General features: G+C 43.3%; 1 protein-coding gene across 3 annotated transcripts; it reads right to left on the bottom strand.

The window, feature by feature from the left end:
* Positions 1-869: 869 nt before the first annotated feature.
* Positions 870-18,459, bottom strand: DCSTAMP (dendrocyte expressed seven transmembrane protein). 3 transcript variants are annotated; one of them, XM_023223366.1, is made up of 5 exons: positions 18,080-18,459; positions 17,684-17,740; positions 7,963-9,003; positions 2,372-2,680; positions 870-1,425 (listed from the first exon to the last, which is right to left on the bottom strand). In XM_023223366.1, exons 3-5 carry the CDS (start codon positions 8,989-8,991, stop codon positions 1,351-1,353), a joined length of 1,413 nt encoding a protein of 470 aa, XP_023079134.1. In that variant the 5' UTR covers positions 8,992-9,003; positions 17,684-17,740; positions 18,080-18,459; the 3' UTR covers positions 870-1,350. The 3 variants fall into 3 exon arrangements, with proteins under 3 accessions (XP_023079134.1, XP_023079129.1, XP_023079143.1); XM_023223361.1 differs by lacking the exon at positions 18,080-18,459 and having other exon boundaries at positions 17,684-18,011; XM_023223375.1 differs by lacking the exons at positions 2,372-2,680; positions 18,080-18,459 and having other exon boundaries at positions 8,165-9,003; positions 17,684-18,011.
* Positions 18,460-60,948: the final 42,489 nt, after the last annotated feature.

The raw sequence follows: 60,948 nt of genomic DNA, 5'->3' as shown, positions 1-60,948 counted from the left end.
CCATTACAATTAGAGGTGAAAAAAGGGTGCTCTATGAAATTGCCTTGGGCAGTACCTTTCTGTCTCTATAAGATTAACAGCACATTTCACAATGGATGTCTCAAGAAACTTAACATTCATTTAAATCAAAGTGAGTAAGCTGGTCATCCAAGTGAGATGGACCCTAATGAATGAGTCTAAATCCTGTTTTCAAGATCAAAATTGCCTTTGGTGACAGCACTGCTTTCCAGTCTGTCCTTCCAACAGGGAAGAGCACTTCAGACTGAGGGCAAACGTGCCTACCAGAAAAAGACAGTGTGTCCTGTGACTCGTTAAAAGTGATATGGGGACTGGGCGTGGTGGCTTACCCCTGTAATCCCAGCACTTTGGGAGGTCAAGATAGGTGGATCACCTGAGATCAGGAGTTTAAGACCAACCTGGCCAACATGGTGAAACCCTGTCTCTACTAAATACAAATATACATATATACATATATATATAGAAGCTGGGCTTGGTGGCAGGCGCCTGTAATCTCAACTACTTGGGAGGCTAAGGCAGGAGAATTGCTTGGACCTGAGAGGCAAAGATTGCAGTGAGCCGAGATAGCACCATTGCACTCCAGCCTGGGCGACAGAGTGAGACTCCATCTCCAAAAAAATAAAAAATAAAATAATAAAAATAAAAGTGATTTGGAGTGTAGTTAAAGACAAAAAGGGGCCCAAATGTACACTTTAACAAGAATTGTATGAAATTTTAATGCACATGGTCCGTAGGCCACCCTGTCATAAATATCAGCCAGGGGATTTGCTAAAAGAGGAGAAAACAAAATGGAGGCAGGTAGAGGGCAGAAGTGCAGGTGGTGGTAAGAAGAAACTAGGAGCTGCTAGGAATGGGTTTCAGAAAGAGTTCTTTAATAAGGGGGCAGGGAGGAAAGAGACCATTGTGGGAGCAATAGACATGCAAGACATTAAGGACAGAAGAGTTTGAAGATAGTTTGCTGGCTTTGTACATGTATGTTCCCCTTGGCATTTGCTTGTAAGGCTGTCGTAGAGATTTCAACTGTTTTTGTTTTCTTTTCTTTGAACATTATTCTATGCTGAAACTCATCACCAGGGGACCCAGCTAGAGTCCTATTACATTGTGACACAGGCGAGATCATGTGGTTTGTTTGGAAGACAGACCACATAACCATTTACCTGGCAGCTCTTTGGCTTTGAGGCATAACCACGTGCTGCAAGGTGGCTCTGTAAACTCAGACTCCTGAGAGGACTGCGTCACATAGTTCTCTATTATCCAGCATGAATAGTGACTGCCATCATAGACCTGAGGAGCACTGCTGGTGCGATGTGGCTGAGGAGTACCCAGGGTATCTCATGGCTTGTCTGCACTTGCCATGTCCATTTGCTTCTTCCTAATCATTTTCAGGACTGGAAGCCAGAAATGAATCTGAAGAGACAGAAAAGTGGATAAATGGGCATTGGAGCTGGAGTCATTTAAAATGCCTCTGACATAAATTTTTCATTGTGGGGTTAAAGACATTGGGGAAAACAGCAAAAGACTGAAATAAACAAGCTTATTTTTGTGGGTTATGTTGGTCTTCCATTGTCTATGGGCTATTTCCCAACTCTGTAAGTTGCAGATGGCTGATAGAAACAATGTGAGTGATTCTTGTCCATGACCTGCATGTGAACTCCGCCCAGTAGAGTACAACTGACCCCTCCCATCCACCCTTAAAGAAAAAGACAGTTTTGCATCTATTAAGCAAATTCGTTGGGTATTCCTGATGGCCTTTATATATCTGTGTGTTCTTTGAATTATTCTTTGGCTGTAATTTTTCTTACCATTCCCTCATTAATACATATGTGTTAAATTACATAAAATTTTTGATATATGTCCATTTTATACATGCATGAGTCTATGCTTTTATTTATATATTTGTATATATATTATTATATTTTTATCTATCCTCTCTCTATACACACATACACATACACTGGAAAATGAACAAATTCTTTGGCATTTACAAAGCTATAGTAGACATTTCCCTGTCTGTTTTTTCTTTACCTAGGAAAGCATATCTTATTGTGCTTTGTCCTTTAATAGTCAACACTAAGGACCTCTCCAGTCGCCACTCTACAATGACTGAACATACTTACTTGAAACGAATATATTAAGAATAACTTGTAGTATCCTTTGGATCAGCATTCAATTCACAGAGGTAAGAGCCCTAGCCACGTATGTTTGTTCATTTTCCCCCAGTGTCCTATCTACTGCTGGGATACAAGCCCTGATGTGAAGCTGAAGCGTTAAGTGCTTTGAAGTCCCCTTTCCCATTTCCCTCTCAAACTCAATACTTCCTCAATTGGAGGTTACACCACCATCTTGGCCTTACCTTTGTAAGATAGAGACTCAGCCGTTTTTTGACTTCTCCCAGCAGCTGCTTTGATCTTTTTTTAAGCAGCTTTGCATGCAGGTATTGGATGCGCTTCCTCTCCACGCTGGGGTAGAAGGATGCTGACACCAGGATTTTAAGTTGCATAAGGATAGAGGACAACAGTCCCAGCATCACTAATATCACAAGAATAACACTGAGAGGAACCCAGGTCTCAGATAGAAGGAATTTTGGTTTCGGGATACAGTTGGGTTCAAACACAGATATATTAAAGGAAGAATCATGGAAAATATCTTGAGTTCCTTGTTTCTAAAATGAAAGAATAAAATAATCATGATGCATGCCACTTTTGTACTCAGTCCTTGTCTTTCTCATTACTTCCCCGCAGCACACGGCACTATCTTCAAACACGCAGGGAGCTTTGGCCAAAGGAACTATCACATATTCCTTTGTGTGTTATGATTGGAGCAAAGGAGAAGAGATGTGTCTTATGTGTAACTATTGCAGTGTTTTCTGAAGTGGGTTTGCAGAAATACAGTAAAGATTCCCTTGAGAGAAGTGTATTAAATACATTTTTTCACTCTATACCTTCTTTTGAAAATCACAATGCCCATTAGACTGTTGAAGGCTCTGAGAAGTAGGCAGAGGAATCTTTTAACTTTAGCCAGTTTTCCTAACAAATTTGATCACATAACTCATTTTCATGGAATATTTGTTTCTACATGTTAGGACATATGGGACAAAAGAAAGAGCGGGGAGTCAGCTAAACTCAGGGAGAAGATTGCTTTAGAACATAGTCCCTTAGGACCCCATCATATCCTCCCAATACCCCTTAAGCAGACCACAAGGTCACAAAGATGTTGAGGCATTAAATTATGTTCTACATCTGCCTTCTGGAGCTTAGGGGGGATTATTCTTATTTAGTGTACTATATTCCCTTCTAGGTTGATACATTGGCCCTTGAGCCCACGTTATTGAAGGAGACTCTAAAATCATGTTTGGGCAGGTCCTAAAAATAGGAAAATTTCTCATCCCTATTGGATGCTCATGAGAGGTACATTCCTTCCTTTTTGAAGGCAAGAGCATAAGCCAGTTGCCCTCAGCAGACTGACACAGAGGGCAGGAGATGACATTGAGCCACCCAGCCAAGCCACCCACAAGAGATTGTGTGCTGATCCAGCTCTTTCTTTCTCTGACCTGGGAAAATCATTTAATCTCTCATGGATTTGTTTTCTAATTTGGCAAAACAGGAGTTAATGGACCAGATCCTGCCCATGAATAAACTACTCCCAGTGTAAATTAAACACCTTGGGGAAGGAACATTAGCTTTACAGACTGGGGTGCTTAGTAAGTTATTATCACTCTAGTCCCCAGAGCCCTGGGGCCAGGAAAAGGTAAATGACTTCTCAAAAAGATCCCAACCACACCCAGAGGACACTGGGCACCTTGGATCTATCCCAGTGCCTGTGGAGACTCTGGAAACCCCAAACCTGGGACCTCTACACAAATGTCAAGTCAAATCTATAATTTCCCCAGCACGGTGCCGAAGCAATGAAAAACATTTGTGTTGCCTCTCCCTTTCTCTTATTAAAAAAATAGTCTGCCTACAATTAAATAGAGAGAGTTCAGTCCCCAGAGCAAAGACAGGCACTCTTTTTAATACTAGTGAAGAAACAAACACATCGATTGAGTCCGTGATGAGAAATCCTGCAATAAGAAAGCAGCGGGTGTTCGGTCTGGGACAAAGTTATTTTGTCTAGAAATTTAACTGGGGATTTTGCAGTTGGGAATCAGTGCTTCAGAAAGTTTGAGTCGACACTTTTGTATGGGGTTGGTTGAGGGTAATGTGGAAGACAAATTAATTCTTTCAAAATGCCAAGCAATATACTAAATGGTACCCCAATGTTTTAATATATATGTTCCTCTGTTAAATAAACAATTTATTGGCACAGCACTAAGCAATGAATGGAGGGCAGGCTCTGGTGTCAGCCAGTCCTGAAAAGTTAATGCTGCCAAATGCAGTGAACATAGTAGGTGCTCAGTAAGTAGAAACTCTGGCTATTTTTATTTACACTGCCTACCCACAGAGCTAGCTCTACTTGGGTCATTTCCCATCTTCTTTATTTAAAACATATACTTAAAATCATACGAAAGTGAGAAAGAAATATTGGCAACACCTTGAGCCAGTGTTTCTCTTCCTGCGTGACTTTTCCTTGGCAAATGTGAGGCAATGGTGAAGACCAGGAGCCCCCAAGGGCACCCTGGCATAAGGGTAGGGCATTGCCAGTCATGCAGAAGCTGGCTCTTGGCAGCGCAGTCTCTCAGATACAGCATGAGAGAGTTTGAGAAGCGCTCTCACAGCAGTCTCGTACTCACATCTGTTCCAGTGCCCACCACCCTGCTGTTTCACGTGTGTACACGGTGACCTCGCTCCCAGGACATAAGCCCCTCAAGGAGGCCCTCACAACCTAGACATCTTCGCACCCCCAGGAATCAGCAGTGCCCAAAGAAGAAGGTGTCAGGACATTGTCATTGGAAAGCTGGGTTTTTTTGGAAGGCAGAACTTGGTTTTTTCCCCCTCTATCTAACATGGTGAGAATTCACAACACAGGCATGGGTACTGGCTAAGAGAGAAGTAAATGAGAGAGAAGAAAAACATAGGAGACAGAGGGAGAATTGAGGGGGGAAGCCAAGAAAGGAGAACACAGGAGGGGAATGGGAGGGAAGGAGCGAGGCCCTTTTCCTGGCCACCCCTAAAGATCAAGCAAGTCTGAAATTCTTGTTTGGCTTTCAGCTAAAACACTACTTCCATTATCCACCGCTCCAAATAGCTAGAGCAACAGCGTGCCTTGTAATTAACGGGATTCTTCAGGGGATGCAGAGAGCTCAGAAAAATCAACTCTGAGAAGCAGCCCAGGCTTAGGAGGGCAGGAGCCATGGAACTAGATCTGCTGAGCCAGACGAAAGGGGAGGAAAAGTGTGGATGCAGCGGGGATTTGAGGCCCTGAGAGGGAAAGAGAGAAACGGCAAGTGGGGCTTCACGGGAGGGTTTGCAGGCAACATTGTGGCCGTTTTTCCTCTGTGATTTCCCCAGCAGCTGGCACAGCCTAGTGCAGCTTGAGGAACAGTAGGGCAAATCAGACCCATGGAAACAGGTACTGGATACCCCATAAATATGTACAATGATTACGTGTCAATTAAAAATAACCATAAAAATTACAAATAATTTTTTTTTAAAAAAAGAAACAGCTGTTGGCGTTTTTGAGTCAGGAGATCAGCAGGACTTGTTTACTGAGCCTCTGTCATGACCCTGTGGATAGAAACAGAATATAACAAAGAAACCAGCCAAAATCATCTAGGACCAAGATGGTGATGAAAAAAACCTCTAGTTGTCCTCGCTGCTCATTATATGCTAATTATAATATATTTGCATAAGGCACTCCTACCAGCACCATGACAGCTTACAAATGATGCCATGGCAATAACCCAGAAGTTGTCTTATATGGCTTGGGAACTCCCCACCGCTTTTCCAGAAAGCTCATGAATAACTCACTCCATAATTAGCATATGATTAAGACTAGGTATAAATACAACAGACCAACAATCCAGGAGTGCTACTCTGGGCCACTCTGCCTATGGGGTAGTCCTTTTCTGCCTGTGGAGCAGCCACTTTGCTGTACTCTGTTCTAAAAAACTTGCTTTCTTTCACTGTCAGCTCACTCTTGAATTCTTTCCCAAGCAAAGCCAAGAATCCTTCTAGGCTAAGCCCCAATTTTGGGGTTCACCTGCATTATTTTTGCCAGCCTGGGCTAGTGTACTTAAGCCCAGCATGCATCACACACGTGCACATACACACCTGCACATGTGCATACACACGCCATGTCATTCAGCCTGGCAATTTCTGGGTTTAAAAAACAATAAGGTAAGTGTCTGACAATATCCAGATCCTCTGAAATGTCAACATAAGCACAAATATCCACAGAGAAAATGGAAAAGAAATGATAAACGATGGGATGCCCCATCCCCACCATCTTCTCTGTTTGTCCATGGTTGCCAAGAGGAGAGAGAGGGAGAATAGAGAAGAGAAAGCCAGATCCCTCAAGATGCAGGAGGGACCAGCTCAGAGACAGATGCTGTCCTGGCTAATGAAGATTTTTCACAGATCCATGTGATGGCAATTAGGAGTTAACTTTCTGGCTTTGTTCTTGGAGTGAAGGGTTTAGAACAGGGGTTCTCAATCTTGGCTGCACGTTAGAATTACTCTGGGAGTTTTTAAAAATCTCTCACCCCAGTTCAATTAAAACAGATTCTCTGGGGATTCTGGAGAGAGGTATTGAGTTGGTTAGTTCAGCTCCACAGTGATGCAACTCTGTATCCAAGGTTGAGGACCTCTGGTTTAGAGGGTCCTTGCTTTCTAATACCTAGGCTAGAGTTTCTCAAAATGTGGTCTGTGGACCACCTACCTTGAAATCACAGGCATGCTCATTTAAAATGCTCTCCCAGTTAAAACAAAATCTGTGTAAATCGAGGCCTGAAACTCTATATCCAACTCAAGAAATTCTTAACACACATTTAAGGCTGAGAACTAGTAATCCAATCTCTCTCAAAACACCAAAGTGTAGCTGTGTAGCATTTTTAAAAGTGGGTGCTACCAGCTACTAGCACCAGCCATTTTACTGGGTGACTTAGGAGCCCTTTTCAACAATCATCCTTTTAAACATTGCGCCGATGCCTTGGGAACCCTCCTGTGTTTGATAATGACTCAGGATGCACAGCAAAGTTCTCGCTCAGAGGAGGTGCTCAAAGTCTACTTGCCCAAGCTTGAGGATGAGAAGAAGGCAGGTCCTAAATCCCTGTCTCTTAGGTTCACGCCAGATAGTCCTGCTTGGGAATCCACTTCATGTTCAACCTCAGAGACACTTATTTCCACATTTGAGTGTTTGTTGACTGTAGGAGGCTGGAGGATGCCCTACAGATACAAGGTCTTAGTGCCTGGAACCTGTTAATGTTACTTTATTTGGAAAAAGGATCTTTGCAAATGTTATTAAGTCAAAGATCTTGAGATAGAGAAATTACCCTGGATTATACTGGAAAGTCCTAATACAATCATATACATTCTTTAAGACAGAGGCAGAGAGAGATTTTCCACATGCAAAGAAGAAAGTGATGCGATGACAGAGCAGAGATGGGAGTGATGTGGTCATAGGCAAAGGGATGCCATTGGCCACTAGAATCTGGAAGACGCAAAGAGTGGCAACAGCACCTGGGTTTTAGCCCAGCGACACTCACTTTGGACTTCTCCCCCCCAGAACTATCCGAGAATAAACTTCTGTTATTTTGAGCCATTCAATTATCGGCCATTTGTCACAGCAGCCACAGGGAACTAATGCAGAATCACACCCTAACATCGGGACTTCAATCCAATTTAACCTGCATTTGTTGGGTTCCTTCTATGTGCCAAGCACTATGCCAGGCACCAAGGATGCAAAGGTGAATAAGCCACTTCCCTGCCTTGGGAGGTTCATGATCTTTTGCAAGACAGACCAGCAAATAGCCAGGATACACCATGAGAAGTACCTGTGGGTCCCTACCTCTCCGTGCAGCTTCAGGCGAACCTCAAACCCTGGCAAGCTTTGAAACTGTTTGCTCACTGAGAAAATGAGCCGATACAGCAGATAATCTACAGCTGCAAACAGCACCCAGATGCCAAGATGGGTAAGTACGGGGAGGAAAAACAGCCCCAGGTTTTTCCTTTCTTTAGGAGTCGGCCAGAAAGTTGGGATGATGACATACTTCCTCCTTTCCTCCTTATTCAGCGGGAGCACACAGGGCCTCTGTTGAAGTCTCTCCCTTTCATCAAACTGAACAAATTGTCTGGTGATATAGATGTTTTCATACTTCCAACCATAAGGGCCCAAATATCGCTTCATGAAGAGGCCAGTGCCAAGTAGGACGAGCGAAAGCCCTGCAAAGGCAAGTAGCTTCTGACCCAGGGAGGACAACACCTCTGTCGTGGTTGCCATCTGGTACAAGATGCTCAGGACTTCCCCTTTGCTGTCATTTAGCTGTGCCTCCAGGATGTGGCTGGGACTGAAAAGAGAGACTGCCAGGGTCTGATTCCAAGAAACAAGGTCATCAAATACATTTAGTGGAGTGGCAAGGCCATAAATCCACTGAATTGCCTCAATATATTTTTTCAAAAGTGGAAAATGTATGGAAAAGCTCTTTGCCCTTAGATTGCAAGTCATACCATCTAGGAGACCTTTAAAGTTGTGAAAAATATTTTCTACGTGTCCCAAGATGACGATCCCTGTGCCAGCTGCGATCAAAGCGTTCCTGCCTTCACGCAGGCCACAAGAGAGAAAGACGAGAAGAATAAAACATCGTGCATGCTTGGAGCAACACAGCAGAACACATGTGATAATCCAGAAGCCAGCAGCCGCCATGATTGATGATAGAAACCAGCAGAAGGCCACAGAAAGGAGGCCCACTGAAATAAGAGCAACCAAACAGCAAACTCCCAAATGCTGGATAAAGTCCATCGGTCCGAGGCTTCTTGGAGACAAGTAAATCTCCCAAAGACTTAGGAAGATATCAGTGCCTATGGTCCAGATACCCATGCTCCCTGCGTCCTGAAAATGAAAAAGAAACCAAGGTCAGAAATTGCTTTTGAATGTCCTCTGACCTTCGTAAAGGCCATGGGGGTAGACTGACTGCAGAAAAAGTGGCCATAATTATTTACTCTTCCTGTGTCCTCTCCCTTGAAATATGACTTTACAGCTTCTTCCATCTTCCACCACCAAGAGATGAGGTCTATTCCTCCATCCCTTGCATCTGGGCTGGCCTTGTGACTTCTTTGCCCAATCGAATGCAGCAGAAATGCCAGTGATGATCCTGGGCCTTGGACTCACTCCACGTGCTCTCATGAAACTCTGCTCCTGCTGTGTTAAGTCCAGCTGCATTTCCCAGCTATCGCTGCTGTAACAGATAACCACTGAGTGTTTTAAAGAAGCATATATTTATTCTCTCACGGTTCTGGAGGTCAGAGTCTAAAATGGGCCTGCAATGCTGTGGTCCTTCTGGAGGCACTGGGGGAGAACTTGATTCCTTGCCTCTTCAGCTTTAGAGGCAACCTACATTTCCTGGCTCATGGACCCTTTTTCTGCCATCTCAAAGCCAGCAACATTGCATCTTCCCTCTGCTTTTATCCTTACATCTTCTCTCTAGACTCCGATCCTCCCTCCTCCCTCTTACAAGAGCCCTTGTGAATATGCTGGGTCCACCCAGATCATCCAGGATAATCTCCTCATCTCAAGAGATTTAATCACATTTGCAGGGTCTCTTTTACCATGCAAGATAATATATTCATGGGTTCTGAGCAGTAGGACACGGACAACTCTGAGGGGGCCATTATTGAGCCTGTTATACCAGGCTGGAATGCTGGATGATGAAAGGCACCTGACCAGGCAATTCCATCAGCTCAGCCAATAGCCATCCAACTGCCAGATGTGAGAGAGGCCATCAGAGACCAGCTGGTTCTCAGCCGACCCACTGGCTGACCACAGACACGTGAGCCGTCATAAATGCTGATTTATTTCAAGCCGCTGAATTCTCTACTGGTCTGCTAGAGAGTCGTTGTTTATTGATAAGAGTAACAGTCCTATATCATAAGCCTTAATAGTTGAGCCCTAGCCTGATAGGCTGAAATGTCAATAAACTGCATTATGAAAGCTTACTCTTTAATAGTCATCTGTTTCCTTGTGCTCAGTTTTGCAGACTAGAGAGCACACCAAGGGCATCCAAACTTAAATGCAGCTTTGGACTGAGGCCATTGTGTCTCCACTCTGTAACCATGGCTTCTTCCCTCTTATGCCCCTGCCCTCTGAGAAGGGTTTCCTCCTGAGACTCTTACAAAGAAAAGAAGAATATTTATTTTGTGTCACTGAGATAATCATCTTTTCTTTTTTCCTAGATCTGGAATAATTAGAATGAAGGCACTGTGGAGCTGCTAACACACCATCAGCCACACAGATTTAGGTCTGTGATGCTCTCAGAGAGACTTGGATTCATTTGGAGTGATATATATAAAATAAAATCGACATTCTCTCCTGATTGACATGAAAATATCTAATAAGCGTTATATCATATGTATGGGATTTTAATGTGGCCATTGATTAATTTTTAAACAATCTCAAATAAATCCCTTCTCATTAAATAGGATGGGTCTGAATTTACGGAGTAGCTGAATATAGTGAGAGCCAGTGAATTACATTTGTCGTGTAAGATGAACCCAGGCATTGGCTAGAGGTTGTGCACTGAGCAAACAGAGGTGAGGAAATTATTCTTTCTGTGTTCAGGCCGAATGAGGTTAACGAAGGGCAGAAATAAAATGGGGGGAATAGGCAGGTTGCGAGTAAATGTGTAAATTTCTCCACCAAGAATAGAGAGTGCTTGCAGTTCCTGCCGTATAATCTGAATGGAAATGCTCAGAGCAGAAAAGAGATATGAGGTGAACTTGAGTGTTGAAGAGGGGTCACTGCCATGTGGAACTGGCCTTAGTAGAGTCTAGATCCCACATATGAGGATGTTCTGACAGCTTCAGCAGGAAAGGGAATTCGAATGGTAATTAAAATGGGGGCCAGAAAAAGGCCATAGTTCCTTTTTCCTGCAAGCTTGCTTCCTTTTGGAATCAGAGTTTGGACTGAAGGGTGAAGATAGAGACGGGCCTTACCATAGGCCCCTGTGCTGCTGAACCTTCCCTGGCATTGTGGACTGAGTCAGACAGGCTCCACGGCACAGGCAAGAGGACTCTGCAGGTGGGTGGGCAGAGGGCAGGACACCCAGCACCAGAGGAAGTCAGGAGCTGCGGCCTCTCCTCCCAGGCATGACTCTTTGCTCTCCCATTGCTTTGGGTTTGACCCCAAACCATTACTTGATTGATACCCTAGAAGATGTTAATTATCTATTACATTGTAGGCACTTTATTTATAAAGCATCTTTCTACCCCTGCCCCAAGCCTGCAGATGGTATTTGCATCTGATACAGTGGAAACTGAGGCTTGGAGTGCTTACTGGAATTTGTCAGCAATCACACAGTGGAGACGGCACAGCAGGATTCAGGCCAGACTTCCAGGCTCTGTTGTCTGTACCATGCCCCAATTCCATGGTTCTGTGTCATGTGACAGGACCCTCAGCTCACTGTTTGTCCCTGCTGGAGGCATCACACCTTCTGCCAGTGGCTGTTAAGAGCTGACCTGGATATCACAAGCCCATTTCCATTATCTGCTCACTTTTTGTTCCCTACATCAAAATAGTTGACTCTGTAAGGATATGTCTCAAACTAGCAGATTCTTCTTTAAAGGAAATCAGAAATCCCAGCTGCTTAACTTTTTTCTAATTTCCTTTATGAGGCACCATTTTGCTTCCTTCCTAAAAAATTAATAATGTGTATTCTGGATTCATTTTTCCTTTCTCTTGCCTTCATCCTTGTACAGTGTGTTCCTAATACAGACATTTTTCTGAAAGTATGAAAAAGATTTATGGACACATTAACATTTTAACATTCTGCAATAAAATCTAATATCAATTAAATAAGATATACGACTGCAATTTTGTCCTGTAAGAAGAACATGTTTTCTTAACAGGCAACAGCTCTAATAGTATCCTGCTTAGTTTTGTGTTGAAAACAGCATGTCACCAGACACCAAAACTTTCTGCGGTGAGAGGACTGAAGGTATCTTCTCTTATTTTACAGTTCAAGCCCCAGAGCAGAATTTAGGCCCACGAGCCCAGAGGCTGATGTTCCAGTCTGCACTTTTGGCATCGTTGACTGAGCCATTGATTTCTTCTCTGTTCCTCATTTTCCCTAACTGAATATATGACCTACCTGCTCCTTTTGGTTTAATGAGGGGAACCTTAGCAAGAACCTTAAGACTCTCTGGATAAAAGGTCCCCAGCAAATGCAACTCATTTCTTGTTGTTTCTTTGCTGCCACAGAAAATGAAGACTGTCCATTCTCTGCTCTTTAGGCAAAGATTGAATGCCCAAGCTGACGGGAGGCTTAGAGATAGGCACTGGAGGCTGAGCGTGGCGGCTCATGCCTATAACCCCAGCACTTTGGGACACTGAGGTGGGAGGATTGCTTGATTGAGCCCAGGAGTTTGAGACCATCCTGGGCAAGAGAGAGAGACCCCATCTCTCTTTTTAAAACACAACAACAAAAAAAGAGATAGGAGCCAGATTGTACCAACCTCCAAGGTGTACCACCCTCCAGGCATGGTGACGCCACCCATGCCTCCTTTAGACATCTGCTGATTTCTTTTTGGCTCCTGTGGAGGTGCGGCCATTCTGCTGATCTTCCTTCAGATCTTTCAATTCTCTCCTCTTAGGCAAATTGGTGAACTGGAATTTTGATAAGCTAAGCAGGTGGTTTCTTTCTCAAAGACTTTGTCAAGCAGATACCCAGATTCATAAATTTTCTTTTTTGAGCTGAAGGGAATCATAGCTCAGAGCTTCTTAGACTTGAGTATGTGATCACTGGAGGGAATCTTGTGAAAATGCAGATCCTGATTGAGAAGGTTTAGGGTGGCCCCTGAGAGCTGGCATTCCTAACAAGTTCTCAGGTGCTGCTGAAGCTGCTCTCATGAAGACCAGGCTTCAGGTAACAAGCTCTGGAATTCAGCGCTGTCTGATAGAACTGTCTGTGATGCTGGGCATGCTCTATATATGTGCTGTCCAGCATAGGAGGCACTGGCCACATGTGACTATTGAGCACTTGACAGGGCTCATGCCACTGAGGAATTGAATTTGATATTTTATTTGATTTTAATTAATAAATTTAATTAATTTAGTGTTATTTTATTTAATTATGATATTTTTTAATTTTAATAAATCATTTACATTTAAATTAAGATTAATTAAAATTTAAATTACTTAAAGTTAAATAAATAACTGGAGCCTTTGTATTGGATAGCACAAGTCCAGATGATTTTGACTGACACCTCCCTGGCTGATACTCACAGTCGAGGAAAATAAAATCCAAAGAGGCTAAGGGACTCTAAGCTAGGAGTGAGACCCCCAGTTTTCCACCACTTGGTGACACATTTCCCATCACATTCATATCTCATCTCTGACTTTTCATGAGTCCTGTTTTAAAATTCCACTACAGTTCCTGAGTAATGGAATTAAAACTTCCCATGTACCTGTTGTCATCTGCCAGTGCTGCCATAGCAGAACCCCACAGGCCGGGTGGCTTCAACAGCAGAAATTGATTTCTCACAGTGGTGGAGGCTGGAAGTTCCAGATCAAGGTCTGGCAGGGTTGGGTTCTGGTGAGGACCCCTCCCCGGCTTACAGACAACTGCCTCCTCTCTGTGTCCTCACATGGCAGGGAGAGAAGGCGGGTGAGCTCTCTGGTATCTCTTCACACTGTGTTACCTTTCATTAAGTACAAAGACCTTTCCAACATGGCACCAGAAATCATTTTACCCACTGCTCTGTTTGGCTGCCAGTATGTTGTCTCTTCCACAATGGTGAGGCAGTTACATTTTCCTCTTCTTATAGGGACACTAATCCTATCAGATGAGGGCTCCACACTTAGGACCTCATTTAACCTTAGTTACTTCCTTAGAGACCCGATTTCCAGATACAACCACACTGGGGGTTCAAACAAATTGGCAGAAGACACAAACGTTCTGTCCATAACAGTACCCAGTTGGCCCTCAGTCACCACAGAATACATAATTAGAGAAGCGGACAACCTATAGCTTGTGTCAATGTCTGAGACTTAGTGAAATACTCCTAATAATAAATGGTAGTTATTACGGTGTTACTTTATGCCTGGCCACAGCATCTGATGTACATGCTTTCTAACCCTGTACTATGTAGCTATATCTTTTTAGATAGGAAACTGGGGCTCAGAGAGGTTAAATAACTTGGTCAAGCTCACACAGCTAATAAGTGCAAGAGCCAGGATTTTAACCCATGTTTAAGTGACCCTGAGGGGTCAGAATGGACAATCGCTCAGCCCCTCTTTGACACGATCATCATAGAGCAGCTTCTGAATTTGGTTGAAATATATTCCCAGGATCCCAATCACGCACGCATCCTGAAATGCAGATTCACCATGCCAGGATGAGCTGTCCTGCATTGTCAACCACATCCAGGGTCCTCCCCTCCTCTGCCAGCACAGCTTTATTGAGCCTTCTAAAGCTGACTACAGCTCTCCTTTCCCCAGGTGAACACTTGCTCTGCAGCATCGTGCAGCTCATGAACCCCTATGTTTTACTCAGAGACTGTAACAGCCAGCGTTAGGCTCACCTTGCTCGCCCCTTAACGTCAGGCACCCTGGACGCGGGCCCATCCTGGTCTGAGGTCCAGATCAAGGGCTGTCTCTCCTAACTTAGCTGTCTCTCCCAGGGACGGGGAAGAAAAGTGCATTCGGTGTTGGTCTCACCTTCCCTGTTGAGCTTGGGTCAGGAATGGGGGCTCATCCTGTCCCGTGCAGGCAGCACTCAGATTTTCAAATGCCTATAGGGGTCAGACAAGCACTGGAAACAGTGAAGGAAGTAAGGAGATTCAGATACTCCTTGGGAGTGTGGGTTGTGGGACAGTGGGCCATGGGTCTCTAGGGTGCTGGAGAGCCCACGCCCCCATTTAACTTGCAGGAACAGCAGCCTCCAACCCAGCAGATTTTCTTTAAAGCTCTCTCTATAGAGGCAGTCACCAGATTTTCTGACTTTTTTTTTTCAAGTCAGAAATCTAGATTTCTTTGGGTGACATCTTCTTGTTCTTAAAAAACTGTTGGCTCAAATTATTTTTAAACACTCTGACGGCTGATTTTGGCCACGGATTGTGAGAGTGCAGCCTTGATCAACAGATGACACTCACATGGCTCTCTTCTCTCCTCTCTGGCCCACTTCTCACCTTAGCCCTCCTCTTCTCCATTCCTCTGAATTACCTTTTCCCCTTTTATCCCTGGAGACATTTAAAAACCATGCTTAAACTAAGTTCCAGTCTCACACATAAAGGTTTTCCTCTATACCTTGGAAATGTTTGTTTTTACCCAAAGATTTCTAACTCTTTTATTCCCCTCTCTTGTGCTTACAAAGTCCCTACCTCTGCCTCTCCATCTTTTTTTTCTGGCAGCTGCTAAAAGTTTACCTGGTCCCTTTAACCTGTACTTTCTCTTTACCTTGCCTCCATTGTCAATAATGTCTATTCCTGACTCAACATGCTTGTGTCCCCAGGATACAATACCTGCTTCTGGCTTTTACCAACAGCACTATCCCAAGAGTAATGGCCACTTTCTTGCTTTTATCTCAGAACTGCAGTTTCTACCACACCTCAGGCAGGGAAGCCTTAGCTGGAGTCCACAGCAGAGTGCCACCAAGGGCCCTATCCCTCTTCCATGGGGTTAAAACGCTTTTTGTGTGGCTAGGTGGAAGGGAACAGGAAAATAGCAGAACAGGGTTAGGGATGAAGAACCCTGATTTGAACCGAGAGCCCTGCACAACCATGCCGTCTGGGCATCTGGCTTGAGCCCACATTTACCTGCTTTCATGCAGGGCCAAGCTGTTGCCATGGGAAACAGAAACAGCCAGACTTCCACATCAACCCTGCCCACGCTAGCTAGCAGACACCTCTGCAAGGTGCATACACCTCGATTGTTTTCCCTGCAGGGGATCTGTGTCAGTGGGAACATCGAGAGCCCCAGCATGGAGGGCACAGGGCTCACAGCCCCCACCCACAGAGCTCTGTTTGGCCACCTTTCTGATGAGTCAAGGAGACCGGCATTCCCAAGCACTGTCCTTTGAGCACAGATCAACTTTCAAGGTGCGGATGAATGCGTCCTTGCTTCAGATACAAGGTCCAGTCAGCAGCCACAAAAAAATGGAGCCATGAAATAATGAGAACCTCCACATGAATGGCCCACCCTAGGAGCTTTCTAGACTGGGGATTATTGAAGCTGCACATCACCAATGTGGCTCCAGAGCTGGCAAGCAGACACCCACAGGCTTACTGCTAGTGAAAGTGTGGGAGGAAGAAGTGTGACCTTCTCTGGAGGAAAGGCCAAGAGACAATGACCATGGGAGCATCTTATTTTCCCCTCTCTCCCCATTTCCAAAGCTCCCACCTCATCTGATGTCCCGCAATTCCCATTAAGTGATACCAGTTCATTCTGACACTGCCTGTGCAGAAGCCAATGGCTTATGCTCAACAAGCCCAGATACGTTTGCAGACACCCCAGGGGACAATAAACCCAAACGGACAAGCACTCTGTTCTTTCTGTACTCCTCAACCAGCCCTGCCAGTCCCCTGCGGGAAACCAGTCTGAGCCCATCAGCCTCCCTCATTGGCTTGATGTGAATCTCATTTTAAAAGGAATTCGAACAAAGGGCAGAGCAGAATAGGAAAAGAGCGCCGAACAGGGAGGCCTGTGGCCCAGCCTGCCTCTACCCAAGCCAGGTTGTGTGGCCTCAGATAGGTCACGTCACCTCCTGGACCTCAACTCCCATGGGCTAGCTGAGTTCTCAGGTCCCCGCTAGCCCCGTGCTCTCTGAAATGAAAAGTGCAGTGAGCAGCGGAGCTGGTTCTTGGAGCTGGCGTTCTAAAGTCACTTCTGAGACAGAACATCAAAGCCCAGCACCTGGGAGTGGAACAAAAGAAGAATGGACGGTTTCTTTTCCTTTTCATTTTTTTTCCCTTTCTTTTTTTCATAAGCTCTTGCAAACTTACAATGTGGTTCAGAACGTACTGTTCTCTCAGACTGCCAAAATAGCTTGAGCAGGAGCTGCGGCCTTCATTTCAGGTAGAGAGAACTCCTCATGACTTTGTTTTCATCGTTCTTGCTTGGGAGAGCCAGCAGATGCCTTCCTCTCTGAAAACAGCCTTCACACAAGAAAGAAAAGATTAATGAACGCTGCTAGGTAAACAGAATAGCAATTACTGAACAATTCAGCCCATTGCTGCGTGTGCCAGGCACCCAGAGCTGCGTCGTCAGGGAGGCAGGACTGAGCCAGCCTAGGGCTCCCCATAACGGCCAGGAGGCTTAGCTGAGGGGATTCATAAAGCAAGGGGTGGCTCGAGTATACCCAGGCTATAGCCTGTAAGAAGATATTCATGCTGCAGTTTTCCCTGAGCGGAGGATATTCAGATACCAACATGAAAAGACTTTCTGATACATGCATACATAGGGAGACCTTTGGGGTAGAGGGGGCCTTAAAGTATGCTCTGGTTGTAATTGTTTATTCCAATTTACTAGCACTTTTTTAAAAGCAGTTTTAGAAATAAGATAATTCTGAAAGTTTACTTACAGGTTTCTCTCAGGTTCTTCTTTGAATGCAGAAATGCACTTCCCAAGGGCTGTAGGTCTTGATATATAGCAGGAAAAAGGGAACCAGAAGTGGTGAGAGGGTCACATCACCATGAATCAACCTCTTTATTTCCCCCATAAAGTGACTAAGTCATTTAATATCAATGAAGAGTAACACTGATACAAAGGAATAGCATATTTCTTTCTAGCATTTTCCTCAGATAGATGCTCTAGAAATTAATTATAGAAAATAATGAAATCAGATATTTTCAAACACAAGAGAGTGAGTTGTGAAAGCTTGGACGGCCTCTCTCCCTCTTTCCTCTTTTCCTCTCACTCCCATACCCCCCATGTCCACTCGAGCCATTGGGAAATGACAAGCATCCGCCATACCCACCTCCCATCCACACTCCAAGAGGCAGATGGCACGTAGGAGCCGCCTCTGCACTCATGACCCCAGACAGGTCACGTAATTGGTTTCATGCCTCCCACTCATACATGTGACTTTCCATCTTAGAAATTTAGTTTCCAAGTCAAAAGGACCAGCTTGTGTAGTTTCAGAGAGTTAGGAAAGTCTCAAAACCTTTCTACAAAATTATTCTTTACTTTTTGATGGAGATCCCTATTATACCTGCAAGAACTTTTATCTTAAAAAAAAAGAGAAGGATCAGAATAGACCTGTGGGCTCAGGCTGGGCACACAGACTGCATGACCCTCATGAGTCCTTTGTGTAAGGGGCTGACTTAGTCCTGGAGATGAAGAGAGCTGTTGAAGTGAGATGTTTTCATTTGAACAAGAAGGATGGGACTGCAATGTGGGTGTCTGATCAAGTCATCCAGAAGCAGCCATGGTGGCCCCAAGGAAGGGAAGGGTCAGGGAGTGGGCAGGATCTTGAGGAAACAGCCCCAGACTTTGGTGAGTGGGAAGTCACTCGTGTTTCTGGAAGAGCCATTTAGGCAGGGGCCTGGGGGTGGGCATCACTCTTCAGTGGGCTAGAGTGTGAACTGGAGTGGGAGGAGGGGAGGAGCAAGCCAACAGTCTTGACTGGACAGGATTCCTTTGTAGTGGTGAAGGGGATGGAAATGGAGAGGGAGAAGACAGCAGTAGAGATGTAGTGGTTTGAGTTTGGGGAAGACTAGATGAAATTTAGCATATCAGTCTCACAAAGAAGAACAAAGATAAGAGAGAGAAAATGTTGGTACTCTCTGAGGAGGTAGGGAGGAAAGCTGAGGGCAGTTGCAACCCTCTTGGGGAAGGAGGAGATGGAGCCTTCTGAGAAAGAGGAGTGCAGACAGAGGTTGCTGGATCATGGAGAGCAAACCTGGGGGCAGTTGCTAGAAGAAAGAACTTGGATGAGGAAATGGAGGGGCTCTCAGCTCCCACAACCAAAAGTGAAGTCAGTGACCTGGTTTTGAGAGTCCCCAGTAATTCCCAAGCTTGGGAGTGAAAGGAAAAGGCTGATGTGACAATACCTGTACCAATTTATAAGCTACTAGAATTAGTCATTCCATTTCTAAGAATTGATCTTATATTTGCATGGTATGTGTGTGCAGTGTGTATGTGTATGTGTACGTGTGTATACAAATCTACCATATACTTCTCTATGCCAGCTAGATAGCTAGATACACAGATCAGCATTGATTGTAATAGAGAATATGTAGAACAACCCACATGTCCATCAATTGGGAATTGGTTACATAAGTGTTCATAGTCTCCAGTAAAATGACTTATTCCCACAATGTATCCTTCTTCCAACTGAAATGGTCTTCCCTTCCTCTCCTTCCTTTGGGAAGCCTTCACAGGATATCTCATATCTTCCTGATGACTCCTTTAGTAGATGCTAAGGTATTCCCCACCATATCAATTTTCATTCTCTTTTACCACCCTGCAGTGGTAGATCCCAATTAATACCCTCTCTGTATGCATGCCCTTTGCCTTGTAACTTTGTAGTTCCCACCCGATTCGAATCTGGGTTTAACCATGTGGTCTGGTTTGGTCAGGAGGTAGGTAGCAAACTTGATACATGAAAGAAAGAAAGAGAGAGAGAGAGAGAGAGAAAGAAAGAAAGAAAGAAAGAAAGAAAGAAAGAAAGAAAGAAAGAAAGAAAGAAAGAAAGAAAGAAAGAAAAGAAGGAAGGAAAGAAGGAAGGAAGGAAGGAAGGAAGGAAGGAAGGAAGGAAGGAAGGAAGGAAGGAAGGAAAAGAGAGAGAAAGGGAGAAAGAGGAAAAGAAAGAAAGGGAGAGGTCAATTGGGTTTAAAACTCAGAGACCCCTACAGATGGGTGCAACTTAAGGTGGAGGGGCTGTGATATAGGCAGATGAGATTCAGCTGGTGCTGCAAGATTTCTTTCCTGTGCTCCTAGAGAACTTAGAGAATGGAAAAGCTATGCTCAGCTGGGAATTTTAACCTGATCAGCTCAAATGTTGTTTAATTACTTTGAAAGTCTGCAGTTAGTGAGCTAGACTCTTTGAGTATCCACCTGCACTTCTCAGAAGAATAGCCTCAGAACAGCAATGGTTGGCTAAGAGGGCCTGAGAAGCAGAAACCATGCTGATTTTAACGCCAGGGCCATTGACCAAATGAAGTCAGGGCCTGAACTTCCAGGACATCTCTGGGATTCTGCCTCAGGGGCCCAGCAAGGAGTAGTCACTGCTGAAATTACTGTATGACCCTAACGTCAGGAGCATCTTCTATTCTTTCTCCTCCCATCAAGGAATCTCTGTCCTGCAGAGGTGGTTTTAGATTTGGTGAGTCACAGAAGCATAGATAACACTAGGCTCACTTTAGACCCATGACTCACCCAGCCCAGGAAACCAGCATAGAGGATGTTTTGTGAAGCTGCATGGTCTGACATAGACACGACTTGTCAATTTGTCCATTTAGTAGCTTTTAACCCTTTAAAAATTGCTATGGCCAGGTGTGGTGATTCACACCTGTAATCCTAGCACTTTATGAGGCCAAGGTAAGAGGATCCCTTGAGCCCAGGAGTTTGAGACCAGCCTGGGCAACACAGTGAGACCACATCTCTATTTTTAAAATAATTGTTATAGTCTTTCCTGAATAACCTACTAGAGGTAATAAGTTTCACATGTTAAATGAAGAATGTGAGAATTGTATTCTACGAGTTCAGCTGTGCTGTCTCTGCCCTAAAGTACTCTCCTTTTCATCGCAGAGTGATGTTCCCAGCTGTGTTCTTCTGAGATCATCAGTTATATCCTTCGCAATGATAGATCTTTACCATTTCTGCTATTTCTATAATGAAACCTTTTAGTGTTTTGCACTCACTTCTGTACTGAAGCTGCTTCCCCAGCTTGGCCTTTTTGTCCTCCCCAGGATGGGAAAAGCTCCATCTGCTTTTTTCTGCCATCCAAGACCACTTTTCAAGCATGGCTGTGCACCAAGCCCTGTACAAGGTCCCTGGGCTCCCCTGATGCAAGAGGAGAGTTTGCAGAAGCTCATGTCTGGCTGTTAAGACAGATGCACACATACAAAAGTCTACACAGCGGGATGATAAAGTTACATAGAAAGGCCTGAGGAAGCTGAAAGGAGGATTCCTGAATGCTCCCAGGGATAGAAGATGGGTCAAGGGAGAGCCAAGAGAAGCGAGAGGGAAGGAGCATGAGTGAAGGCACAGAATTCTGCAAGAGCCTGTGTGGCCCCAGTGGGTGCTTGCCCTGCAGCCCTCTCCCTTGCTTGCAGTCAGATCATGGATATGAGACTCAACACTGACCAATGGGACCCAAGAGGAAGTCTATGAGGAGCTCATAGGAGAGCGTTCCTTTCTCTTAAAACGATGCATAGGAAGGAATATGTTCATTTTTACTGGACACTGTTGTGCCCGCATGTGTGACTTCAACAACTGCAACACTTTTTATAACATGAAGGGAGACAAAGCCAGAAGATGGGAAGCATCTGTGCCCTTGATATCACCTTTAGCCATTGAACCAACTCTCGATCCTCTCTACCCACCAGTCCCTTGATTTGGGAGACAATAAATATCCTAATTGTTCAAGCCATTTTTAAAAATGGACTATTTTTTAGAGAAGACTTCGGTTCACAGAAAAGTTGAGCAGAAAGTAGAGAGATTTCCCACATACCCTCATCATCACACAGGTACAGCCTCCCTGACTATCAACATCCCTCGCTGGGGTGCTACATTTGTTGTAATCAAGGAACCTACATTGGCACTAATCACCCTGCGTCCATTGTTTACATTAGGCTTCGCTCTTGGTATTATACATTTAATGGCTTTGGACAAATGCATAAAGACAGGTACCCATTATTACGGAATCGTAAAGAGTATTCTCACTGTCCTAAAAATCCTCTATACTCTGTCTATTCATCCCTCCGTCTTCACTAACCCCTGGCAACCACAGATCTTTTTACCGTATCCACAGTTTTGCCTTTTCCAGAATGCCATATAATTGGAATCACACAGTATATAGTCTTTTCAGATTGGCTTTTTTCTCTTAGTAATATGCATTTAAATTTTCCCCATGCCTTTTCATGGTCAAGCCACTTTTAAATACCATTTTATTAAAGTATGATTGGCATACCACAAACTGTACATGTTTAGTGTATAATTTGATGAGTTTAAGTTCTTACGTATGTGTACACCCATGAAAACATTATCACAATCAAGCTAGTGAACATATATATCTATCATCCCCTGAAGTTCCTGGTGATCTCTTCCTCTTGTCCCTCCCCACTCCATCCCATCTCCAGCCACCATTCATCCGCTTTCTGTCACAATAGATTAGTTTGCATTTTTAAGAATTGTATAAATGGAATCACACAGTGTATTTTTTTTTTTAATTTTGCTTGTTTAATGCACTGGTATTATTTTGAGGTTTATCCATTTTGTTGGATATGTCAGTAATTTATTCCTTTTTATTGCTGAGTAGTATTCTTCTGTCTGAATATTCTACAATTGTTTTATTCATAAATCTGTTGATGGCATTTGGGTTGTTTTCACTTTGGAGCTATTAAAAGTAAAGTTGCCATGAACATTTGAATATAAGGCTTTGTATGGGCATATGCTTGCATTCTTTTGGGGGAAACGCCTAGGAGCAGAACAGCTGAATCAAATGGTAGCTGTATGCTCAACTTTTAAGAAATGGCCAAAGTTTTCTAAAGCAGTTGTACCATTTTATGGTCCCTCCAGCAGTGTGAGAATTGCAGTTGCTTCATGTCCTTACCAACACTTGGTATGGTTAGTCTTTTTCATTTTAGTCACTCTAACAGATGTGTAGTGCTGTATTGTTGTAGCTTTAATTTGCATTTGTCAGTGACTAATGATGTAGAGCATCTTTTCATGTAATTATTTGCCATCCTTGTATCTTCTTTGGTAAAATGTCCATACTGGTTTCTAATTCTTTTTGATACAACTGCCACAGTAACAGGGTTTCTGTTAAGATTTGTCTTCTTTACGAAAAGTAATGCACATTCATTGTAGAAAAGCATCCTTAACTCTACCATTCAAAGATAATTCTCTATCAGTTTAATGCAATTCAAATATTTTTCTAGTTTGTAATTTGATTTACAGGTTTTTTTAACACAGAGGTTTTTAAAAATGCTATAACTCTGTCTTTGAAATTATACTAATAAAATTCTCCTCTTTCTACAGGTTTTGTTTGTTTGTTATGTTTTGGGGGTATTCCATACAAACATTTAATCTATCTAATACATACTTGATAGATTATAAACTAGGGATAACTATAAACAAGGGTTACACATAAACTTATAAACTAACTATAAATAGTATGTCTTCTTTTTTCTCTTTTTAACCTGACTTTTTTTCATCCACTGTAATTATCAATAGTTTGTTCCCTTTTATTGCTGAGTAGTATGCCATTCGTTTTGTAAAGAAGACAAATCTTCTAGAAGGCCACCCACATTCCTTGGCTAGTGTCTTCTTCTGAGTTTCAAAGCCTGCAATTGCATCACTCTAACCTCTACTTCCATCACCGTTTCTGTTTCTCTGAACGTGAGGCCCTGCCCTCCTCTTGTATGAACCTGGTGATTACATTGGGCCCACCTAGAACCCAGACCACGGATAATCTCCCAGTCTCAAGATCCTTAATTCAGTCATATCTGTTTGCTATGCAAAGTAACATGTTTACAGGTTCTGGGGATTAGGACATGGATCTCTTTGGGGGACCATGATTCTGTCTACCACAGGATCTAATATTGCTTTTTATCCAAATGGTTCAACAGTTGGTGCAATATTATTTATTAAATAATCAATCCATATTTTCTTCACTGATTTGAAATTTCAGGTTTATCATATAAGAAATTCATATAAGATGTATTTTTTTCAGAACTTTCTATCCTGTTCCTCAGCTCAGTAGAGTCAACTTTTTTTTTTTTTTTTTTTTGAGACAGTGTCTCTCTGCTGCCCAGGCTAGAGTGCAGCAGTGTGAACTCAGCTCACTGAAATCTCTGCCTCCCATTCAACCCATTCCCATGCCTCAGCCGCCTAAGTAGCTGGGATTACAGGCACACACCACCACACCCAGCTAACTTTTGTCTTTTTTAGTAGAGATGGGGTTTTGCAAAGTTGCCCAAGCTGGTCTCAAACTCCTGGGCTCAAGCGATCCACCTGCCTCAGCCTCCCAAGGTGCTGGGATTATAGATGTGAGCCCCTGTACCTGGCCTCAGTAGAATCAACTTGCTTATATGCACACTTGCTCCCCATTGCTGTAGTTTTCAGTTCAAACTCCTTCCCATGCCTCTTGTGACCTACCTGACCCTCTCCTGCCTCTCTTTTCAGCTCCACTGCCTACCATGCCTGGTGGGCCTGCTGTGCTCCCACCAGGCCTAGGAATTCAGTGATACAGTGTCCTGTCTAACTTGCATGTGACAAGCTAGTCACTAGGGTTATAGAAGAAACAAGCCACCATCCCTGACTTTGAGGAATTCCCAGTGTGGTAACCCACTCAAATATTTTATGTAAAATGAGAGTTTTAGTACAGAGATGTAATATGTAATAGAGGCAGTTTTAGCTCACCCACCAGAGTTGCATACTTGTTGATCTTTCCTGATGTTTCCATTATGTTAGCATTCATTAAGAACCACCATGTTATGGCCAGGCACAGTGGCTCATGCCTGTAATCCCAGCACTTTGGGAGGCTGAGACAGGCAGAACATGGGGTCAGGAGATCGAGACCATCCTAGCTAACACGGTGAGACCCTATCTCTACTAAAAATACAAAAAAATTAGCCGGGTGTTGTGGGGGGCACCTGTGGTCCCAGCTACTCAGGAGGCTGAGGCAGACAGGAGAATGGTGTGAACCTGGGAGGCAGAGCTTGCAGTGAGCCGAGATCGCGCCACTGCACTCCAGTCTGGGTGACAGAGTGAGACTCCGTCTGAAAAAAAACAAAAAAGAACCACCATGTTATTAATTTCATCAAAATGTTGTTCAAACATTTATCACATATGTTCAAAAATTATAGTGTCTTTATCAGCATTTGAATGTCAGTAATGACATATATCACAGTGGTCCTTGGTAAAAGTTCCGTAAACATCCTGAGCTCACCTTGAGAGGCTGTCTGGTAATTGTTTCTCAGGCCACATCAACTGCCTGTTGGCATCATATCCAGCAACCAGGGTAGGAAATGCTATAATCGTTTTTCTAGTCATGACAGACCCCTCTCTCACTATTCAGTGGTGTGTTCTCAAGCAACTCACTTAACTGCTCTGTGTTTCTTTGTCCATTGCAGTGTTGCAGGGTATAATCAGGTGAGTCATTTCCAGCGTTACAATTTTATTATACCATAATCCCTATTACTAAAACTTATTAAATGTGTGGGTCAGAGTGACATCAAGAGTTATAGCCTCTCCCAACGTCCTCTCCTTAAATTCATAAGATGTGATCATTAACCTCATTTGACTCCTGAAAACATGGGCTTTGCACATGGTGGGATAACATCTGGAATGCTTCTTGATCACGGAGCAGCGGTGGACCCAATTCCACAGCACACAGTGGAGGAGGCATCGCTGCAAAAAGTTAGGACTCCAGTTTGTAGAAGGGCCCAGACCGAGGCTGGGCAGAGACTCTGCCAACCAATAGGTCACAGTACTGGGAATCAAGGTTCAAAATGGAAAGTTCAGTTGGATAGAAGATGGAAACTTTACAATATATATGTAAGACAAGAAGGGAGTCGGGGAATTATTTACCTTAAAATTGAAACATAATTTAATATGATATCTTCATAGTATGGAGCCATAAATAGAAATTAGGCAGCTCTTTATATACTGAAATGGAATGATCTCCAAGAAATATTAAGTGTGAAAAAATACTAAGTGGGGAAGAAAAATAAGGAGTAGAATGATGTGTATTGTACACAGCATTTGTATAAAAAAGGTAAAAAGAATATATAGGCATATTGTTTTTATCTTTCTCTGTTTCCATCTCTGAAAGGATAGCCAAGAAACTAATTAACTGTGGCTACCTCTGAATAGGGACCTGGGCAGCCGAGGACATAGGTTGAGGAGGGGACTTCTCATTGAATTCCTTTTGGTATATTTTGAATTTTGAATCACATGAACTATTGCCTATTTGAAAAATAAACAGCATAAAAACTCCAGCAGCAATAATAAAAAATAAAATTAACTACTGTGTTAGTCTGTTTTCACACTGCTTGAGACTGGGTAATTTATAAACAAGAGAGGTTTAATTGGCTCACAGTTCTGCAAGACTAGGGAGGCCTCAGGAAACTTAGAATCCTGGCAGAAAATAAAGGGAAAGCAAGACATGTCTTACATGCGGCAGGAGAGGGACACAGCAGGGGAAACTGCCACTTTTAAGCCATCAAGTTCTCGTGAGAACTCCCCCACCATCAGGAGAACCGCATAGGGAAAACAGCCCACGATCCATCACCTCCCACCAGGTCCCTCCCTCCACACCTGGAGATTACAATTTGAGATGAGATTTGGTTGGGGACACAGAGCTCAACCATATCAACTACAAAATTATGTTAAAGTTACATAATTATATTACCATAAATTGTAAGTATATGTTAATCACTTACTAATTAATAAATATGTATATATTTATATAACTATAGACATCGATAGCTTACTATAATATAAATACTGGAAAAATAAATAATAAAGCAAATAGATATGCATTCGAAGCCAGTCACTAGCTGGGTGGTCTTGGACAAGTCATTTATTCTCTGTGGAGCCTCTGTTTTTTGTTCTGAACTAAATAATATCAATTATTGTTGCACAGATTAAAGGGGAGGACGCTGAACTGGCCGGCACAGCCCACAGTGGCTGTTGCACGTGTCAGCCCTGGACCCACCGCCTTGGGATGAGATGATCCAAGGACCTCAGGGACGCTGGGGCAGAGAGGAGGAGGGGCGACAAAGCCTCCTGGGGTGAGGAAAGTGTCCTTAGAACACGCGAGTTTCTCCCTGGGGAAGCAGCTGTTCCAGCGGCGGTTTTGAGACTCTGGCCCGGAAGCCTGGAGAGTTCGTCCTGCTGCGGGGCTGTCTTCATGGCTTCTGTTCCTTAGGCCAGTAGCAGGATAAATGCTGCATTCGCGCAGACCCAGACGCCCGCCCTGGCCCAGTCTCCACCGCTGTGGCTGGGCCCGCAGTCCGGAAGCCAGAAGGGGCTCCCTAGCGCCCCCCGCGGCCAAATTTCTCCTCTTCCTTCCTGCAGTCTGGCGGCCCGGGTGGGCGCGGCGGCGGGAGGTTGGCTACGTTTCCAGTCACCCTTGCAGTTCCTCATTCTAGAGATGAGAAGCGCTCATGAATCAGCTCACGGGTCATGGAATAGGGAAGTGGCTTCTTCTTCTTCCCCTAGGCTTTTTTTTTTTTTTTTTTTTTTCTACTGGGTAAAACTGAGGCACCAAAAAGCCTGAGTCACAGGTACAGGGGCTTAGAGCAGGACCAGGCGCTGGGATTCCAGGAGCTCCGGCCCCATCCAGCCCCTGACGCGCTGCCTAGGTCCTTCCTCCTGGGGCCTTATTTTTAAAAATCAAATTCAAAAGGGAGAACAAACAATGGAAAGAAAGATTTCAACAGAAGATTGAAATAAAACTTGTTTCTTCATCTGGTCTCTGTAGGGTCCCCTAATCCCCCCTGCCCCCCAACCCCTTGCCCAGTTCATTTGAAACCACAAAATTAGTGGAAAAATTAAAATAATATTACTGTCCTAATGTAATTGTTCCTTCTCTGTAGGCATCACGGCTCTCTCAGCCTGGCCTCCCTGAGTACCTTGAAGAGAGCCAGATTTAGAAGAAATATGACTTCAGCTCTCAAGATGGAAAAACATCTAGCCAAGAGGCAGGGATTCTGGAAAATTGCTAATAAATTGTTACTGCCTGCTATTAAAAGGATCGATAAGATAAGGCCAGAAATGACTGATGAGAGGGCTTTGTGCTTTGGGGACTAATGAGGGAAGAGGCGCCTGACAGCTCAGAACAGACTGGTTGGGACAGTGCATGCCGGTTCACCTCTTTCAGCAAAAACTCCAGTAGCTTCTATTCATTGCTTTGACGATCAGTAGTTATGGACGGTGGTTATGAATAATTAAATCAATTGGCATGCTGGGGAGCTCAGGTATCGGGGAAATTACCTTATGTATGTCTGTAGCATTGATGATGCACCAATGTGCCTCTTCTGTAATTTTATTGGTGGTGCTCTCTTGGGGCAGAATTGGGATAGGAGGTGCCGGATCCTTGTGGGGCCAATTCGAGACAGGAAGGAGAGCAGGCAGACAGCTGGCTCTGCCTCCACCACAGCCTGGCCCAGCTGCCCTGCACGCCTGCCCAGCTCCTGCATTTTGTTCACTGTCCCTCTGTACGCAGCCCTGGGGAGGCAGCATGGTGCTCACAGCCAGAGGCATAGTTGGTGAAGTAGGCTCTTCTGTGGGACCAACCTCTCTTCCAGCCAGCAAGTGCGAGAACCTTCCCAGAACCAAGAGCCAGGCAGCCTGCATCCAACAGCTTGATCTTTCTTTCAGGCACACACATCTCTGTCCCTCTTCCTCCCTTTTTTTGACTGGTCAAGCTGTACTAGTTGATTCCAGGGTGCTCTAGGAGCCTTGTTAGCTGAAAGTTCTTCTTGTCCCCTCTCATTCTTCCGCAGGATTCCCCCCACTTAAATATTCCTGAATGCCTTTAAAACCTCCCTCTTTCTGCCCAACCTTTGCCCCGACATGTGGAAGGACCTGTGTTTGCATTCTCAGGGATATCCCAGGGGATCTGCTGCCTCTGTAAAGAGCAAGGCCACAAGATGATGTGACATGAGTGGGCTGCAAGGTGGGGCCAGAACTGGGGAGGCTGGGTAGGTAGAAAACCTCAGAACCTGTATTCAGCCTGAGGATGAGCCACCTTTGGGCAATAAATGACAACACAGGCAAATCATTTGTGGCTCCTTTACTATCCTCCCTACTTTCTATCCCAAATGCCCTTCAATGCCTCCCTCTTCTGCTTCAGGGAGTTCTGGATTTGTTGCTGTTTTTTTTTTCAGGCAGTGCCTGGGCTCAAGGCAACTTCCTACCCTTTCTCCCAGCTCAAACTAACCCAGCCTCCTTTCAGCAAGGCCTCACAGCCAGCCAGCAGCCATGCTCACCAAACAGCTGGGGTGTCATGGGCTTAGTGTAATAATTCAGCAAATTGAAACCACCTTTGCAAAATTATAACAGTAAGAGAAATCTGACATGGCTGACTCCATCTTACTTCTAGCTTCACAGGCAGGCTGTCTTTGCACATTCCTGGGTATGGGCCAAACTAACTTTGGGAGAAATTTGATTTATAGTTTAAATGATAATAGCCCTTCCCCCAAACTAAACTACACTTGTAAAACTAATGAAAGCCCACTGAGTTAGGAGATGAGAAGGGCCTGAACTCTAAATAATTACCCAGTCATTATTCCGGAGGTCATAGGATTTGCAACCTCCGCAGTTACTCTTGCAGAATACATCACTATCATAGAACCTAAGATAGGCTTTTTGAGATGCCTTTTCAGGTTTTTGCATTTCTGAAAACTGGATGACCCTGACTGGTCACTCAACCAGTCCCATGGCCCCACCCAGAAGCAGACTCAGTGCCTGAGGACCATCGTCCACACCGCTATGATTGCATCTGCAACCAATCAGCAGTACCCATTGCCTAGCTCCCTGCCCACTAAACTATCTCTGGAAAACCCCTAACCTCTGAGACTCAGAGGAAATTGATTTGAGTAATAACTCTGTCTCCCACGTGGTGTGGCCAGCCGCCCATCAATTAAACTCTTTACTGCAATGCCAGGGTCTCCATGAATTGATTTTGTTTGTGCAGCAGGCAAGAAGAACCTATCAGGCAGTTACATAGTGGCTAATGAGTATCAAGTGTGTGCAATGGATGTCTTCTCAGAAGGTTTCTATACATTCTCACTCCTTCACATACAGTGATTAATTAGACATTGCATAATCTGGTTTCTCTTCAGATCGTATACATCTTTTGCCTTTTTAAAGGAGGCATTGCTTACCCTACCACGCAGGTGGGCATCTTGAGGAGTAGAGGCACCTCTTGCACAAGACTACACATCGCCTATGTTCTGGAGCCCAGAGCTGGCCCCAAAACCTGGGCTGTGCCAACACCTCACCCCTATTCTTCCATAGGGGACTTGGGAAGTTGAATCTCTAACAGGGGCAGTTAAGGAGCCATGGCAGGGGAATGGCAGGGAAGTGTTATAGGCCCCACATCACTCCAACTGGCTACATCCTTGACATTTACTGAGCTTGGTGGGACAGACTGCAGGAAAGCCAGGCCCTGAGGAGATTGTGGCTGGGGAGTGACTGACACCAAAGACCAGCAGCTTCTCAAATCAACCTAGGGCTGCCTTGTCTACTTGAAACAACACTGGTGGGCCCTTGATCCTGGGAAAGTCAGCCTAAAACAGATGATATAAACAGAGCCTAAATAGATCATCACAGGCAATCAAGAGGCCTGGCCTTTCTGATGGGTGACTCCAGGGTATTGAAGGCCCGAGGAGGGGTTGGGTGACAGGTTGCAGACATAGAGGTCTCCCCACCTCCAGGGCCCAAGCCCGGCCTTCAGGAGACCCACACTCCTGGAGTTCACCCTACCCCACCCAGCTTGCAGGAGGTCAGTGCAGCCTGAACCCCTGCAGAGCCCACAGACTTCTAATCTGCGTTCTGCGCTATGGAGCAGCCGCTAACATAGGCAGCTGGCAGAGTGCGCCACAAAGCAAGTTAGGCAAATGCGGAGAGTGGCTGCCAGAGACAGCTGCATGTCCTCCTACCTGGGGACCTAATTTAGTGGGGGCACAGAGAGACTTTATCCACACCTGCCCAGAAGCGAGACCACGTAGATAGATAGTGAGCAGGGCACAGGCTCTGGTTAGATACAAGGAATTCCCTGCCAGCAGGCAGGGGACAGGTTTGTGAAGTGTGGGGTCCCACAGGGGTTGAACAGGTGGCTGAGCGTTTTAGGAAGAGGCCTGTCATCTACACTTGGCCTGAAGGTGGCAGCTCTTCCCATGTCTGCAGACAGTTGGGAATTTCCTTCTCTGAAGCTCTTTAAAGTAGGCCAGCTTCTCTCTCCACTGCCTGGAACGTCTCCAGCCTTTGGAGATTATGAAACAGCCTCATTTCTGATTTCAGAGATTCGTTGGTGGAATCATCCACACCAGCCGCCGCTCCAAAGCCCGGGATGGCACAGAGCAGCCCCTGGCAAAAGGACCACTCCCCAAAGGGCTCATCATGTTGGGTGGGGGCACCCTCAGAGCCAGTCTGTGTGGATGAAAATGCCCGTTATGCCTCTTGCCAGTACTGAAGGTTTTGCCCAGTGACTGAGCCCTTCCGAGGATGGGAATCAGAATCCAGGTGATTTCCTCCCTGTCTTCCTGCTCTCTTGCCTTCCTCACAAACAAGTCACCTTCCAGGAGTCTTCAGGCACGATGGTTTAGAAAGATAAACATGGAGCCTGTGCAGGGATGGAAGCACTCATTGGTCCAGTGGGATCCATTAAGTGGGTATCCAGCAGTTGGCGTGCAGGGGAGCCCACAGTGAGGCCACCTCCTGCGCACTCTGTGCCTCTGAACTGCAGGGCGCACCCTGCTGGACACGCTGGGGACTGCAACTCCATCCTCCCAGGAACGTCTACTAATAGTAATAATAATTACATCCAACCCTTACTGATGCTACGTGTGCCTGACGCTTTTTTTTTTTTTTTTTTTTTTTGAGACAGGGTCTCATTCTGTGACCCCAGGCTGGAGTGCAATGGCACAATCATAGCTCACTGTAGTCTCAAACTCCTAGGCACAAGCAATACTCCTGCTTTAGCCTCCTGAGTAGCAGTGACTACAGGTGCATGCCACCACGCCTGGTTAATTCTGATTATTTTTTGTATTTTTTGTACAGACAGGGTCTCACTTTGTTGCCCAAGTTGGTCTCAAACTCCTGGGCTCAAGCAATCCTCCCACCTTGGCCTCCTGAATTGCTGAGATTACAGGCATGAGCCACCACACCCAGCCTGGCACTCTTCCAGGAAATTTATATCTATTACTTTGTTTAATGCTAACAAAGGCCCTGTACTGTTGATACCCAATTTTATATGTGAGAAAACCGAGGCATAGAGAAGTTAGAGAAATTGTTCAAATTCATACAGCTGGTAAGTGGCAGTTCTGAGATTCAAACCCAAGTCAATCTGGTTTGGCTTAAGAGAGTATTTTAAAAGGCTAAACTGAAGTGCCTCTTAAAGACACAGTCAGCACCACTGTTGACAGAAGCCAGGTGCAGAATTATGGAGAACCAGGTTCCAGGGACCCAAGTCTGTTCTGTGTACAGAGCACAGAGAGCTGTCACTTCGCCACTAGTCTAGAATAGGTGCTCTGCAGTCCAGGTGGCAACCAGAAGAACAAAAGGGCAGCCTGTCTTTGGGGCTGGAGTGAATGAAGCTGGGGGAGCTCATTTCCAGGGTGCTGGACCACTCCTGAGCTGCCCCCATCAACACCCAAACTCTGTAATTCTGCTCCAAATCTTGAAATGGTACAATGAAAGCCCCTGACAAGATAGCAGACCCTGGGGAGAATAGCTGCAGAAATGGAATCACAAGTGCCAGCTGCGGGTGGGAGCCACATAAACATTAGAATGGAAATTAAGTTGGAGAAGAGACAGCTCAGAATGGACTTTGGGGACTGCTTTTCTTTGTTCTGTAGATTGCCTTTCAAAGAGAAATTAAACACTAAACATAAAGCAAATGTCCAAGGGAAGAGGGAATCTGCTTTCCTGCTGGTAGTCTGGATGTTCTGGGCTGGGCCTGCCTCTGAGGCCCCCATCAGGCCTGAAGCCTAGAGCCTCGGCCTCCTTCTGTGGACACTGTGGGTGGAAAGGTGCAATGAGGGCATATTTCACAGAACTAACCTGCAGCAAAGACTCTGTGCACTATGAAGCATTCAGGGTCGGGGGAGGAGGCAGCCCAAATGCATCAGCTGAAATTATTAGAGTCACTAATTGCTGCGTGGGATGAGCCAAGCTCTAACCGGGGCTTTTATGAACCAGCAGAATTCCCAGGGAGCCCGCAGGGCTGTGGCATCTCAGCGTCCTCCTCCTGCAGAACAGCAGCAGCCACTGCGCTAATCAGCCTGTCCTCAGCCTGCCTGTCTCTTTCCTCCCAGACCTCAGTTTGGTTCCCAGCGTCTTGCAGCCTAATTATTCCTGGAGGTTGGGGGGTGCATGGGGAGGTTGGACTCATAATTATATTAAGAGCTTTTGACAGGACCAACCTTTCTGTCTTCTATTTCTGTCTTGTTGAAATTCTACTGTGCCACGTTAAAGGCTGAAATAAATGTGAGGGGAAGGATCCATCAACCCTTTCTGGAAAAAGGGAAGGCAGCGCAGTGCACTGTGTGCCCAGCACTCGTGTCCATGGTGAGATGTATGGCTTGTTCTCTTGACTAATAGGAAAACTGCCCAGACTTAAATGAGGAGAAAAAAAAAAATCCCATGTTGTCTCACTCAGAGTTAAATGTGTTACATTCAATTTTATCCCAATCTCAAACCGTAAGACAAAATGGGGCCCCCAGAAGATATCTGGTTGACCCGTTTCTATTTCATGGGCTGGCTCTTTCCTGGCACCCCTGCTCTTGTCTTGACTCACCCTGTGGTAGTTTGCCTTGTTGGGTATAAACAGGTTAGTGCTGGGAAATTCAAGGCCACTGGCCAAGGCCTTCAGCTGGAAAGCAGCCAAGGCTCTGACTGTCCACCATCCCCAACACTGGCTTTTCTGACTTCAAGGGGAGTTAACAGTGTGAGCACATAATGGTCAGCACAGCAGGACTCAAGCAGAAAGCAGGAGAGTTGGAGGCAAGAAGGCCTTCTTGTGTCATAATAGCACCATGGACAAATAGCCATCTGCTCTTGCTGGAGACCCTAACAGTAACTAACATTGTCAATGACCATAAGCCACGGCCTGAGTTAAGTACATGGTGTGGCTTATCTAATTTAAGCTTCATGAAAACCCTGTGAATTAGGCACTGTTATTAGTCTGTTTTATAGACGGAGGACAGACTTAGAGAGTTTAAGTAACTTGTCCAGTGCTATATGGATAGTCACGCTCATAATTGGTTTGTATTCATAACTGAGGTTTGAACTCAGACAATCTGATGCCTACACTGTTAGCCCCTGCATGAAATTGCCAATTTTGCCCCCAGTGACAGAGAGAAAGAGTAGAGGACAAGGGGAGAGTCAGGCAGAGTCATCAACATCCCCACATTTCTAGCACTCCCTGGGAAAGATCTCGGGGTCTCCAACTTTGACTTCTGTCCTCCTTGACTGCCCTCCTTTCTGCTTTTCTCAGAAAGATCTTCATCAGGGTTTGACGGGCTCTAAAGGGGTCTCAGAGAGGACCACAGCCCTTGACAAGTTTGCTCCTGAAAGTCTATCAACTTCAGTTCATGTTCTGTGCCCGATCATTGATCTAATATTTTAGTTTGGAGAAACAAAGTACCAATTTCACATGACTCTCATTATTCCAAGAGTTTTATTATCATATCCAAGGGCTTCATGCCTGGCGAATGAATGAACTCTTATCTTGGTGCTTACTAATCAATAGAACTCACCTGACCAGGGCATCACAAGACTTGCTCCTGCTTTATTCTGTCCCATAAGGACCTGCATTCATCAAGGGTATGCTTGGCTGAGAGTTAGAGAAAGCCAGACTTTCAGGGGCTTAAAAAGAAAGGGGATGTATTTGTTGCACATACCGAGAAGCCTACAGCTAGGCAGCTGATGATGTAGATCCAGTGGCTCAGTGATGTCAGGACCACCTGCTCTTGGCCTTTCTTACAAGTTTGCAAGACGGCTGGTGCTACTCAAGGATGTGACCCCATTAAACCAAGAAGAAGGTGGGAAGAGGTGGAGTTAAATGGCATCTATCCCTTTCTTCAGAAAAAGCAGCAGCCTTCCCAGAAGCTCCTAATGGACTTCTGCTGACATCCCATTGGTCTGAACTGTCATGTGATCAGACCAGGGACTGAGAAAGGAAGCAATTGCCCTTCTTAAAGAGATGCCCAGGATAAGGGAGCAGGATTATCCATTGAGTCAATCAACAAAGAGTGTCTGCCAAAGGAGCTACTCCTCAAATACTGTCTAGAGCCACAGTTCCCACCCAGGCTCTGCCACTTACTAGCTATGTGACCTGGAGAATCACCTAATCTATGACGTCTCAATGTCCTTGTTTGTAAAGTGGAGGTGATAGCAGCTGCTCAACAAGCTTGTTCTGAGACCAAAACAATCTAATAAATGTGAAAGCACCACATCAATGCCTGGCACATGTCGTAGAGCTGGTTCCCAATCAGACTTAACAGGGACAGCTGGCAGCCAAAGAACCGAGCAGGACTTCTCCATGCCCCTTGCCCTTTTCCTGGCTGTCTTCCCACTCTCTGCCTGCCATGTGGAGCAGCCCTGGCTTGATGAGTTCCTAAGATGAGTGTCGGAGAACTGCAGAAAAAGCCAGTAGAAGACAGTGGTTCAGAGCAAGGACCTCATGCTCAGACGGGCCTGAGTTTGAATCCTGGCTCAGCTCCTTACAGCTGTGGCCCATGGGGAAGTTACTTAAGTTCCCAGAACGCTCACTCCCTAAAGGGGGGTATCATTAGCTGTTGTGAAAAATAATGCAATACTGCTTGTAAAACACGGAGTCAGACATCTAGCAAAAGTTTGACTAATTGCTAATATGAGAGATGTGAACTCCTCCAGTACTGCGCTACTTTCAGGTACGAATCAATCCCAGTCTTAACCTTGCTGAACTGGAAGGAAGTTCAGCAGAAGTGTCTGCCTGGGTTCCAATGCCAGCCCAGTCCCTCTGTGAGCCTGAATTTGTTTATCCGCACAATGAGGTAGAGCCTTCCCTGCTGGCTACCTGGGAGATCTGGAGGCAGCCCTGGAAAAGCCCCACGCCCAGAGTCAGGCACAAAGGAAGAACTCAGTGGGTTGTTGCTGTTCTTACTACTGGAACCTTCATGGGTGATGTGGGCTGGGCCGGACATGGCTTGGGGCACAGAGGTGCTTGGTTTCATTTCTGACAGGCAACTTGGAGATTTCTTTGGAATTCTTTGACAGGGCCCCTGTTGATGAAATGTGACAGCACCACAGCACCTGGGGCTCAGCCATAGCCCTGGACAAGTAAAGCAAAGAGGAATGACACAGGCAGTCATGGCAGCCCTACCCTTGGGGCCTGCCATGGCACAGGAAGCCAGCTGATGACGACAGCGATTGCCAGGGGCCACGCCCACTCAGAAGCACCGGCGATTCACTTTCTGAATCTTCCTAAAGGGGTCTGGGGCCTTTGTGGGTGAAGGGAAGCAAGAAAGCAAAATGTTTTACAATTTCTGTGTGAGTCTTCCCACGCACACTCCCTCGATTCTGTTGGGGCAGGTAAATCTCACAGTTTTTCTTCTCTGTGATTTAAGGCATAAAATATTGGGGAAGACAGAGCTTTGCCCCATATATCCAGAAATAGCATCTTCATTCCTGGTGATTCTGTGAATTGATTTCCACCGGGAGTTTCTAGGTTCACTCTGCATGCCACCAGAATGGGGTATGGAGGACCAAGGATCTACCAGCCCAGGGAGCAGACACAGATTTTGTTTGCAGTATACAAAGGTTGAAGCTAATGCTATTTTAGGTACCTCCTAGATGCATTATTTCTTTATTCACCAGTAGTTAAAATAGGCCGTGTTTCACCCACGTTTGCTTTGCACGTACTCATCCAAACTGTTAATAGTAGTTGGTGAGGACTTTGCACATGTATTTTCCTATTCAACATGTGTAAGAGTTGGCTAGTCGTATGAAAATTGGAGAAATGAGGAAACTGAGGTGCAAAGAATTATTCTACAATTTTCCTAATGTCACAAGTAGAAAATTGCAGAAAGGGCCCAAACCCAGGTCCTCAGACACAGCTCTTTTTTACAATACCATTTTGCTTAATTCATTAGCAGGTTTTGTGCCTATGCATGGTGTCACATTGCCAGTCCATGCCTTGGCTTCCTCGTCGGGGCAGCATAGCCTCATGGCTCAGAATATAGGATCTGGATGCAGACCTGCAACTTTGCCATTACCGGCTCGGTGACCTTAGCACTTCACAGAGTGGTAACGGCTTGAATGTTTGTTCACTCCAAATCTCAGGTTGAAATGCAATCCCCAGTGTTGGAGGTGGGGCCTGGTGGCAGGTGATTGGATCATGGGGGCAGATCCCTCATGAATGGCTTAGAGTCATCCTCTTGGTGATGAGTGAGTTCTCCCTCTGAGTTCATGTAAGATCTGGTTTAAAAGTGTGTGATCCCCTCCCCCACCGCCTCTCTTGCTCCCTCTCTCTCCATGTGACTGCTCCCCCTTCTTCTGCTCCTGCTTCATCTTCCACCATGATTGCAAGCTTCCTAAGGTCTCACCGGAAGCCGAGCAGATACTGGAACTGTGCTCGTACAGCCTGCAGAACTGTAAGCCAATTAAGCTTCTTTTCACTATAAATTGCCCAGCCTCAGGTATTCCTTTATCGTAACGCAAGAATGGACTAACACCCAGAGTTTGTTGTTTTGTCATCAAAACAGGGATAGTGCCCACCTTACAACTGCCAGGCACATACCATATGCTCAATAAATGGTGTTGTGTACTATTACATTAATAATAATATTCTCCCGGTCAGTATTATTTAACAGTGTGGCACCAACATGGATGACCCTCTGGTACTTTATGTATGCATTTATTTGAATTGATCTATTTAAACATTAGATAGGTACTTAATTTGAATGCAAGCCTCCAGAGTTAAGGGACCATCATTTTACTCTGTGATACCCAACCTCTTCCTTCCTCATCTCCAGGGCACCTGCCTTGTACATGTCCATCAACTGAACTTAAATTAGGTGACAAAAGGCTTGATGTATATGTATATCCAGGCAGTCAAAAAAAACGAATATCCATAAGAAAACCCACAAAAAGCTAAATGAATTCATTCTAATAACTTTTGAGTAGAGATCATGAAGAAAGGGTTGGAAAGACTAGACCCACTGGCTTTGAATAAATGTTTGACATAGGTCTGGATGTTCTGTCCTCAGGCAAAGCCAGCAATCAACTCTGGCCAGATCTCTACATATGGGTTCTCCAGCTGTGCCCCATGAAAATGAAACAGCTTATCCAATAATGTGCCTCACCATTGTTTTGCTTGTAGAATAACAGGAAGGCATCTGTTTAGGCAGGAAAGGAAGAGACATGCAAAAGTGAAGAAGTTCCTGTTGAAAGTGCATGATGTCATGTATAGCTCTTAGTAAGTGAAAATCGTGTCTTTGCAGGAAACCTCGTTCCAGCACAGATGGTCCTGCCTGACAACCCCAGCCAGCCTTTGGAGCAACAGTTGAGATAAGTCTAAAATTACAGGGTCTTCCCACAAAGGTGAGAAAAGGTGGTATTTGAAGAAGAAAAGATTGTTTAAAATGGAATGTTTATACCCAAATTATTAGGCTCCCTTTGCCTCTCTTTTTTTCTTCCATTAGATTCATTTTTCTGGGATCGGCCTCAATGTTCTCAAAAGGGAAATCCTAAAACACTGTACCTTTCTCATGGTGGTGGAGCAATAATTTTTTTTCTCAAGTGAATCATTCATTTCATTTTCCATTCATGCCTTCTCCTGCTCTCAGCAGGTAACTCTCTCTCCCTAGTGCTGACACAGAACCAAAGATGACCACTCCCAGAGGGGAGCGTCTGTGGATCAGAATCACAGCTCCATCCCATTCCCATCCTTCCATTCAGTGATGATGGGAAGTGCTCAGAGACTACGAGGCAGGTGTGTGCACTCAGGTGCCTGGGTCCTTACCTACAGCTGTGTGAACTTGGACGAGTTACTTAACCTTTCTGAGCTTCAGAATCCTTATTCAGAACCTTATGAGGTAATACCTCATAAGGTTATCATGAGACTCAGGAGATTTAAGACAGGCAAAGTAAACCAAGTGCTGTGGCTCAGGCCTATAATCCCAGCACTTTGGAGGGTCAAGGTGGGAGGATCACTTGAGGCCAACTGTTTGAGACCAGCCTGGACAACATAGCAAGATCCTGTCTCAATAAAAAAATTTTAAAAATTAGCCAGAATAGTGGTACATGTCTGTAGTCCCAGCTACTCAGGAGGCTGAGGCAGGAAGGTCTCTTGAGCCCAGGAGTTGGTGAATCTGCCTTTGCAAAGATTATGACAGTGAGAGAAATATGACATGGCTGACTCCATCTTGCTTCTAGCCTCGCAGGCTGGCTGGCTGACTTTGCTCATTCCTGGGCATAGGCCAAGCTAATCATGGAAGGAATCTAACCTTGAAGCAAGGATGATAATAGTCCCTTCCTAAAACTAACCCCCTCCTTGCTCAGGGACCAAAAACTAATGAAAGGCTATGAGATTAAGATTATGGGAGGGACCTGAATTCTGCTAAAATATAGACATAGTTTATATAATCCCTAACTACTCAGGAGTCATATAATCAGAGGGCACAAGATTTGTGACTTTCCCAATTGCTCCTATAGATAGACCCCACCTGGACCCATGACTCATGACTCAACCAATCCTGCAGGCCCCATTCAGAGGCAAACTCAATGCTCAAAGACCGTTTCCCACCCCCCTGTGATTTCATCCCCAGCCAATCAGCAGTACCCATTCCCTAGCCCTACCCACCAAATTGTCCATCAAAACCCCAGCCTCTGAGTTCTTGCAGAGACTGATTTGAATGATAACCTCATCTCCCACATGGCCAGCCTCCCGTCAATTAAACTCTTTCTTAATTGTGGTATCATGGTCTCAGTGAACTGGTTTTGTCTGTGCTGTAGACAGGAAGAACCCACTGAGTGATTACACTAGAGGCTGCTGTGACCTGTGATCCCTGCCACAGCACTCCAGCCTGGGTGATGGACTGAGACCCTGTCTCAAAAAAAAAAAAAAAAAGACAAGCAAAGCATGCTTCCAGCAGTTATTGACAACTATTATTAGACATAGTAGGCATAAATTGTAAGGTAGTCTCATATATTCCCCTGTTCACATGCTCCCAGACCCTGAGGTATGTCCTCACCACTGTGTGTGCTCATTTTGGACTGTGTGTGCCCTCTGGGCACAAGAGCCACCACACCAGGCCATCTCAGAGAAGGATTTTCTGAGGCCCAGAGGGATGGCTTTGTCAGCCAAGAAAGAACCAGGCCTGGAGGTCAGGTGATCTCATTCTCAGGCCCATATTTATTAGCCACCTTAAGGGTTTTAAATTTTGGCAAAGAGTGAAGCGTTCTCAAGATCCAAGTCACATGAAGCAGAGTCTGGTTCTGTGTGTTTGTTTAAATGAAGCAGCTTATGACGTGAGTATTCAATTTCTGTCATCTGTTCTAAATTTAAGCATGCAAAATGTCAAGTTATCTCACTATTTTGCTTGAGTTAAAAAAAAAAGATTTAGATTTATGGCTGAATGTTATAAGAGCTTCTGCTTCATTTCAAATCCTGGCAAGCCCCACAAAAGAAGCAATTGACCGGTAAGTCCCTTCCTGAGCCTAAGGTCAGTGTGCTGGTCCTGGAATGCACATTAGCAACAAGATCCAAACCTGTTCAGCCACCTCTGGAGGGAGGGTCTGGATACTCCAACTGCTCCTGCACCACCTATGCTCCCCACCCATTTCCCTCTCCACCTCCACACCAAGGGCTACCTCTGAGCACTTCCAAGGCCAAGAGCTTGGAGCTCCTCCAAGACCTGGAGGACTGAATCCTCCTGGCCCTCAGCAACTTGTCCCTGGGGCAAGAGGATGTTTCTACAAAGGTGCTGCATGTGAAAGGACACTCTGAACTTAGGGCTGAGGCCCAAGGGACAGTGCCTGGCTTTAATATCCCAAGTTACTCTCCAATGTCCCTGGACATCTGCCACTTAAAGATAGCATCAGGGTAAAACATGCATCTATTGGTTTTGTTTTCTTAGATAATAGCTTTTAATAACATGCCATTGCCTTATCAAAGACCTTGTAAGAAAGCTTTATGATAAGTAAAAATTCTCTAAACAGACAAAGAAAATGGCACTTGGAATCACTGTTTATTCATTTTCTAACCAGGCCTGGTTACAACCTTTTTCTGGTATAGATAAGAAAACTTACTCACTTCTTTTGTAACTTACAGCCAAAAATGCAGAACTCTGCAGTGTATCTGATAGTTTCTCAACCTGGTTAACGGTGTTGTGGATCATAAATTGTCAATTCCCCCCACCCTCAACATCACAAGAGCTGCAGCAAAAGCCACCCAATCTAAAGCCATCCCCTGATGGAGCACGAAGTTGCAATCTCATCTCTTCATTTTAATTCTCAGCACATTACACTCTGATAGTTTCCTGTTTGTTTATCTTCTGCCTCCAAAACCCAAGAATGTAAACTCCTAAGTCAATCTCATCCACAGCTATGGCCACAGAGTCCAAAACAATGAGGTGCTCAACACCTAGGTCTCTTTGCAGCTTTAACTATTGTTATCTAGGCAAGATCAGGAAGCCAGTGGAAAGCTAGAAGAGTAAGGAAAGTACCATAGGAGAGAGGGACATAAGGGTATCCATTAAGGAAAGGAAGCTGTATCCAGGAGAAAGCCAAGGAGGGAAAATCAAAGAAATGTCAGGGATGATGTGGAGGATAGAGGAGAGTTAGGAAGGGTGGCTTCCCCCTTTCTCCATTTCTGGACCTACTGAAATAAGGAAGAATTTTAAGAATGAACTGAGCTTTTCCATCAAGCTGCTTTGCAGCTGAGCTGCCTAATGTCCACATGATCCACTTTCCCATTCTCTGCAACCATGGCTGAAACCCATTCCTCCCTCTGTTTCCGTCAACCCCTTACATAGCTGCCTCATGCTGTGGGCATCAAAGGCCACACCAGCCTGCTGATAGAAGCATAACAAACTATGCCTACTGTGTTAGTCTGTTCCCACACTGCTAATAAAGACATACCCAAGACTGGGTAATTTATAAAGGAAAGAGGTTTAATTGACTCACAGTTCCACATGGCTGAGGAGGCCTCACAATCATGGTGGAAGGGGAAGGAGGAACAAAGTCACATCTTACATGGTGGCAGGCAAGAAAACTTGTGTAGGGGAACTCCCCTTTATAAAACCATCAGATCTTGTGATGGTTTTATACCTATTCACTACCATGAGAACAACATGGGAAAGACCTGCCCCCATGATTCAGTTTACTCCCACCAGGTGTCTTCCATAAGACACCTAGGAGCTACATTTCAAGATGAGATTTGGGTGGGAACACGGCCAAACCATATCACTTACCTGCCTAAACTGAGAATGAAAATTACTGTATGGGTGTTACACACTGACATTCAGAGATGTGAGTCAAAAGAGATGACATGGGGCAGTGAGTGAGTCCTGGGGCAGTGCCTGGGAGAACTATCAAATGGAGCAATGTATCAGTCAGCTCTAGTTGCCATAATAGAATGCCACAGACTCAACTCTTTATTATTATTGTTATTATTATTATTATACTTTAAATTCTAGGGTACATGTGCACAAAGTGCAGGTTTGATACATAGGCAAACATGTGCCATGTTGGTTTCCTGCACCCATCAACTCATCATTTACATTAGGTATTTCTCCTAATGCTATCCCTCCCTCAGTCCCCCACCCCCCGACAGGCCCTGGTATGTGATGTTCCCCACCCTGTGTGCAAGCCCTGGTATGTGATGTTCCCCACTCTGTGTGCAAGTGATCTGATTGTTCAATTCCCACCTATGAGTGAGAACATGTGATGTTTGGTTTTATGTCCTTTTGCTAGTTTGCTGAGAATGATGGTTTCGAGCTTCATCAGTGTCCCTGCAAAGGACATGAACTCATCCTTTTTTATGGCTGCATAGTATTCCATGGTATGTATGTGCCACATTTTCTTAATCCAGTCTATCATTGATGGACATTTGGGTTGGTTCCAAGTCTTTGCTATTGTGAATAGTGATGCAATAAACATACGTGTGCATGTGTCTTTATAGTGGCATGATTTATAATCCTTTGTGTATACACCCAATAATGGGATTGCTGGGTCAAATGGTAATTCTAGTTCTAGATACTTGAAGAATCACCACGCTATCTTCCACAATGCTTGAACTAATTTACACTCCTACCAACATTGTAAAACCATTCCTATTTCTCCACATCCTCTCCAGCATCTGTTGTTTCCTGACTTTTTAATGATTGCCATTCTAACTGGCATGAGATGGTATCTCATTGTGGTTTTGATTTGCATTTATTTGATGACCAGTGATGATGAGCATTTTTTCTTGTGTCTGTTGGCTGCATATATGTATTCTTTTGAGAGGTGTCTGTTCATTATCCTTTGCCGACTTTTTGATGGGATTGTTTGTTTTTTTCTTGTAAATTTGTTTGAGTTCTTTGTAGATTCTGTAGCTCTTTGTCAGATGGGGAGATTGCAAAATTTTTATACCATTCTGTAGGTGGTATTCACTCTGATGGTAGCTTCTTTTGCTGTGCAGAAGTTCTTTAGTTTGATTGGATCCCATTATCTATTTTGGCTTTTGTTGCCATTGCTTTTGGTGTTTTAGTCATGAAGTCCTTGCCCATGCCTGTGTCATGAATAGTATTGCCTAAGTTTTCTTCTAGAGTTTTTATGGTTTTAGGCCAAACATTTAAGTCTTTAATCCATCTTGAATTAATTTTTGTATAAGGTATAAGGAAGGGATCCAGTTTCAGCTTTCTACATATGGCTAACCAGTTTTCCCAGCACCATTTATTAAATAGGGAGTCCTTTCCCCATTTCTTGTTTTTGTCAGGTTTGTCAAAGATCAGATGGTTGTAGATGTGTGGTGTTATTTCTGAGGCCTCTGTTCTGTTCCATTGGTCTATATATCTTTTTTGGTACCAGTGCCATGCTGTTTTGGTTATTGTAGCCTTGTGGTATAGTTTGAAGTCAGGTAGCGTGATGCCTCCAGCTTTGTTCTTTTTGCTTAGGATTGTCTTGGCAATGTGTGCTATTTTTTCGGTTCCATATGAACTGTACAGTAGTTTTTTCCAATTATGTGAAGAAAGTCATTGGTAGCTTGATGGGGATGGCATTGAATCTATAAATTACTTTGGGCAGCATGGCCATTTTCACAATATTGATTCTTCCTATCCGTGAGCATGGAATATTCTTCCATTTGTGTGCTCTTTTATTTCGTTGACCAGTGATTTGTAGTTCTCCTTGAAGAGGTCCTTCACATTCCTTGTAAGTTGGATTCCTAGGTATTTTATTCTCTTTGTAGCAATTGTGAATGGGAATTCACTCATGATTTGGCTCTCTGTTTGTTAATGGTGTATAGGAATGCTTGTGATTTTTGCACATTGATTGTGTATCCTGAGACTTTTCTGAAGTTGCTTATCAGCTTAAGGAGATTTTGGGCTGAGACAATGGGTTTTCTAAGTTTACAATCATGTCATCTGCAAACAGGGACAATTTGACTTCCTCATTTCCTAATTGAATACACTTTATTTCTTTCTCTTGCCTGATTGCCTTGAACTTCCAACACTATGTTGAATAGGAGTGGTGAGAGAGGGCATCCTTGTCTTATACTGGTTTTCAAGGGGAATATGTGCCCATTAAGTATGATATTGGCTGTGGGTTTGTCATAAATAGCTCTTATTGTTTTGAGATATGTCCCATCAATACCTGGTTTATTGAGAGTTTTTGGCAAGAAGGGCTATTGAATTTTGTTGAAGGCCTTTTCTTCATCTATTGAGATAATCGCGTGTTTTTTGTCAATGGCTCTGTTTATGTGATGGATTACATTTATTGATTTGCATATGTTGAACCAGCTTGCATCCCAGGGATGAAGCCAACTTGATTGTGGTGAATAAGCTTTTTGGCGTGCTGCTGGATTTGGTTTGCCAGTATTTTATTGAGGATTTTCGCATTGATGTTCATCAGGGATATTGGTGTAAAATTCTCTTTTTTTGTTGTCGTGTCTCTGCCAAACTTTGGTATCAGTATGATGTTGGACTCATTAAATGAGTTAGGGAGGAGTCCCTCTTTTTCTGTTGATTGGAATAGTTTCAGAAGGAATGGTACCAGCTCATCTTTGTACCTCTGGTAGAATTTGTCTGTGAATCTATCTGGTCTTGGACTTTTTTTGGTTGGTAGGGTATTAATTATTGCCTCAATTTCAGAGCCTGTTATTGGTCTACTCAGAGATTCAACATTCCTGGCTTAGTCTTGGGAGGATGTATGTGTCTAGGAATTTATCCATTTCTTCTAGATTTTCCAGTTTATTTGTGTAGTGGTGTTTTTAGTGTTCTCTGATGGTAGTTTGTATTTCTGTGGGATCTGTGGTGATATCCCCTTTATCATTTTTTATTGCATTCATTTGATTCTTCTCTTTTCTTCTTTATTAGTCTTGCTAGCGTTCTATCAATTTTGTTGATCTTTTCAAAAAACCAGCTCCTGGGTTCATTGATTTTTTGAAGGGTTTTTTTGTGTCTCTATCTCTTTCAGTTCTGCTCTGATCTTAGTTATTTCTTGACTTCTGCTAGCGTTTGAATGTGTTTGCTCTTGCTTCTCTAGTTCTTTTAATTGTGATGTTAGGATGTCAATTTTAGATCTTTCCTGCTTTCTCTTGTGGGCATTTAGTGTTATAAATTTCTGTCTACACACTGCTTTAAATGTGTCCCAGAGATTCTGGTACATTGTGTCTTTGTTCTCATTGGTTTCAAAGAACATCTTTATTTCTGCCTTCACTTTGTTATTTACCCAGTAGTCATTCAGGAGCAAGTTGTTCAGTTTCCATGTAGTAGTATGGTTTTGAGTGAATTTTCTTAATCCTGAGTTCTAATTTGATTGCACCATGATCTGAGAGACAGTTTGTTGTGATTTCTGTTCTTTTACATTTGCTGAGGAGTGCTTTACTTCCAATTATGTGGTCAATTTTAGAATAAGTGCGATGTGGTGGTGAGAAGAGTGTATATTCTGTTGATTTGGGGTGGAGAGTTCTGTAGATGTCTATTATGTCTGCTTGTTGCAGAGCTGAGTTCAAGTCCTAGATATCCTTATTTACATTCTGTCTCATTGATCTGTGTAATACTGACAGTGAGGTGTTAAAGCCTCCCATTATTATTGTGTGGGAGTCTAAGTCTCTTTGTAGGTCTCTAAGGACTTGCTTTATGAATCTTGGTGCTCCTGTATTAGGTGCATATATATTTAGGATAGTTAGCTCTTCTTGTTGAATTGATCTCTTTACCATTATGTAATGGCCTTTTTTGTCTCTTTTGATCTTCATTGGTTTAAAATCTGTTTTGTCAGAGAGTAGGATTGCAACTCCTGCTTTTTTTTGCTTTCTATTTGCTTGGTAGATCTTCCTCCATCCCTTTATTTTGAGCCTATGTGCATCTTTGCACATGAGATACATTTCCTGAATATAGCACACTGATGAGTCTTGACTCTTTATCCAATTTGCCAGTCTGTGTCTTTTAATTAGGACATTTAGCCCATTTACATTTAAGGTTAATATTGTTATGTGTGAATTTGATCCTGTCATTATGATGTTCTCTGGTTATTTTGCCATTAATTGATGCAGTTTTTCATAGTATCAATGGTCTTTACAATTTGGCATGTTTTTGCAGTGGCTGGTACAAATTGTTTCTTTCCATGTTTAGTGCTTCCTTCAGGAGCTCTCATCAGGCAGGCCTGGTGGTGACAAAATCTCTCAGCATTTGCTTGTCTGTAAAGGATTTTATTTCTCCTTCACTTATGAAGCTTAGTTTGACAGGATATGAAATTCTGGGTTGAAAATTCTTTTCTTTAAGAATGTTGAATATTGGCCCCCACCTTCTTCTGGCTTGTAGGGTTTCTGCCAAGAGATCTGCTGTTAGTCTGATGGGTTTCCCTTTGTGGGTAACTCAACCTTTCTCTCTGGCTGCCCTTAACACTTTTTCCTTCATTTCAACCTTGGTGAATCTGACAATTATGTGTCTTAAGATTGCTCTTCTCGAGGAGTATCTTTGTGGTGTTCTCTGTATTTCCTGAATTTGAATGTTGGCCTGCCTTTTTACACTGGGGAAGTTCTCCTGGATAATATCCTGAAGAGTGTTTTCCAACTTGGTTCTGTTCTTCCCATCACTTTCAGGTACACCAATCAAATGCAGATTTGGTCTTTTCACGTAGTCCCATATTTCTTGGAGGCTTTTTGTTCATTTCTTTTTACTCTTTTTTCTCTAACCTTGTCTTCTCGCTTTATTTCATTAATATGATCTTCAATCACTGATATCCTTTCTTCCACTTTATCGAATTGGCTATTGAAGCTTGTGCATGTGTAATGAAGTTCTCATGCTGTGGTTTTCAGCTCCATCGGGTCATTTAAGGTCTTCTCTACACTGTTTATTCTAGTTAGCCATTCGTCTAATCTTTTTTCAAGGTTTTTAGCTTCCTTGCGATGGGTTCAAACATTCTCCTTTAGCTCAGAGAAGTTTGTTATTACCAACCTTCTGAAGCCTACTTCTATCAACTCGTCAAAATCATTCTCCATTCAGCTTTGTTCCGTTGCTGGTAAGGAGCTGTGATCCTTTGGAGGAGAAAAGGCGCTCTGAGTTTTAGAATTATCAGCTTTTCTGCTCTGGTTTCTCCCCATCTTTGTGGTTTTATCTACCTTTGGTCTTTGATGTTGGTGACCTACAGATGGGATTTTGGTGTAGATGACGTTTTTGTTGATGTTGATGCTATTCCTTTGTGTTTGTTAGTTTTCCTTCTCACAGTCAGGTCCCCAGCTGCATGTCTGTTGGAGTTTGCTGGAGGTCTACTCCAGACTGTATTTGCCTGGGTATCACCAGTGGAGGCTGCAGAACAGCAAATATGGCTGTCTGATCCTTCCTCTGGAAGCTTCGGCCCAGGGGACAGCCGCCTACATGAAGTGTCTGTCAGCCCCTACTGGGAGGTGTATCCCAGTTAGGCTACACAGGGGTCAGGGACCCACTTGAGGAGGCAGTCTGTCCATACTCAGAGCTCAAACGCCATGCTGGGAGAACCACTGCTCTCTTCAGAGCTGTCAGACAGGGGCATTTAAGTGTGCAGAAGTTGTCTGCTGCCTTTTGTTCAGCTATGCCCTGCCCACAGAGGGAGAGTCTAGAGGCAGTGGGCCTTGTTTAGCTGCGGTGGGCTCTGCGCAGTTCAAACTTCCTGGCCGCTTTGTTTACCTACTCAACCCTGAGCAATGGTGGACGCCCCTCCCCCAGCCAGGCTGCCACCTCGCAGTTTGATCTCAGACTGCTGCGCTAGCAGTGTACAAGGCTCCGTGGGTGTGGGACCCACCAAGCCAGGCACAGGAGAGAATCTCCTTGTCTGCTGGTTGCTATGACCTTGGGAAAAGTGCAGTATTTGGGCGAGAGTGTCCCATTTTTCCAGGTAGTCTGTCACAGCTTCCCTTGGCTAGGAAACGGAAATCCCCCAACCCCTTGAGCTTCCCGGGTGAGGTGACGCCCCACCCTGCTTCAGCTCACTGTCCATGGGCTGCACCCACTGTTCAACCAGTCCCAATGAGATGAAACAGGTACTTCAGTTGGAAACGCAGAAATCACCTGCCTTCTGCTTCTATCACGCTGGGAGCTGCAGACCAGAGCTGTTCCTATTCGGCTATCTTGGCAACTCAACTCTTTAAACAACAAAAACGTGTCTTCTCATTGTTCTGGAGGCTAGAAGTCCAAGATAGGTGTGGGCAGGTTTGGTTTCTCCTGACGCCTCTCTTCTTGGCTTGTAGATGGCTGCCTTCCTACTGTGTCTTCACATGACCTTTTCTCTGTGTACATCCCTGGTGTCCAAATGTCTTCTTATACGTACGCCAGTCAGGTTAGATTAGGTCCCACTCTCATGACCTTATGTTAGCTTATAATCACCTCTTTCAAGACCTCATCTCCAAATACAGTCACACTCTGAGGTATTGGGGGTTAGGGCCTCAATGTATGAATTTTTGTGGAGGGCAATTCAGTCCTAACAAGCTGCGTAAATGTATGGAATTGCAAGTGATATTGGGCGTGATATGGTTTGGCTGTATTCCCACCCAAATCTCACCTCGAATTGTAATAATCCCCACATGTTAAGGGCAGGGCCAAGCGGAGATAATTGAATCATGGGAGTGGTTTCCCCCATACTGTTCTCATGGTAGTGAATAAATCTCACAAGATTGGATGGTTTTATAAATGGGAGTTCCCCTGCACAAACTCTCTCTTACCTGCTGCAATGTAAGATGTGGCTTTGCTTTTCCTTCACCTCCCGCCATGATTGTGAGGCCTCCCCAGCATTGTGGAACTGTGAGTCAATTAAACCTCTTTCCTTCATAAATTACCCAGTCTTGAGTATGTCTTCATTAGCAGCATGAGAATGGACTAATACAGGGGGTTTGAAATGATGGCATAACTGCATCTGATCAGTTCTTCCTGCCCAGTAATACAAACAACATCAATTTACTAAGACCATAGCATTGCAGTAAAGAGTTTAATTGATGCAAGGTCGGCCACACCACATGGCAGACAGAGTTATTACTCAAATTAATCTCATCAAAGGCTCAGAGTTTAAGGGTTTTTCAAAGATAGTTTGCTGGGTAAGAGGCCAGGGAGTGGGGAGTGCTGACTGATTGGAGATGAAATCATAGGGAATTGAAGCTGTCCTCCTGAACTGAATCTGTTCCTGGGTGGGGGCCTCACGGCTGGTTGGCAAGTCTGGGTGGGGCCATCCAGTTGTCAGAAATGCAAAAACCTGAAAAGACAACTCAAAAGGCCAATCTTAGTTTCTCTAATAGTGATGTTATCTGCAGGAGTAATTGGAGAAGTTGCAACTCTTGTGACCTCTGGAATAATGGCTGATAATTTTTTAACTATGCCTATATCATGTCCTCTTGTAAAACTTTTCATTAGTTTTACAAGAGCAGTTTAGTTTTGGGAAAGGGCTACTATAAATTAAATTTCTCCCGAAGTTAGCTTGACCCACACCCAGGAATGTGCAAAGACAGCTAGCCTGTAAGACTACAAGCAAGATGGAGTCAGCCATGTCAGATTTCTCTTATGTCATAACTTTACAAAGGCAGTTTCAATGGGAGATAGAAAGGAAAGATGCAGTGGCAGTTAGACACAGGTAAGGTCTGTAGTTTAGAACCATCAATTAGGATTGAGATTGTGCTATGGGTTGAATTATGTCCTCAAAATGTGGGGGCTAGTCTCCTGGCTCCCTAAAAGTTCACTGAAAAATCGCTGACATGAGGCAGATTGATTAATAGGAGAAAGGCATACAATTTATTTAATGTGTATACATGGGAGCCTTCAGAATGAAGATCCCACCCAACAATATGTTCTAGAAGTTTCTGTGTCATCTTGGGATTATAGAAAAAATATGAACTCAAAGGATGCCCCAAAACTAAGTTTTAGTGGTGAGACAGGTTATGGGAGGGAGAAAGGAAGAGGCTTGGCTGGCGAAGATGGCCTTGTTATGTAGACGAAGCCTCCCTCTGACAGAATAGATGGTAAATGATTCTTTTTAGACTTTTAAAGATGTCAGACTCTCAACCTCTTTAAGATCTTGGAAAGGCATGGAAAGGGCCTGACTACACTTGATGAAGATGCTCCACAGATGCAAATTTTTCCCCACAAAATCCAGCTTTGTGAGGTCACTTCTGTTTGCTGGCTTTGTGGCAGCCATTTATATTTCTTTACATATAAAAAATATATTTTAGGGTAAAATATTTTTATTTCCTTCAGAGTTATTAAGGCCAGGTACAGTGGCTCTCACCTGTAATCCCAGCACTTTGGGAGGCCGAGGCAGGTGGATCACCTGAGATCAGGAGTTCGAGACCAGCCTGGTCAACATGGCGAAACCTTGTCTCTACTAAAAATACAAAAAAAAAAAAAAAAAAAAAAGAGCCAGGTGTGGTGGCGTGTGCCTGTAAATCCAGCTACTCAGGAGGCTGAGGTACGAGAATTGCTTGAACTCGGGAGGCAGAGGTTGCAGCGAGCCAAGATTGTGCCGTTGAACTCCAACCTGGGAGATGGAGTGAGACTCCATCTCAAAAAAAAAAAAGATATGTTGAAGTCCTAACTCCTAATACCTCAGAACTGAACATACAGTTTTTACAGAGGTAAAAGATGAAGTCTTTAGTGGGACCTCTAGTCCAATATGACTGGTATCTTTGTTGAAAGGGGGAAATTTAAACATAGAGATAGACACATACAGAGGGAAGACACACAGGGAGGATGCCGTGTGAAGATGGAACACTAGATGGACACATGTACAAGTCAAAGAATGCCAAAAATTACCAGCAAACCACCAAAGTGGGAAGAAACCAGGAAGCATTCCCCTGCAGGTTTCAGAGGGACTGTGACCCTGCAACACCTTGGCCTCAGACTTTTCAGCCTTCATAACTGTGAGACAATACATTTCTGGTGTTCTAAGCCACACAATGTGTGGTACTTTGTTTTGACAGCCCTAGGAAACTACTACAGATTGAGTCTGATAGTAGATGGCCAACCATTCCTGATCTGGCCATCAGCCTGCCAACACCTACACAGAACCAACTTGGGCAGGTCACACATGCAGCAGAGGCAGCTGGACACCATGCTCCTGGATGGGTGGCCCACATCCACAGCTGACTGCCTCTAGCTGTTACAGTAGGTAGCTAGTCAGCCATGAGTGGAGCAGGAGAGGACTCCCCCCAACCCACTAGGAATGTCAGGCAACCATCAGGTAATGGTCCAGCAGTTGTCACATTGCCTCTCTAAAATGATCGTAGGTTACAGCTGGTGCCAGGGAGAGGTAGTTTCCCAATAGATACAAATACCTGAAATAGGTAATTGTCAGGCTCCAATAAGATCTCAGAAATTGGGCAAGTGGGCTCAAGCATGTAGATTAAGAGGAAAAATGGCAGAGTATGACCTTCCAGGGGCATTCCACCAGAAAATGGAAGAAAGCCTCGAGTGAGCATGCACACAACTCCAGTAAACACAGTACACATGCTCACCTCACAAGCACAAGCAGGGCACTGTGCATGCAGGCGTTTCACTCTAAGGGAAGAATGAAGGGAAAGGGGCACAAGACATGGAAGTAGGCCAGCAAATGAAATTTTAAATTACATCCTGCACTGGACCTCCAAGATGTCAGCTTGGGTCTCTTCCAAATATACTTTCCTTTCTTTCCAGCTCTAAGGCTTTTTAATAAACTTCCACTCCTGCTATGAAACCTGCCTCAGTCTCCTTTTCAGTCCTATGCCTCTCAGTCAAATTCTTTTCTTCTGAGGAGGCAAGAATTAAGGTTCCTGCTGACTCATATGGATTTACCACCAGTAACTCAAATACCTTCTACCACTAACATATTTTGGTGCCTGGTGATTCGGATTCCCTCTGCCGGTAACACAGTCTTCTTGCCCGCCTGACAAACCTAGACCTCTTCAGTCAGTCAACAGCACATGGAGACTTTGCTTTCTAATATGGGACAGAAATCATTCCTGGTCTTTGGGCTCTGCTGTGGTTTGAATGTCTCCTCCAAAACTCATGGTGAAATTTGATTGCCATTGTGATGGTATTAAGAGGTGGGACCTTTGAGAGTTACTTAAATCATGAGAGCTCTGCCCTCCTAAATGAATTAATGCTATTATTGTGGGAATGAGTTAGTTATTGCCAGAGTGGGCTCCTGATGTAAAAGATAAGTTTGGCCCCCTCCCTCTCTCTCTGTCTTGCATACTCCCTGGCTCTTCTTCCTTGTGCCATGGGATGATGCAACAAGAAGGCCCTTACCAGATGCTGGCCCCTCAACCTTGGACTTCCCAGCCTCCAGAACTGTGAGAAGTAAATTTCCATTCTTTATAAATTATCCAGTTTCAGGTATTCTGTTACAGCAACACAGAATGGACTAAGGCTCTAAAAGATCTTATTCATTTCCCATCCCTGGGAACCTACCTACACCCTGTTCTTTACTGTGTTTCCTGCTTGGCAGGAAAATGTTCCCACTCAGTGCCCAGCTTTGGTGCGTCAGTTTTTATTTTCTTTTTAACTGACTCCATTTTGTTTACTGTACTTGCAGCAAAATAGCTTAAGCAAGACAATCCACAGCTCTGATTTCTGCACAAAATTGAAAATAAAATAAGTCAACTTGGAATATAAGCTCTACAAGGGTAGGGATCTTTGTTTTGTTCCCATTGTTGGATTTTAAGTAACTAGAGCAAATATTTGTTGAGTATGCATTGAATAAAAGTGTGCTGAATGAATAATGTTTGATAAATGAGAAGACAAGTATATATTCTGAACAGGTCTCAATAATTAATCAGTAAAGCAGGAACTTGAGCTATTCAAAATGAACTGGTAGTATTTCAGAATATAGGCAATCTCATTTTAAAAAATGATCTGATATGGTTTAAAATAAAGTTTTCTCACATATTCCTCTGAATTTATTGCTTCCCCTGCAACCCTTTGAAGTGGTGGATGTTTTTTCCCAATAGCCATCACACCACTTGACCTAGAAGTACAGTAGGGTCCCTACTTATTTATTGACTATAACTCCTAGTGCATCATCACTCTGCACAACATAAGCCCCTGTTAATTTGTGTAGATTTACATAAAGATGATTCTTCCATCATCCTAGACTCTCAATTCCTTAAATTCTTCTCCTTTAAAAGCCCTCTTCCATTTTACCTTACTTCTATTTCCAAGATACATTTATTATCAATAATCAAAACTGCTTCTCATCTCATTTCCATGCATCCTACCCTGACCACCACCTTTAATCTTTCCTATACACTCCCGTCAGTCCCCCATTTCCAACCATTTGCGTGTAGCAGAACGTTAAAGCTATTATCCTATCACTCATCCACTTGACATGCTATTTCCTTATCTTCCTCTGCAAGAATTCCCTGGTTAATCATTATAATCACTCTCTTGGTATATCCTCAACTCTCTGCCGCTCTCCATTTGTCATGCTGGCTCAGCAAAGAAACAATCCTGGTTAAATGAAAATCTCTGTTTCCTCTGCACCTGCTCTCATGTGGTTGAATGTGGCTGGAAACAAAACAAAACAAAAAACACACAATCTTGCTGGCTGGTCTAACCTTAAACTCATGACCATGGTCTCAAATGGGCTTTTAGTGCCTCTGGGCAATCTTACTATACTTTCCAAACCCATTTGACTTCGTGCTTTTCTGGATGAAAATTTCAAGCTTCTCTTTTCCCAGACCTCCAGCACCTTCTCCCCAATCCTCTCAGCTAATGATCGTGATTCCTATTTCACCAAGGAAATAGAATCACCAGAGGGCTTCTATCCACTGCTGCCACCACACCTACCCATGTGCAAGCACCTGTACCTGCAGCCTCTGTGGTTTCTCAGTTCCTGTAGGTGAACCATTCATGCTGCTATCTAAAGTCAATTCCTCCACTTATGCCTTCATCCCATCCTCTCTTACCTACTCAAGGGCATCACTCCATCAGTCTCTCTCCTGCATCAAAAATTTCCGCTTTCTGCCATTTCTCCCATCTGAAGGCATGGGGAGGGTGGAGAAATAGAAAACTGCTTTTGACCTGAGTTCTTTCATCAGGCACTACCTATTTATTTTCTCTTCTTTACAGAATCATCTATACTTGCTGCCTTCAGTTCCTCTCCTCCCATCATCTCTTAAAATCTTCTCTGGTTGGTCATTTGCCCACACCAACCACCAACTGTTCTCGAAGTCATCAATGTCCCCCATGTTGTGTTGACCTTATGACAATATATGACTAACTGTTCCCTGTAGCTTAATTCCAACAATACTTGATATTGCCAGACTTTAATTTTTACAAATTTAGTGGGTAAGAAATTGTATCTATTTGACATTTTATTTTCAATTTCCTGAGTGTTAATGAGGTTGAACATGTTTTCTTGTGGTCATTGGCTATTTATACTCTCTTCTAGTACAGGCTTATTCATTACCTTTGCCCTTTTTTCTGTTGTTTATCTTTTTCTTATTAATTTGTAGAATTTCATTTTAAATTATGGATACTAACCTTTTGTCATTTTATGTGCTACAAGTATCTTTTCCGAAAGTAGAATTTTTGGAAGCTAGATGGTTTCCTATGAATAGAAAATCTTAATTTTAATGTAATTGTCATTGTCTGTGTTTTCCCTTAGGTTTAGCACTTTTTGTGACTTACTTAAAACATTCTTCTTTATCCTGAGGTCATAAAGATATTGTCTTACTATGAAACTTTGAATATTTTGTATTTCATATTTAAGTCCTTGATCCATCTGGAAGTATCTTTGCGTATGGTGTGAAGTAGGGATACATTTTCTTTTTTCTCATATGAATAATTAGTTGTGTATAATGCTAACACATTTATATTGTGTATCTTTTTCTCTTGGTCTACAATGCCATGTCAGATGTATATCAAGTTTTCAAATACATATGAGTCTATTTCTGAGCCCTAGTTCCTGTTCTGTTGATCTATTTGTCTGTTTTTGCACCAACATCACTCTTTTTAATTACTACCACCTCAAAATAACTCTACATTTTATAGACCGATGTCTCCCCACTTTTGTTCTCACTCAAGAGCGTCTTTGCTATGGTCTTTATACAAATGTAGAATCAGTTTAACAAGGCCCGTGAAACCGCCTGTTGGGATTGATTGGAGTTACATTTTGTTTATTGGTCAGTTAGAGGATAAATATCTTTTGATATTTAAGTCACCGTATTCATGAACATATTATCTTTCTACATTAGTGTAAATCTTTTTTTTTTTTTTTTTTTTTTTTTTTTTTTTTTGAGACGGAGTCTCTCTCTGTCCCCCAGGCTAGAGTGCAGTGGTGCGATCTAGGCTCACTGCAAGCTCCGCCTCCCGGGTTTACGCCATTCTCCTGCCTCAGCCTCCGAGTAGCTGGGACTACAGGCGCCCGGACCGCGCCCGGCTAATTTTTTGTATTTTTAGTAGAGACGGGGTTTCACCGTGTTAGCCAGGATGGTCTCGATCTCCTGACCTCGTGATCCGCCTGCCTCCGTCTTCCAAAGTGCTGGGATTACAGGCGTGAGCCACTGTGCCTGGCTGACCTTTAATACCTTTTAGGAAAGCTTTATAATTTTATCTATGAAGATCTTTCACATTTTTGTTAGATTTATCCCTATATCTATTTTGTTAGGTTTCAGTTATTTTGTGATATTTTAATTAGTATATTTTAAAAATTATATTTTCTAACTCTTTGTTGTGGATATTTGAAAGTGCAAAGGATTTTGGCATTTTGAGTAGTAGCAGGAATTTTGATAAACTCTCTTGTGAATTCTGATAATTAATCCTTAGATTATGAGGTTTTGTTCATGTAGAAAATCTTACATAGATAATGATAGTTTGTTCTTTTCCAATCTTTGTATCTTTTGTCATTTTTATTTCACTATAGCCAGGGCTACACTGGTTCCAGTGTGGTTGGATCACAGTGGTAATAGCTGGTGTGGGATGGGCCAGTATCTTTCTAGTTTCAATTTTTCTTTTTCTTTTTTTTTTTTTTTGAGACAAAGTCTCGCTCCGTCGCCTAGGCTGGAGTGCAATGGCACGATCCAGGCTCATTGCAGCCTCCACCGCCTGGGTTCAAGTGATTCTCCTGCCTCAGCCTCCTGAGTAGCTGGGATTACAGGTGCCTGTCACCATGCCCAGCTAATTTTTGTATTTTTAGTAGAGACAGGGCTTTACTGTGTTGGCCAGGCTGTTCTCAAACTCCCAAAGTGCTGGGATTACAGGCATGAGCCACTGCGCCCGGCCTCTAGTTTCAATTTTTCAAAAGTGCTTCTAATGTTTCACTATTGGGCCCTTAGGTTTAGAGTTGGTATTTAGGAATCCTTTATTAGGTTAAGAAACTTTCTCTCGATTCCAAATTTGCTAAGAGATTAAAAGAAATTTTTAATCATAAAAGACTGTTAAATAACTATTAACTGCTTTAACTACATCTACTGAGCATATCCTATTTTATTTTCCTTTAATCTATGAGTGTGATAAATTACATTGTTTGATTTTTAGTATTCAACTACCATTGCATTATTGGAATAAACCCAGTCTGATCATGTTTTATTATTTTGCTATGTTCTGCTGGACTTGAGTTGCTAATAGTCTGTATAGAATTTTTGCTTTTATGTTCACGAGTGACATAGGCTTTAATTTTTATTTATTGTACTGTCTTATCTAGTTTTGGAATCAATATTTCACTAGCCTCAGAGAAGGGGAGTGTTTTCTCTTTTTATTCTCTGGAAAAGTTTGTATAAGTTGAAAAAATTATTCCTCAAAATTTGGTTGAATTTACTCCTAAAAGCATCTGAGCCTAGCGTTCCCTTTTTGGGTAGGTTTCGGGGTTTTTTGGGACTGTTTATTTTTAGTTTTAATGTTTTAAGAGCAGTTTTAGGTTCACAGAAAAGTTGAGCAGAATATGCAGTTCCCATATGCCTCCTCCCCCACCACAGGGCAGACTTCCTCATCACCAACATCCCACCAAAGCGGAGCGTTTGCCGTAACTGATGAACCTGCATTGACACAGCATTATTGGCCGAAGTCAATAGCCCAGGTTAAGGCTCACTCTTGATATACAATCTATGGATTTGGACAAATTTGTGATGGCATGTAGCCACCATTATAGTATTGCAGAGTAGTTTCACTGCCCTAAAAATCTTCTGTGCTCTGCCTATTTACCTCTCCTTTTTGGAAAGGTTTCAAAATACAGATTCCATTTTTTGTGTGAGTTAGTTTTGGTAAATTATATTTTTCAGATAAGTTATCCTTTTTCTAAGTTTTCAAACTTATTTACTCAATAATAATGACTACAGTTCTGGCACTGGAGATACTGTAGTGTGTGAAAAACATAATAGATGGGAATCCTAACTTCATCAGGTTTGCATTAAATGCATTACAGTGTTCCTATTATTTTCTCATTATTTCTGTTGTATCTTTAGTTGACTTTTCATTCCTACTTTTTATTTTTATTTCTTGAGACAGAATCTCTACCTCTTGTGTTCAAATGATCCTTCCACATCAGCCTCCCAATCCCAATTTTTGTATTTTTCTTTTACTGTCTATTTTTTTTTTTTTTTTTTTTGAGGCACAGTCTTGCTTTGCTACATAGGCTGAGTGTAGTGGCACAATCACAGCTCACTGCAGCCTCAACCTCCCTAATTAAAGAAGCTTCAGCATTGGCAGGGAACAGGAGGCTCTGCCACGGTGGCAACGATCCACAGCTTCTCTCTAACAACTGACGGCATCTCAAAGCAGAGGCCCTGATGAACTTGTGCTCTCGTTTTTAGTCAAGATGAGGAAACTCAGTCCAGATGACTTCAAAGAGATACAATAGGGCTCAAGTGATCCTTTTGCCTCAACCTTCTGAATAGCTGGGACTATAGGCATCTACCACAATAGTTAGCTAATTTTCGATTTTTTTTGTAGAGACAAGGTCTCACTATGTTGGCCAGGCTGGACTCGAATTTCCGAGCTCAAGTGATCCTCTGCCTTGGCCTCCCAAAGTGTTGGGATTATAGGCTTAAGCCACCATGCCCAGCCTCTTTTCATTTCTAATATTGGTTTTTATATCTTTTTCTCTCCTTTTATTTCCCCCTAGGTCAAACCCACCAGAGGTTTTCTTTCTTAGTGGTACATAAAATCATTGCATGCCTTACAAACAAAAGGATTATATATTTGTTAGGAATGTGGTATTGTATCAACCTTTACAAAGAACCAACTTTATTTTGGTTTCAGGGTTCAACATATGGTCACTGGATCAAGTGTATTAAATGGTTTTGCTTGTCCATTACTCATTGTAGTTTCATCAAGTATTCTTTACATATTGTAAACTTCACTAATAGTTCTATGCAAATTTAGAATGGTATATTCTGCTGAACTCAACTTTTTCTATTATGCACTGGCCTTCTGCTATTTGCCTCAAAGTTTTTACTGATATAATAGAGCAACAGTGACTTTATTTGTGTTAGTATTTGCCTGAAATATTATTGCTTTTGTCCTTTTATTTTAAGCCTTTTTCTGTTCTTAGGTTTTACATGTGTCATATCTTAGACTATAGCAGAATATTTTTTGACAGTTCCTAATTATTAAGTAAATAATTCAGCTCATTTTCATGTTTTGAGGCTTTGATATATTTGAGCTTACTTCCAACATTTTATTATATGCTTTCATTTATCCCAATTTTTAAAGTTATGTTTTCTGTCATTTTTTGGAACAGATTAATTTTTTTCTGTATTCTATTCTTTTTCTCTCTTTTTCTAATGGTTATTCTAAAAACTACAACATGCATCCTAAAGAATGGAAAGTTCATCAATGTCTTTAATTCACCTTTCAAATAATACAAAGACCTTAGGAAAACCCCAACAAGAAATTGTCCATTGTGTTAGCTCTTTTGACTCCACAAGTTAAATATTATTTTGTATAACATGTTTTAGACTTTTTCCAAACTTACAATTTAAAATAATTTATTTCTTTATATACAATTACAATTTATTTCTTTCTGTATCTCAGAACTAGATTCTGGAATCCTTTTTTTCTTCTTTTCTCTTAACTTTTTATGGTATGACAGATTTTCCATTAGTGTGAGTTGGGAGGTTAACTTTCTCAGTGTTCATCTGAAAATGTGTTTATTTTGCTCAAGAAATATTTCTTGAGAAATATCTCTACAAAATGTATTAACCTAGGTTGACAGTTGTTTTATATCAGCATTTTGAAGATACTTCTCTAGCGTTTTCTGACTTCCATCATTGCTGCTAAGTCAGCTGTCAGCCTAATTGTCACTTGTTGGTAGTTAGCTTTTTTTCTCACTGTATTAAAGATCTTTTTGCCTCTCATTACCTTCGTAGATAATTATCTGAGTTACCATTGTTCCCGTTCCTCTCAGTCACTCTCTCATCCTCAGAATCTCTTTCCAGTTCTCCCAACAGCCTATGTTTTCTATGCAAGTGGTCTGGCGTATTTACTTATACACCAGACTGCTCTTCAGAAGAACAAGACTTCTCCTTGTTCTTCCTTGGGTCTGTGAGTCCAGCTGAGCCTCGCAACATGTGGCTATGGTCTGCTGAGCTCCTCTCTGGAAAGAGGAAGTGAATACCTGTTCCCCAAATGGAGTCAGATGAGGAGAAAACTGCTAACAGGATAAGTGAGTGTGTTTAGGTCTCTAACATCTGGGGATACAATGGCATCATATTTTTATGTGTGGAAACAAAAATGTATGATTCAAAGTCAGCCTGATTTTAAGTAGGAGAAGGTCTGAAACATCACTGGAACCAAAATAAATTCTTTGTTTACTCTAAGCAACCAAGAAATACACATACAGCTTATCATTGCTGAGAGCACTGGATCCATGTGATCACTAAAGAAATTTTGCCATTGGCAAGGAACAGGAGGCTCTGCCACGGTGGCAACGACCCACGGTTTCTCTCTTCCACTGACGGCATCTCAAAGCAGAGGCCCTGATGAACTTACCCTCTCATTTTTAGTCAAAATGAGGAAACCCAGTCCAGATGACTTCAAAGAGGTACAGTATCTCAAAATAATAAAATTCTTTCTTTCTTTCTTTCTAAAAGATTTTAATCAGAGAAAGGTACCTTATTTTATAAAATCACATTGTAAAATGGATTTTATGATGATAAAGACAAAAATAGACTAATGGCAATAAAAACACAGGTTTAGCTTAAGTCACACAATTGAAGATCCTGGGATTAATGAAGTTGAGTGTTTTTCATCCCAATCATCCTGCTAGCTTACCTAAGGAACTCACAATTCATCACGCAGGTGGGTTATCATTTTCCAAATTGTAGCC

The sequence above is a fragment of the Piliocolobus tephrosceles genome, chromosome 7, assembly GCF_002776525.5.
Source record: "Piliocolobus tephrosceles isolate RC106 chromosome 7, ASM277652v3, whole genome shotgun sequence".
In the NCBI taxonomy this organism is placed as follows: domain Eukaryota; kingdom Metazoa; phylum Chordata; class Mammalia; order Primates; family Cercopithecidae; genus Piliocolobus; species Piliocolobus tephrosceles.
Note: the sequence above shows the minus strand (reverse complement) of the source record. Positions and strands in the feature narration are given on the sequence as shown.

Coding starts and splice junctions, on each gene's coding strand:
- DCSTAMP (XM_023223366.1), bottom strand. CDS start 8,991: ATGGGTATCTGGACCATAGGCACTGATATCTTCCTAAGTCTTTGGGAG. Junction 2,681..7,962: donor GCCTGAAGCTGCACGGAGAG/GTAGGGACCCAC, acceptor CTTTCATTTTAG/AAACAAGGAACTCAAGATAT. Junction 1,426..2,371: donor TGAGTCTCTATCTTACAAAG/GTAAGGCCAAGA, acceptor CTGTCTCTTCAG/ATTCATTTCTGGCTTCCAGT.